Source organism: Alexandromys fortis, unplaced genomic scaffold (assembly GCF_014885135.2).
Source record: "Alexandromys fortis isolate MF-2015 unplaced genomic scaffold, M_Fortis_MF-2015_v1.1 scaffold_39, whole genome shotgun sequence".
In the NCBI taxonomy this organism is placed as follows: domain Eukaryota; kingdom Metazoa; phylum Chordata; class Mammalia; order Rodentia; family Cricetidae; genus Alexandromys; species Alexandromys fortis.
The window spans coordinates 7,586,275-7,655,647 of record NW_026067918.1 but is presented as its reverse complement, the minus strand read 5'-3'; the positions used below and the strand labels follow the sequence as shown (position 1 = coordinate 7,655,647).

At 52.0% G+C, this 69,373-nt stretch overlaps 3 protein-coding genes across 3 annotated transcripts; 1 reads left to right on the top strand and 2 right to left on the bottom strand.

Moving 5' to 3' along the window:
• Positions 1 to 21,651: 21,651 nt before the first annotated feature.
• Gpr142 (G protein-coupled receptor 142) lies at positions 21,652 to 35,251 on the bottom strand. Its single transcript, XM_050140329.1, has 7 exons — positions 35,164 to 35,251; positions 27,987 to 28,347; positions 26,723 to 26,937; positions 26,034 to 26,075; positions 25,365 to 25,530; positions 24,415 to 24,576; positions 21,652 to 23,332 (listed from the first exon to the last, which is right to left on the bottom strand). The coding sequence occupies exons 5-7, from the start codon at positions 25,387 to 25,389 to the stop codon at positions 22,473 to 22,475; spliced, it is 1,047 nt and encodes a 348-aa protein (XP_049996286.1). The 5' UTR covers positions 25,390 to 25,530; positions 26,034 to 26,075; positions 26,723 to 26,937; positions 27,987 to 28,347; positions 35,164 to 35,251; the 3' UTR covers positions 21,652 to 22,472.
• Positions 30,024 to 36,534, top strand: Btbd17 (BTB domain containing 17). Its single transcript, XM_050140330.1, has 3 exons — positions 30,024 to 30,498; positions 32,655 to 32,931; positions 34,656 to 36,534. Exons 1-3 carry the CDS (start codon positions 30,414 to 30,416, stop codon positions 35,728 to 35,730), a joined length of 1,437 nt encoding a protein of 478 aa, XP_049996287.1. The 5' UTR covers positions 30,024 to 30,413; the 3' UTR covers positions 35,731 to 36,534.
• A 110-nt stretch (positions 36,535 to 36,644) lies between these two features.
• Positions 36,645 to 62,803, bottom strand: Kif19 (kinesin family member 19). The gene is made up of 20 exons (XM_050140518.1): positions 62,599 to 62,803; positions 60,933 to 61,013; positions 48,790 to 48,900; positions 47,995 to 48,082; positions 47,576 to 47,712; positions 45,752 to 45,877; positions 45,250 to 45,444; positions 44,681 to 44,827; positions 43,730 to 43,852; positions 42,099 to 42,264; positions 41,442 to 41,616; positions 41,095 to 41,290; positions 40,398 to 40,668; positions 40,187 to 40,308; positions 39,570 to 39,703; positions 39,234 to 39,339; positions 39,002 to 39,089; positions 37,645 to 38,042; positions 37,276 to 37,435; positions 36,645 to 37,053 (listed from the first exon to the last, which is right to left on the bottom strand). The coding sequence occupies exons 1-20, from the start codon at positions 62,635 to 62,637 to the stop codon at positions 36,923 to 36,925; spliced, it is 2,994 nt and encodes a 997-aa protein (XP_049996475.1). The 5' UTR covers positions 62,638 to 62,803; the 3' UTR covers positions 36,645 to 36,922.
• Between the last annotated feature and the right edge of the window lie 6,570 nt (positions 62,804 to 69,373).

The window sequence follows — 69,373 nt, the reverse complement described above, 5'->3', positions numbered from 1 at the left end:
TAAGGACTTCTCACAACTCCATAAGGAAAAAGGGACAGGTATTCCTCAGGCTCTTTTTGTCTTTAAAACTTCTTTTTTAAAAAAATCTACTTATGTGTATGTGTGTGTGCCTGTATGAATTTATATGTACTAAGTGTGCAGAGATGCCCAAAGGAGGCCAGAAGAGGGTGTTAAATCCCCCTGGAATTGAAGCTACAGGCGGTTGTGAGGCACCATGTGGGTTCTGGGAGCAGAACCAGGATTCTCTGCAAGAGTAGTAAGTGTGTTTCACTGGAGCCATCTCTCCAGCCTGCCTCTTTTCTTTCTTTAAAGAAATCTATTATTAATCCTATTACTACTACTGTTATTAGTATATGTGTGGTGTGCCTGTGTCTGTATGTGCCCTGTCACAACACATGTGGACATCAGGGGACAGCTTTGTAGAGTCAGTGATTTCTTTTTCTTCTTACGTGGATTCTGAGGATGGAACTCAGGTCACCAATTCATGCAGCAAGCACTGTACCCACTGAGTAATCTCCCTAGCTTCTTTCTTTCTTTCTTTCTTTCTTTCTTTCTTTCTTTTTTTTTTTTTGAGAGAGGACTGATGTGGGATTCCCTTCTGTATGCTATGAATACCATTGGTTAATAAAGAAACTGTCTAGGGCCTGTGCAGAGCAGAATAGAGGTGTGGGGGAAGGAATTAGACTGAATGCTGGGAGAAAGAAGGTGGAGTCAAGGAGAAGCCACATAGCCCTGCTTGAGACAGACACTGGAACTTTACCAGGTAAGCCACAGCCTCATGACGGTACACAGATTAATGGAGATGGGTTAATTTAAGATATGAGTTAGCCAGAAATATGCTTAAGCTATTGGCCAAACAGTATTGCAAATAATATAGTTTCTGTGTGATTATTTCGGGACTGAGCAGCCAGGAACAAACAAGCGGCCTACCTACTACAGAGGACCTTGAACTTGCTATGTAGCTGAGGATGACCTCGAACTTCTGATCCCCTTGTCTCTACCTCCTGAGTGTGGGGATCCCAAGCCTTTCAAATACCCTACGTCTTAATCACACCACATTCCGGGATAAGTTTCAATGTGTGAATTTGGGGAGACACAAACATTCAGAAGCTAACACAGCCCCGGTAGGCTAACTTACCCAGAGTCACTCAGGAAGGAGCCTGCAGAGTTCTGAGGGCTCAAACTCTGGTCCTCACACTGTACTGCAATGCTTCATCTACTGAGCCATCTCATTGCCCCAGCCTGCTTCAAACTCGTTTTTCAACATGTAGTTTACTTCTCTGCTGCTGTGCTAAAGACCGTGACCAGAAACAGCTCAGGGAGGAACTGGAAGGTTGCAGCCTACAGGTTACAGTTTCAAAGACTGAAGGTTATAACAATGTCTGTTGCCAAAATACGAACTCTTGTAAAATCAGTGCAGCTTATTTCTTAGGTCCCCATCCAGAGACATCCCTCATAAACACACAGCAGACAAGTGTGTGCATTGCTCTTCTTTGTCCCTGTGGAAGAAGTGCTGCATTTCATTCATTCCCCGTACTGTCCAGTTCTTCACCACCTCACTTGTTTGATGATTTCCCGCTTCATTGTGTTTCTAGAACTTGGTTCTGTATTCAGACCTAGGCGGGTCTAATTCTTTTGTCTGTCAATTGCAGTCTGTCATGGGAGTGTAGAACCCAAGGGCCGAGCCGCCTACCTTTACCCTTACCATAAGAAAATACCACCCAGCCCCGTTCCCAAACAAAAACACATAAGGGGAGACTTCATGACTGGAAGATCTTTGGGTTTGCGTGCACTGGGGAGAACGTGCCAAACCGCCCTCCACGGAAGTTGTATTGGTTTGTAATCAGGCTAGTGGAGAGTGAGGGCCCTTCTATTGTGCTGTCAAGCCTTTCAAAGTCTTTGTCAATCTTCTCTGTGGGAAATGGGCCCGAGAAAAAGACGTTTTCCTGCACCGCTTTGACCAACAAGGACATCAAGCCTCTTTTCAGCGCTTGTCCCTCTGACCAACCCTACTACCTCCCACACGCGGCCTAGGGCCTTGTGTCCTATTTCACCTTCAAGATGCAGGAGCAGACCCTGTGTCTCCATCTCCCAGCCTCTTGCTGAGTCATTCCTGAGAAGCAAAGGGCAGTGGGCTCAAGGTATTTCTCCCCAGGGAGCCACCTGAGTGTCCAGTTTGAGGAAGGTCTTGGACCCTAGGCCGTGTGACTGTCAAGCCTAGGCTTCAGGGTAGTGGTGGATGGATGCTACAGGAAGGAGCCAGGCCAGGTGTATTTAGGAACCGGGGCATAGAAAGGACCCAGGTGGAATGGGAGAGGGTATATTCAGAAGGAACCGAGGAGCAAAGTCCTAAGCTGGAAGATGGAAAGAAAGGAGCCAGGCTGAGGCTGGAGAATGGTGTGAGTGGACAGAGAGGCCCTTGGTGGAGGGTTGGGGGTACCTAGGAGCATTCTCCCTGGAAATCACAGGAGGGTGAGTTTTCCGTGCCTGGTTCCGCTGCTCATCACTGATGCAGGGTTAATACTATGAGCCGCCTGCCGTAGGGGACTGAGATGCTCCAGAGCCGTGTGGGCAGAATTCAAGATCCTTTGTGCAAACAGCCCAGTGAGAAGCCTGGTTGCCCGCCGGCTTGCCTGTCTGAGTGGGTCTCGGGTCTGTGGGGAAGCCCAGGTTAGGCCTATGTAATTTGACCTTGGTGCTGACCTGCACTTCTAGCTGAGTTTTACCAAAGCAAGGATGGACAGGAGGAGCCAGTGGCTGGATCCCTGGGCCCCTGGGGAGTCTGCAGCCTGTTATTTCCTGACTCAAACAAACAGCAAATTTGCTCTGGAAATTGCTGAGGCAGAGGCCTCCCAAAGCCCCTTGAAGGATGGGCCATGTCACTTTCTAACCCTCCGGGCATCTGAGTCTGGAGAAGCGGGGCCTCTGTATCTGCCGGTTACAGTAGAGACCCTACCTAAAATCCAGCCCTCTATCAGGTCCAGAGCCAGCCTCCAGGAATGGGTGGTAGCGGTGGCAAGGGGCCCCATTCTATGCCTGGCCCCACTGTACCCCATGGAAGGCGGGGCAAAGCAAGCAGGGTGGGGCTCTTTTCTAAAGCCAGCTTCCCCAGCTTCCCAAAGCCACAGTTCAAAGCAGAGTTTTCTTAGAACTGCAGGCAGAGATGATCCCCACCCCTTGCCTCCCTGGGGGACAAACACAAAAAGTTAAGTGGTCCCTGGGGCGCCCAAGACGTGCTTAATTGCTTTCTGAGAGAATTGTCACCTTCTTTAGGTTTCCTCCCCCTTCACCACTGCCCTCCCGAGCCCTTCCCCCAACCTCTGGAGGCTCTAGCGTGGGGAGCAGGGCTGAGGCTCAGAGATCCTTGGCTGCCTCCCAAAGTAACCAGCAGCTATGTGCAGAATAGCAGCTTGCTTCTCCAAATACATCGCCGCACCACCTCTGCCGAAAAAAGAACCCTATGTTTGGGGAATAAGTGTGCATTTTGCTAGGAGCCAGGCACTCATCGACAGCGGATGGATGGTGGCCCGGTCTGCCTGAGTGGGCCAGGCTTCAGCGCAAGCAGACAGTGTGAACCAGGATGGGGAGAGGAGCCAGCCGGGGGAAAGTGAACCTTCGGGCTGGTTGGAGGTTTGCATCCCCAGAGCTTTGTCAGCATCTTGTGAAGCTTGAAGTAGCTGAGAGCCACTCAGAGGGATGTGTCTTAGGAAGGGCAGGCTAAAGAGAATCACAAAGAGACCACTGATTGTGTAACCGGTCAGATACCTTAGAGCAGTGGTTCTCAACCTTCTGATACCGCGACCCTTTAATACAATTCCTCGTGTTGTGGTAACTCCATAACCGTAAAATTATTTTTGTTGCTACTTCATACCTGTAATTTTGCTAATATGAATTGTAATGTAAATATTTTTGGAGACAGAGGTTTGCCAAAGGGGTCGAGACCTACAGGTTGAGAATCACTACTTTAGACCTTATTTCTGGTGACAGGAGAGATGTCTCAGCAGTTAAGAGCACTGACTGCTCTTCCAGAGGACCTGGGTTCGATTTCCATAACTACAGTTTAAGGGGATCCAGTGTCCTCTTCTGACCTCTGTGGGCCACCAAGCACTTACATGCTAACAAAACACTCATACATATTAAAATAAAATACAAATATAATTATTTTCTTGCATAATAGAAGTGGGTGATGACTTTCCCCTCACTGTAGTTGAGGGACCCAGGATCTTTTGATCTTGGGGTTGCCCATAACTGGCTGAAGAGGAACTGTGGAGGAAGATGCCTTCTTTTGGCCTGGGCTCAGAGGAGGTGTGCTTGCATCTGCTCACAGTCTAGTGATGAGAACTTGTCACGTGACTGGCTCCAGTCACAAGGGTGGTTGGGAATGTAGCCTTTGTTCTTCAGTGAGGACTGTGGGAGAAGAGCGGGGCTCTGGTAGAGAGTTAGCCATCTCTGCCGAATGCCGTCATGGGACAAAGGACGAGTGACTCACGCTGACGTATTTTGTTCTTGATTGTTATGTTTGCTTTCTTTGGGTTTATTTGGGAGCTGGAGAGAGCCTGGGGCCTCAGACACGCTAAGCAAGGCTTTGCCTTTGAGCTGTATCCCAGCACTTGTTCCAGTGTTAAAGTTTCTCCCGCTCTCTCTGTCTCAAGACAGGGTTTCTCTGTGTAGCTCTGGCTGTCCCAGGACTCACTCTGTAGACCAGGCTGCCCTTGAACTCAGAGATCCGCCTGCCTCTGCCTCCTGAGTGTTGGCATTAAAGGCTTGCGCCACCTCTGCTGCCGGCTTCTAAGAAGGAGCCTTGCACTTCAATCAGGAAGTCCTGCTGAAATAACAGTAAAGGAATTTGCTTTTGTGAAGGATTTATGACGCTGAAAAGCTGGCTCAGCAGTTGTGCGTTGCTTTTTTGGAGGGCCTAGGTTTGATTCTTAGCACCTACATCAGGCGGTTCACAGCAATCTGTGCCTCCAGATCCAGCTGATCTAATGCTGTCTTCTGGACTCGGAGGGCATCTGCACGCACACATCTGCGTACACACGCGCACACATGATTGAAAAGGAGGCTTTGGCTGGAAAGAGAATTGATGAGCTCCTGAATGAGTCTTCAGCGGGTTCTACCGGATCCTTAGGGTGTCCCAAGGTCAAGATCTAGGTGTTGGTTTGGCTGAGCTCTCACCTGGAGCCTTGAGGACTGTGATGGTTTGGGGGAAAAAAGGCCCCCAAAAGGAGTAGGACTGGGCCGGGCGGTGGTGGCGCACACCTTTAATCCCAGCACTCGGGAGGCAGAGGCAGGTAGATCTCTGTGAGTTCGAGACCAGCCTGGTCTACAAGAGCTAGTTCCAGGACAGGCTCCAAAACCACAGAGAAACCCTGTCTCGAAAACACACACACACACACACACACAAAGGAGCAGGACTATTAGGAGGTGTGGACTTAATGGAGGAAGTGTCACTGTGAGAGTGGGCTTTGGGGTCTCCTTCGCTCAAGCTTCCTTTGGTGTGACAGTCAACTTCTGCTGCCTGTAAGATGTAGGAGTCTCAGCTCCAGTGCCACCTCTGCCTGCAGGCTGCCATGCTCCCCGCCATGACGATAATGAACTGAACCCCTGAAACTGTAAGTGAGCACCCTCAATGAAATGTTTTCATGGTGTCTCTTCACAGCAATAGAAACCTAACTAAGAAGGAGAAACAACCCTCTCAAGGTCGCGTGGGTGTGGACTCGTAGTTCCTTGTGTTGGGATGACAGAGGTCCCTGTTTCTGCGCTGACTATTGGCTGAAGCCATCTATTGTGTTCCGTGTGGTTCCCTCTTTAGATGCATGGATCTCTATTGTGATTGGGATCTCTGACTTCCGCTGCAAAGAATTCTCTGCTGTTGATGAAGTCCTATGATTCGGTCAGGCCCACCCAAACAACCATCCTATTTAAAGATTTACTCAATTATTTTATGTGTATGAGTGTTTTGCCTATGGGTCTGTACGTGTGCCGTGTATGTTCCTGGTGCCCCAGGAGGTCAGAAGAGGGTGTCAGGTCCCCTGGAATTGGAGTTAAAAAGATGAGCTGCCATGTGTGTGCTAAGGTTCAAACCCAGGTCCTCTGGAAGAACAGCAAGAGCTCTTAACGGCTGAGCCACCGCTCCAGTCCCAGGACGATGTTCAGTGAAGCTAAAGTTTTCTGTTTTCTGTCTGAAGAGCTGTTCACTTGGAGTGACAGATGGGCTTGGCCACAGCCTTTGCCATATACAGGGTCCATCTGGGAACAGAGAGGAAATGTCCCTTCCTCCTGCAAGCCCCTTTCAAAGCTTCATAGAGACCGGGCTCCCTCAGGAAGAGGCTCAAGATGGAATAGAACACATTGACCCCAAAGAAACACTTCTGGCCCTGGCACTGGGGGGTCGACTGGACACCCCTTCCTTCTTAGGCATGCCTGGACGCATGGACTACAGGACTTGGCGGCTCCCCGGGCATTGACTGGCCTACTTTCCCTCTAGTCCAGAGTGGTAGCTGCCGATTTGTTCCCATAGATGGTTCAACACTAGGAAGGAAGGGAGCTGGAATGACCCTACTTGTGAGGCTCCCCCACAACCATCTCAACGCGGCCTTTTGCCAGACTATTGGCTTCCAGGTTCCTTAAAGGCCCTTTATTGCAACCCCAGGGGTTTTCTAAGCAAGATTCTAGTTTCTCCCTCAGCCTGCTCTTTGTAGGGGCTAGGCCCTGCTCTCCCACTGGGCCTGCCCCCTTCTAGTTACGAGAGTGTGAGCACCTGTAGCAACAAGCTTTAGGCATGTTTTCTTAGCTGTGTGTGTGTAGCTGGGAGGGGGGTGTCATGGGGTGCCAGGCAGCAAAAGGACCCCTTTGTGTAGCCCCCTCCTTCAGGCCTGGAGCTACCTTCCCACATACACCTTCTTTCTCTCCTCCCTGGGAAGTTTTGGGTCTTGGGGAATTTTAACAAGATCCCTCTCTTTGCACCAAACACCTGATGCTTAGCTTCCCATGAGACACCTGTGTGTTCTCACGCCTCCCCTTTCTCCTGGGTGCCACAGAAAGCAGCAGGATGGATGACAAGATTCTCTGAAGGAACTAGGAACACAGATAGTTGAGGGCCCAGGCAGACCCCAAGGTTCTGCAGGATTTACATAGTGACTAACTGGACAGGAAGCGGTACAGCCCCAGCTGTGAGATGTATGTGTTTGTGTGTGTCTTGCCTCTGCTATGTTCCGACACCAAAGGGAGCGGTATCCTGCATGCTGGATGGCTTGTTACCGCCTGTATATTTTTAAGGTGCTGTGTTAGGTGTTGAGAATTGTATGGGCAACCCATAGGCTCAGAGTCTCTTGGGAGCTGGCTCTAGGGAGAGGTGGGGATGAGAGGCTGGGAAATCAGGAAAGCAGGGTTGGCTGTTCCAAGCTCGGGATTCATCCTGGAGGCCTTAGAAGTCACTAGAAGACTTCATGCCACGACAGGGTCAGGCTCGCTCCCAGATAGGTGACTGACCTCAGAGAAGAGACCATGTGCTACCAAAATCCTGCTGATGTGGCAGAAGTCCACGGACAAAGCTCTGCCCATAAAAACCCATAATCCGCTATCAATTCGTGATGGAAACAGCGTGTGTCCTTTGCCAGTCTGACTCGGCACCGAGCAACTGGTTTGCCACTCGAGTCTGCTGCTATTGCATTTTGTCATCCTGTCTCCACCAAGCCTTCTGGCTTCTAGACAAACACTCACCCCCCTGTCTTCCTGCAATTCTATCCTCTCTGCATCCTTAAACCTCAACATTGTCTCTTTCCTTCTCTGCCTGCCCAGCCACATGGCATCCCCCCCCCCCTTAGCCCCTGCTGAACTTTCCGCAGAAGGGGAGAGAGGAGGGAGGGCGGAATGATGTCACCAAGGCAGGCAAATGGAGAGGGAGCTTCCACCCCAGAGCCTCCTTGCTTTGAGCACTTGGTGACTGGGATCCTGTTTCATTTCTGTGGCTGGGATAAAGTACCCCGAGCACAGCAGCTTAGAGAAGAAAGGCCCCATCCCCACCTTGTACCCCACTCCAGGCTGACACTTCTAGGTCACAGTCCATCACTGAAGGGAAGACATAGTGGCAGCAGACAGCCACAGTGCACCACGGCCACAGTGCACCCCGGTCACAGTGCACCCAGAGTCAAGAGACAGAACGTAAAGACTGTTTGCGTTCAGTTCCATCTCTTTCTTTTCTTTTCTTTCTTTTTTTTTTCTCATTTGTTTGTTTTTGTTTTTCCAGACAATGTTTCTCTGTGTAGCCCTGGCTGTCCTGGAACTCACTCTGTAGACCAGGCTGGCCTTGAACTCAGAGATCGACACGCCTGTCTCCCAAGTGCTGGAATCAAAGGTGTGCACCACCACGCTTGGTTTCCTCCCCCTTTTTTTCTTTTCTTTTAAACTTTTTATTCATTTTACATACCAACCACAGTTCCCTCTCCCTCCCCTGCACCCCTTCACCTTCCCAACCCCTGGCTTCCCCTTTTCATTCCATCCAGGGCCCAGTCTATGAGAAGATGGGATCCATATTCGGGGTGGAATGGATGTTCCCATTCATTCAACCTAGCTGAGAAATTCCCTCATTGATGCACCCACAGGCCAGCCTAATATAGACAATCCCTCATTGAGACTCCCTTCCCAGGCGATTCTATATTCCGTTAGGTTGGCACTAACTCTACTTATCCCCCCATACCCACACCCAGCTGCGCGCGCACACACACACACACACACACACACACACCTTGCCCTACACTTACCCAGAGTCCGCTGCTCGCTCACAGTGAATCCCCTCTATACTTTTAATTCGCTTCTGAAAAGCCCCTTACTGCTTTTCTGTTTGCATATAATTCTTCAGTCCTTTGAACTAGACACCAAAAACAAAACAAAACAAAACAAAGCCTAAGAACATCTGATCTAGACAGAGATCACCTACAACAGCCTCACTGGGAGCCTTGGGCAGACAAGCTCCCTGCTCGCCCAAGAGCTGCCCCTGTGTGATGGTCCACACACACTATGTGGCTATGATGGGGTGTCCAGGCACGCCTGGACTCACTCAGGTGATGGACTGCATTCTGGGTGTCCTCAGGCTCTGGGAGTGGAGAAACCTTCCTCAGCTGGCCCCACAGTCCTTCTGCATAGCCTGGGGAAGGTGTTCAGCCAGCAGTAAGCAGAGCGCAGCTTTGGAAAAATCAACCAGCCTACACCTGTTGCTCACCAGGTATCTTTTCTTCTCCACCCCAAGTCATGCTTAGGGGAACCGGGCAGGAGGGAGCCTGAAGTTGTGGGAATCCTCCAGGCTGCCCACACTGCAACCACACAGGAAGTGGTTTCTGCTTTTCTAAAACTGCGTTCACAGAACCAAGGCACCGCCTGCCTGAGTGCACCTGACCTGGGAGGGGAGCCCAGGGGAGCCGGCCTTAATCCTAGCTTCTCTTGCGCTCTCAAGAATTCAGATGACAAAAGGTTGGGTTAGATTACTTGGGTCAGAGCCTACTTCTGATTCCCAGATGCCAAAACTGGGCCTTGAGGAGGGGTGGTGGCCTAGGCCACAAGGCTATGGCAGGACAAGTCAGGTAACCCGCCCCTGAGGTCACCTGATACCCAGGTACCACCAGCTCCCTGTGGCTGGTGCCTACAGGGTACGTCTCCTTACATCTGTAACCACAGATGAAATAAAGTCCCAGGAGTCCCAGGAGTCAGGAACAGAGACTATGGGGCATCGTGGAGTTCTATCCACCCGGTGTCTGAGGCTTAAGTCCCTCTCTATTACTGGGGTCATTAAGATTGGTGACAAAATTAGATGACAAAAAGCGGAAAAAGGAGAGGCTGGAGAGATGGCTCGGCGGTTAAGAGCATTGCCTGCTCTTCCAAAGGTCCTGAGTTCCATTCCCAGCAACCACATGGTGGCTCACAACCATCTGTAATGAGTTCTGGTGCCCTCTTCTGGCCTGCAGGCAGATATTACATAATAAATAAAAAAAATAAAACATTCAAATAAAAAAATTAAAAAAAAAAAAAAGCAGAAAAAGGAGACTGAATCCATGTGGCCACAGTGGGGAGATGCACAAAGGGTCCCAGCAGGTGTAGTTTAGCGGGGTTTTTTTTTTTAACTTTCTTTTATAATATAGTTCCATCATTAGATCATTTCCCCTTCCCTTTCTGCTCTCAGGCTCAGGTTTACGGAGAGCAAGAGGTGTCCTGGGTAAGGAGTCCGTCCACACATCATCATCTGGACTCTGTCTCTTCCACAAGTTATCAAGGCTGTGTGAAGTCTCTTCCTGGGAGACACGTTCCTTCCAGTTTCTCAAGGAACCATGACCTCGATAATCACAGGGAGGGCCACAGGTAGCTCTTTACAGCTACAGCTCTCAGCCTGTGGGTGGCGATCCCTTTGGGGGTGGAATGACCCTTTCACAGGGGTCACGTGTCAGATAGCCTACATATTAGATATTTACATTACGATCCATAGCAGTAGCAAAATCACAGTTATATGAAGTAGCAACAAAAATAATCTTATGGTTGGGGGTCACCACAACATGAGAAACTGTATTAAAGAGTCGCAGCATTAGGTCTCAGTAGACTGTCTTCTGCCAGAGCCCCAGGCCAGCATTTAGCAGGATGTGGCCTTTCCCACTGCTTCAGTCAGTTGGGTAGACAGGCCTAGAGCAGGCTGCTTTGCTCTGCCTCTGCCAGAGGCCAGGTCCCTTGCCACTAAAGGGGTTCATACTCTTCAGTCTCACTGACTGGCCACAGAGTGAGTGACCAAGAGCATGGCTGTTTTAATCCCAGGGTCCCCATTTGGTTACCATTTATTTCTACCAGGTTCTCTCTTTTTTTTTTTCCTTAAAAGTATTTATTTATTTATTTATTTATTAAGTATACAATATTCTGTCTGTGTGTATGCCTGCAGGCCAGAAGAGGGCACCAGACCCCATTACAGATGGTTGTGAGCCACCATGTGGTTGCTGGGAATTGAACTCAGGACCTTTGGCAGAGCAGGCAATGCTCTTAACCTCTGAGCCATCTCTCCAGCCCCCTACCAGGTTCTCTTATTGGGATCATGAAAGTCAGCTGTTGATAGCTTAGCCAGTGCCCTGGAGCAGGAGTAGGGGACAAGGCAGACGGGGACCTCACCTCTTGAACCCTGGAGATGGTTTAAAAGGACTAACAAGCTCAGAACCAGGGCTCCTCGTGTGTGCGTGCGCGCGCGCGCAACCGAACTCATCAATCTATCTTCTGCAATGTTACTAGGAGGATCTTTTTTCCATTCATTTTTTTTCCTTCCTCCCTCCCATCCTCCCTGTCTCTGTTTTTTGAGGGTCAGGGTCTCCTATTCATGTATCCCAGACTATTCTCAAACTTGTGAAGTATCTGAGGATGACCTTGAACTTCTCACCCTCCTGCCTCCACCTCCAAGTGCTGTGATTACGGCTGTACACCCACACACATGGTATTTTATGCCTTGCTGTGGATGGACCTCAACTTCTTAATGAGTGTTAAACAAGCACCCACCAATTAAGCTACATCCCACCACCAATGGGTTCTTTCTGGAACACAATCCTAAAACCTCCAGAAGCTGCCATGTCGGCCTTCAGTGCTGGCACCGGGCCACTCTTCCAAGTTGGTCTGCCACCATCACCTGAGCCACCCACTGGATCTGGCCACACTGAAACATTCAACTTGTTATTTGACTCGGTTGACTTGACCTCTTCCCTCTCTTCTGGATTCCGGCTTGGGTGGCCCTAGCCTCTGTGCCTGGCACCCAACGGTTAGCTATTCAGAATCAGAGATAGATAGACCTGGGACTTTGATCCCAGTCCTTCATTCCCTGATAACTAGCTATGTCATCTGTGTGTGTGTGTGTGTGTGTGTGTGTGTGTGTGTGTACACAGAAATGTATGCACACGTGTGAATGACAATATGGGAGTCAAGAAATAGCTGTGAGTGTCATTTGTTCCACGTTTGTTAGTGGGTTGACGAGCTGGCTCAGCAGGTAAAGGTGCTTGCCACACAGCCCCGATGATGTGAGTTTAGTGCTTGAGCTCTGGCAAGGACCGGAGGGAACTGACTCCGGGCAGTTGTCCTCGGAGCCCTACAAGTAAGCTGTGGCCTTTACACACCCTCCTGAGAACCAATGTTTGTGTTTATTCTTATTGTCTATGTGGGGGATATAGGCGTGAGTGCACATGTCACGGCATGCTTGTGGTGCTCAGGGGACGGCTTTGTGATGTCAGCTCAGTCCTCTCATCTTAATGTGGGTTTCTTTCAGGAATCAAACTCATGACATTAGGGTTATGCCTTTACCAGCTGAGCCATCTCCCTGGCTCCCTCCACAATTTTTTCTTTTCTTTTTTCTTTCCTTCCTTTCTTCCTCTCTCTCTCTTTTTTTTTTTTTTTTTTTTTTTGGTTTTTCGAGACAGGGTTTCTTTGTAGCTTTGGAGCCTGTCCTGGAACTAGCTCTTGTAGACCAGGCTGGCCTCGAACTCACAGAGATCTGTCTGCCTCTGCCCCCCGAGTACTGGGATTAAAGGCATGCTCCACCACCACCCAGCTTCTTTCCTCATTTTATTCTTTCTTTCCTCCTCCTCTTCCTCCTTCTCCTTTTTGAGGTAACTTCTCTCCCTGGCCTGGTACTCCTCCAATTAGGCTAGTCTGACTGGCCGTGAAGTCCCAGGAATCTGCTTGTTTCTGCTTCCCCAGCCCTGGGATTACAAGTATAAGCCACCACACCCAGATGTCTCTAACATGGGTTCTGGGGACCACACTCCGGGCCTTGTGCTTGCCAGACAAGCTCCTTGTTAACTGAGCCGTCTCCCCAGGCTCCTTTTTATTCTGTTTCACTGAAGTTCTTAATGGGTAGACCTGGCTAGATTGGGATTTGTTATATAGACCAGACTGGCAACAAGGGCTGGGATTACAGGCATGTACCACACTTCCACTAACTAGAAAAGTAATGTTCCCTCACCAGGAAAATCAGTATAGACTCGATCCAGGATGGGCCTGCCTGGATTGATGGCAGGTGATTCCTGGATCACTCCTGGATGGGCACACCCTGGTGAATTGAATCTCTGCCTCCTAAAGGTACAGGAACCCCGGGGCCAATGCCGCCAGGTCAGGGGAAAGCACTCCAGAGCGGCAGGAGGTTGTCTGGATCTGGCTGATCTGTTCCTTCACTTGGAAAGAAACCATGGCAAGATTAGCCAATGGGACCAAGCCCTTTATCCTGGTCCCTGAGGCCAAGATGTACATCATGTGTGGGTTCTGGGGAAGGGTGCAGACAGTTCTAGGAAACAAACAGCCACCTTCCTTGTCAAACGGACGTCCAGCTGACTCTCCACCTGGAGGCCCTGGGTGAGCTCAGGTGGTTCATCAGTCTCCACGCTGTCAACGGGCCCACCTGGCAGTTACGCCACCTAGGGCAGGGACACCGGAGTGCCCTCACTGAAGGACACAGAACTTCCTTCCCTGTCCTTGTTGGCTACCTAGAGCTGGCGACCTCCCCAAAGTGAAAGCGTAGCTCTGCGAGTGTGGGTGCCCAAACCAGAAGGGGTTCTCAAGGCAGATGCTCTCTGCCACCCCAGTTCCTAGGCTGGCATCCCGTCTGCCTGTCCCAGCTGCAGGAGCTCCCATAACCGGTCTAGACTGGTCACATGCACCCTGGCACATTTTGTTCCCAGTCCTCTTTCCCACAATCCTTCCATGTCCCCGAGGAACTGGGTTCTTTGGGTAAAAAAACAAATACCTCCCCCATGAGGCCTTTAGGTTCTGAGATCACAACCTATGCATGAAGCCAGCTCAGGACCCACGAGCCTTCCCTGCACGGGTCCACCCAGCCTGCTCCCACCCTCTGGGAGGCGGGACAAGTCAGGACATCCTGGTTGGCATTTCAGTGACACTCACCCTCCCTGACCTGCTAAATATATATCAAGGAGGAATCTGGGAAAGAGCCACCACAGACAGGGTTAACTCTTCCACTGCCCTGCAGTCTTGCCAGCAGCTGGGCTGACTGAAAGGGCCCCAACGTTACTCTCAGAGAGATCCCCAAACCAGCTGGGGACATGGGGGTCCAGGCTCCTCACACCAGGGCAGGAGAATGGGGTCTTTGGGTTTGCAGAGTAGGCCTGACCTGTAGGAGGAAGACAAACTGTGCCTCACTGCCCTCTCTGAGCGCAAAAGGTGAGAGGGAAGGACCTGGAAAAAAAAAAAAAAAAAGCAGATGGAAGGTCCACTGCTCAGAGATCCCAAACGGCTTCCTCTAGAAAGAGCTGCGCAGCCACAGATCTCCTTTCAAGAGGTGGCAGGCAGACCATGGCCTGCTCATCTTCTCTCCAGCAGGGTGTCCCAATATGCTCGCCTTAGCTATGATAACACCATGACCAAAAGCCACTTGGGTTTATCTGGCTGACTCTTCCACATCAGGGTCCATCACTGAGGGAAGCCACGGCAGGAACCCGGAGGCAGGAACTGAAGCAGAAGCCTTGGAGGAACACTGCTGACTGGCTTGTTCTTCGTGGCTTGTTCACTCTGCTTTCTAACACAACCCAGCACCACCTGCCTAGGGGTAGCACCGCCACAATGGGCTGGGCCCTCCCACATCAATCATTCATCAGGAAAATACCTCACAGACAGTTTGCCCCCAGGCCAATCCAATGAAAGAGTTTTCTCAGTTGAGGTTCCCTCTTCCCAGATGACCCTAGCTTGCATTAAGCTGATGAAAAACTATAAAAAGGTTGGTTTTTTATCTCCTATTTATTTATTGTTGTTTTGTGACAGTCTCTTGAATCTCAGGCTAACCTTGAACTTGCTGTGTAGCCAAGGCTAGCCTGGACTCCTGATCCTCCATTACCTTCCAAATGCTGGGATTGCAGATAGGTGCTCCACCTGTCTTTTGGTTTTTGTTGTTGTTGTTTTATTTGTTTGTTTTGTTGTTGTTGTTGTTTTTGACAGGATTTATCAGCTTAGCCCTGGCTGTCCTGGGACTCTGTAGACCAGGCTGGCCTTGACCTCACAGAAATCCATCTGCCTCTGCCTCTCAAGTACTGGAATTTTTAAAAAAGATTTATTTATTTATTTTATGTGTATGAGTTCTCAATCTGCATGCATGCCTTTATGCCAGAAGAGGGCATAAGATTCCACTATAGATGGTTGTGAGCCACCATGTGGTTGCTGGGAATTGAACTCAGGACCTCTGGAAGAGCAGCCAGTGCTCTTAACTGCTGATCTATTTTGTCAGCCACCAAGTACTGGAATATTTTTTTAAAAGATTTATTTATTTTTATGTATTCTATTTTCATGTATGCCTGCATGACAGAAGAGGGCATCAGATCCCATTATAGATGGTTGTGAGCTGCCATGTGGGTGCTGGGAATTGAACTCAGGACCTCTGAAAGAGCAGCCAGTGCTCTTAACCTCTGAGCCATCTCTCTAGCCCTGTTGATTTTTAATTCAGGGCTGGGGATCAAACCCAGGGCTTCTTCCATACTAGGCAAACACTATACCGACTAAGCTAAATCTCCAGTTCTCTCTATGTATCTTTATGTCTGTCTGTCTATCTATGTATCTATCTATGTATCTATCTATGTATCTATCTATGTATCTATCTATCTATCTATCTATCTATCTATCTACCTACCTACCTACCTACCTACCTACCTACCTACATATTATCTGAGGCAGGGCCTTTGTATATAGCTGAGCTGGCTTCAAACTCACACACTTCATAAACTCATGATTCTCTTGCCTCTGCCCCCCCCCCCATCCCAAGATTATAGGCATGCACCACCCTGTCCAGCCTTCTGGGTTCTTTGAATAGAAACTGGGCACTCTGGGGGCAGCTGGAGAAGGGTACTAGATGGGCCACCTGTTCTTTTGCTTGAGTCTGCTTGCAGTATTTGGCCATACTCCATGAACTCAGCAGTCCATAACAGCCTATGAAATTGGCAGGGTGGGTAAGAGACTCCTTCCTGCTTTGGGGCAAGAGGAAGGGTCCCAGCAGAGACTCTGTGGCAATCTCTAGGGACAGCAGTGGTGGCTGGGGGAGGCAGTGAGCCCAGTCCTTTCATGGCTCTGCTCAAAAGACCCGAAGTCTCATCTACCTGTCAGGCTCACTCTCCCTTGGAGGGCAAGAAGCCCAAGCGGGGTAGAGGTAAGGGTCCCGATGGAGATGGATTGGAGCGGAGCGAGTGAGACCCCAGAGACATGGACTGGACCCAGATGGACTAAACTCCCCATGGTGGAAAGGGAAACTGGCGTTGCTGAGGTCAGCAAGAGGGCCTGGACCCTGCTAGTGAAGCGGTAGCGAAAGGGAGCATTCTTCATACAGCCGCGTGCGAGAAAAGTGCAGGGACCCTCGGCTGGCCAACCTTGGTGTGGCAGAGGGACGCGACTTCAGGGTGAAGGCGAAGACAAGGGCACAGCTGAACTCTCTCACCCACTAAGTCTCTGCTGGCTGTGGGCCCTGCGGCTGTCACTTGGGTTTTCCTATAAAAGCCAGTTAGTTCAAAGGGCCTCTGGCTAGTGAGCCAGATGGTTCAACCAGACAGTCCTGCAGCGCCCCCTGCTGGAGGAGATAGCAGGGGCGTTTCCCTCCCGGAGGTCACTGAACAAACCGTGATTAGAGACTGCTAAAGACTGCCTCACGGACTTTTCAGAATAGCAGCCCGGACAGCCAAGGGACTCGGTTCAGAAATTAGGACTGGGAATATAGTTCAGCGGCAGTGTGCCTATCATACACGAGGCTCTGGACCTGAGCTTCAGTGGGAGTCGGGTGTGTGGGGGTACTTGAGGGTGAAAAAGTCCATGAAAATCAACTCGGGGTTGATCCAAAGGTCATTCTCAACTACGCAAAGGATTCCAGGCTAGACTGAGCTACATGAATCTCTGTCTCAAGAGCAAAACAAAAAAGACAAAGGGACATCAGAGCTGTGGGAAAATTCACTTCTGTTGCTCGAGCCCCAGACTGTCCGACATTGTGAAGTTAGCCTTGAAAAATAGATGTGATGGGTCCAGAAAATCGTTCTCCAGCCAACTTCCTATCAAACCAGCAAACACGACACGACTTGGGGAAGAGCTGGGAATGGTGGCCCACGCCTTTAGTATCAGTACTTAGGAGACACAGACAGGCAGATCCCTGAATTTCCAGCCAGCCTGGTCTCCAGATTGAGTTCCAGGATAGCCAGGGCTACGCAGAGAAACCCTGTCCCAAAATATGACCCCCCAAAAGAAAAAACAAAAAAGAATTGGGAAGAAATGGAGTCCCTTGACAAGTGCAAGTGACCATCCTCCAATGGTAATGAAGCTACCTGATAACATGGCTGACTGACACATGGTCACTAGGAAACCAGGACCCCAAGGAAGGACTTCATGACTCCAAAGTGGATCCCCATCAGTCAAGACGTTTCAGCTGGTGAGTGGGTAGGTGGAGGCAGGGAGAGGGGAAGGACTTATGCTCTAAAAACCACTTGAGAGTTTATCAATAAGAAAATTCTGAAAGGAAGGTATGGTGGCTCACACGGTGACCTCAGTACCTAAGCAACTAAGTTCAGGTCATCCTGGGCTGCACAGTAAGGTCTGATTTCAATAACTACTCCCCCAAAAAATCCTTAAACTGTGGGAGCCAGCCATGATAAGCTAAATATGGGCAGGTCACCCAAAGGAAGTTTTTACTTCCAACCATTTTCACCTGCCAAAGTAGGACTCTGGCCATCGATAAATTTAAATGGAGGCCTAAGTCTCAGTAGTTTACCCTGAAGCAAAAGGACCGCAAACTGAGATAACCCAGGCACCAACCAAGAACAGACCAGTCAAAGGAAATGCCTAACATTCCAACCACTGTAGATAGAACCACCTGCCAACACACACTCACCAGGACACCCCAGATAAATGTCAGCCAATCAGGGGCCTTAAACCTCAGAAACCCCTCACCCCCACCTTTACTACCATAAAAACCCAATTCTAACTGAGCTTGGGGCTCTCGGTTTATTCCATTACGTTGGACATGCGGAGAGGCCAAGTTTGCAAACTTGCATAAAATAAAGAAAGGCTCTTCGTGGGACTCAGTCTGGTCTCCTTGTTGGCTTTTGGGGGAGTTCGCGGATTTGGGCATAACAAAACAAAAGTGCACAAAGAAACAAGAACAGATCATTTTAGGAGTTTAATTTGGTTGCTTGTTTTTGTTGTGTAACCTGGGCTGGCCTCAAGCTCCCTATGTATGGTCCTCCTGTCTCTCAAGCAATGGGATTCTGTCACGAGCCATTTCCCCCCTAAAAATCATTACAGAGGAACCATCACCCTGGGGAGTCTGCAGAGAACCCCACACCCATAATTATGTTCTATTGAGAACCTGCCCCTCACCCAATTAACTTATCTGTTAGCGAACCCGCCTCACATTCCAGCTATCCAGGGAACCAGGTGTGGCAACTTGTGACTTCCTGGCCTACGTGACCTGGAACATGCGGCCAGATTCCAGTTTCCCTGCCCCTCAAAGTCCTCATCCCGGGCCTATATAAGCAGCAACCATGACCCTAATAAACCGGAGGCTTTGACAAATCTGCTTGGCCTCCTTCTTCTGTCTTAGCTTATTCCCTTCCAGGTAGCGCCCCTCCGAGACCCTGGAATAACTGATTGCAGGGTGGGTTACAAACCCCTAGACTGAGTAACCCACACCCAACGCAATCGACAGGATTCCAACTGTGTGTCAATGCGCCCAGCTAAGAGCAGAGGTGTGATAGCACCTGTCATTTGCATTTCAATGATACACTTAAAATGTCTCTGATTGAGTTAAAATATTTATTTATTTATTTATTTATTTATTGAGGCAGGGTCTCACACAGCTCAGCACAGCCTCAAACTCCCTCTGAAGCTGAGGATGACCTTGAACTCCAGCCGCTCCTTTCCTCACTCTTGTCTACCTGTCTACAAAAAATAGTTGTGAGCCAAGGCATAGCCTCCCTATTTTGAAAAATCTTATTTTAAATCTTTTGTGTGTAATTGTGTGTGGTGTGTAATCGCGTGTGTTCACATGTGTGTGTGGATGTACTGTGTGTGCGTGTACATGGAGGCTAGAGGATGAGATTGGGTGCCCCCCTCAGTCCCTCTCTACCTTATATTTTGGACCTAGAGCTCAGCGATTCGGCTTGTCTAGCTAGCCAGCTCGGCCTGGGAGTTCCTATTTCTGTCTCCTGTGTGGCCAGATCACAGAGGGCTGCCAGGCCCTCTCACCTGGGTGCTGGGATCCAGACTCCAGTCCTCACGCTGTGTGCCAAGCATTTCACCCACTGAGCCATCTTCTCGGCCTCACAGTTTTTTTTTTTACTTGTTTTTTTAGACAGTGTCTGGACATGGTACCCAGTGGGTCTCCATTTCCTGGACTCAGAGAATCCGCCTGCTTCAGCCTCCTAATAAGCTGAGACCTGTGTGCCCCATGGCACCCAGTGTCTAATGTGTATTATTAGGGAAACATGATCCTAGGTCCCTAGAGTGTCAAGCCAAGGACTATAGAATTAGCAACAGAGCAAAGAATTCCTGAGATGTCCTTCCTCTGCATCTCAGAAGACCTGGCTTGTACCTGGTGGACCAGGAGCTTGCTGGTTTGTGTTAGCATAGACTAACCTGGCCCCACCTCTTCAGGACTGGACAGAGTGCATCGTGTCCTCCCCGGGCTCAAGCCTGAGGACCCTGTCTCTTTGAAAGGCAAAACTCCACCTACTTCTCCCTTCTTCCTCTTCCCTTTCTCTCTTTGCACCTCTCCTCTCATCTCCCCCTTCCCCCACTCTTTTTATCTTAATAAAACTCTCCGCTTAAGCTCTGTCTGTATGACGTATTTGTCTCTCACCAGCCATGAGCTCTCACCCGCCGCAGTTTGGACTCACCCACCATCAAAGGTCCCTCTCACACAGAATTATTACAGTTTGGGTCTTAGCATTGCTCTGAACCAACTTTGGGGCTTCGGACATGGCAGATAGCTGCCCCATGCTTCTCGCTCTGCAGTATGCTAAGTGATTATGGTACTTCAGTGTTTGAAAACAAAGGTGGTTGCCAGTCCGTGAGTACAAATGGAGTCATCTTTGCATTTCTGGTGGCTCAACGTTCCCACCTGTGCTGATCTCTACCTGCCTCAGCAGTACCTTTCAGGCCATTTGGGTGGGAACGACGATGGATTTCTGGATTCCCTAGTGCTCGGGGACGGGTGGGAGCATTTGTTTTCCCTGGTCTCCCTGGGGGATGGCAGCACCTGGCATTTGGAAGAAGCCTCCTGTAGCTGGCCCACCCCCCTGGTGTGGTCATCATTGCTGTCTATGAAGACAATTGCTAGTTCTTGATCCTGGTGCTCCTTTGTAGGGTTTCAAAGGTTTCCCACAGGGGAGGAAGAAAACCTGTATTCCCCTGGCTCAATATCAAAGGCAACTATTGCTTTCTCCTCAGAGGCTCCACGTAGGGGATGGACTGGTCTGAGCTGAAGACGCCACCCATTCCTCTTGGGATTCCCTCTTCCCTGGTTACCTGCACTTGCACCCCCTCTACTAGACTAGAGCCCCATGCAGTCACCCTGTTCTGCGCACATCCGTGTACGCACAGTGGAGACTCTGATACTCAGTGCCCACTGTGGTAATGGACATCCACCCCAGGCAGCTCCCAGATTCCTAGCCTTTTCTCTTGTCTTAGAACACACATGAATCTGCTCTCACAGGGTGGAGCCAGAAGCACCCCACCCCACCACCAAAGGGCTTAGAGTGGCAGCCTAGCAAACACTAGAACACCAAAGCTACATCCCGAATAGGAATCGGGGCCAGAGAGATGGCTCAGAGGTTAAGAGCTCTGGCTGCTCTTCCAGAGGTCCTGAGTTCAATTCATAGTAACCACATGGCGGCTCACAGCCATCTGTAATGAGATCCGATGCCCTCTTCTGGCCTGCAGGCACACATGGAGGCAGAACACTGTATACATAATAAATGAATAAATCTTTAAAAGAAAAACACAAAAGGCCGGAAATCATCTCTCAGTTCAAGACGTGCTGCCACTACATGTTTGTGACACACTGGGAAACATTTTGCTTTTTCAGAGCTTAAAGGAATTGAGCACCGTGGCTGAGGGATAAGGATGACAACTCCGGTTGTCCTCTTTCCGGAGGTGGCTGAAGGCTCCTACTCTCCTGACAAGCAAGAGAGGAAGAGAGGAAAGCTGGGCATTTATTCTGCACCAACTGTGTGCCTGGCCTCGATCTGCTCTTTAGCCCGCAACGACCAGGCTGTGGCAACGAGAGTAGGTGGGGCTCAGCCCAGAGCTCCTATTTAGGAGAGAGGTCAACTCAGCCTGACTGGGAAGCTGGAAAGGGCCCCAGCTGGCCGCTAATGTGTTTACCCACGGCCCACAGCAGGTGGGCGGTCCATCTGCTGAGTTCTTCCTGCTGAGCCCCAGGAGGGGGAGGGGAGGCAGAGCCAACAAGAGGGGCCTAGCAGGGGTCCGGGAGCCTGGAAGACACCAGTCCTATCAACTCAACCGCTCTGCCTCCCTTCCTGTGCTGGAGAAAAACCTTCCTCCAAGGCTCAGGGGTTGAAGTTACCAGTACATACATGTACGCGCGTGTGCGCGCGCGCGCGCGCGCGCGCACACACACACACACACACACACACACACATCAGTTTCTAGTGCCATAGACTGATGACGGTAAAGCAAGACCCATAGACCCACTGTGGTGCTGGTGCACGGAGGAATTCAGAATCAAATTAGGGGTTCTTCTCCCTGACTGGGTTAGACCTGGGGACACCCAATATGTGTTAAGACACTGGGGACCTCTATTCCTTATCTCGGCACCTCCATTGCTCAGCCAAAAACATTGGCTCCCTCAGCCCAGGAGAGGACTTGAGTCTCTACAGATAGCCTTCTGTTCAGACTTTAGTTTTGCCACTGGAGGCCAAAGAGGCCACCAGTTTAGGAAGCGGGAGGCAGGCCAGGTTCACACGAATCTGTCTATTCATCCATCATTCCATCCGTCCATTCGGCTCACATTAGCATTTGCCCTGAATGTGCCAGGTGGACGGCCCCTTCCAAAGGGGTACCCCAGCAGCTGTTCTGATGTATGGGCCCGCAGAGGCCTGTCCTTCCCCCAGAAAATGGGAATTGGGATGATGCTCACCTGTAGGGTGGCTATTTTTTTTCTTCTTTCTACCTGGAGTCACTCAAAGGGGAGTCTTTTTCTCTCCCCCCAGACAGCAAAGTTGGTCAAGTTTTGGTGGGTACAGTTGCAAAGCTCTCACTGGCAGTAGGCCCACACATCTTTCATCCCAGCGCTCAGGAGGCAGAGGTAGATGATCTCTGAGTTTGAGGCCAGCCTGGCCTACAGGGTGAGTTTCAAGATAGCCAGGGCTACACAGGGAAACCCTTCTCAAAAAATCAAAACAAAACAGTTGCAAAGGTCTCTTTGCAGGTGGCCCTGTGACCCTTGGGATAGCTAGCCCGGTCCCCTTTCTCTATATCTCTGCCCCTACAGACTTCAACACAAGTTCTACCTCCGTGCCCTTTGGCTGTGACTTCACGGTGCATGACATGTGGGCATCATGGATGACCTGTCGGACTGTGGCTCTGAAAGTCTTGCTGATGAAGCAATAGAGGCCAAAGTTGACAACTGTGTTGAGCATGGCCACCATGTTGGCTATATCCAAGACCAGGTGGACCCTCCAGTCCCGATGAACGGGGGCCACATACAGGTGGTACAGCATGACACAGATGCGTGGTGCCCAAAGGAGAGCAAAGAGGGAGGTGACACCCAGGAGGATGGCCGTGCTCTTGCTCACCCAGGGCCGCAGCCCTCGCTGGCTCCTCTTCCGTAGCCGGAGGATAATGGCTGAATTGGTGACCAGGAAAACATTGCAAGGGATGAAGTAGACAATGAGACAGTGAGCCCACTTGAGGACTTCGTCCATCGTGCTGGGAGGGTCTGCGTCCCTCCACACATCCAGCCACCAGTAGAACGGGATGCCTGTCAGCAGGGCAACGCCAAGGACCGTGGCAATGGCGCGGTGGGTCTTGCCTGGGGACGCGGTGGCCCGATGGCGCAGGGGGCGGCACACCGCATTGTAACGGTCCACCGTGAGCAAGACTGCAATCCAGACTGAGGCGTGATTGGCAGCAAACTCCAGGATGTTTGCCGTGCGCACCACAGCCTGGGGCACCTGGCGGGCCAGCACAGCTCCCTGCAGGAGGAAGCCCACGAAGACGATGACCACTTGCGTGACAATATCCGAAGCTGTGAGCGCCAGGAGATAGTGGTAAGAGGGCTTCCTGGTCCTGGCGGCGAGACGGGCTAGGGCCACTGTAGTCAGGAGGTTGACTGATGGAGACCCAGGTTGTGGAGGGGAGAAGTCAGAAGAGTTAGAAGGGCTGTTAGCAGTGGGTTTCTCAAGATGTTTGCAGGGTCCCTCCCACCCGCTACTATGAGGGGCTCTGTTTCTTGTTTCCCTCTTTTACCTCTTGCAGTACTGGGAGCTGAACTCAGGGCTAGGCAAGCGCTTTGCTACCAAAGCATATCCTTAGTCCATTTGTCTTTTTTAACTTTGTTCTTTTGAGACAGGGTCTCTCTAAGTTGCTCAGGCTGGCCTGGAACTCATGTAGTAGCCTGGTAGGGCCTGCACTTTCTGCTTCTGCCTTCCCAGATCTAGTTGGCTCAAACTTCCTATAGATTGAAGGATGACCTTGAACCTCTGATTCTCCCATGCATCTCCCATGTGCTGAGATTACAAGTGTGCACCACTATGTCCAGTTTATGTGGTGCTGGGATTGAACCAGGGCTTTGTGCACACTAGACAAATACTCAACCAATCGAGCCACCAAAGCCCTCCAGCTGGTTGGAAGTATAGTTTGAGTGACAGATTACTTGCCTCGCATGCCACAGGTCCTGGGCTCTGTCCCCAATGACCACAGGACCAAGTCAGATGAAAAAAAAAGCTTGCTTTGCCAAGCTGGGTCATCTAGTCAGGCTTGTCCCACCATACCCTGGACCATGGACCACCTGCCCCATCATACCCCGGGCCATGGATCACCTGCCCCATCATACCCCGGGCCATGGACCACCTTGGTAACAACAAATGGACTCATCTAGGAGGGCATCCACATGCTGGCAGTATAGCCTACGTCTTTCTCAGGAGTTCTATGTCCTTCCAAGCAGAGGTGTAGTGAAAGCCAGGTATAAGTTACTAGATTTAGGGAGTACCCCCTGAACCAGGCCAATGGCCTTTCCTACAAGAGTACACTGCCTCCTTCCCTGGCTCCACTCTGCATGTAGGTTACAGAAGGGTTGCAACAATGTTGCACTGATCCTCTGTGATTTAGCCATCTTGAGAGAATCTGGATAGGATGAGGAAGGGCCCCTGTTCTGGCTCAACCTGAGGTCCCAGACCCTGGCTCTCCACTCACCAGGCAGTCCCAGGCTTAGCAGGACGCTGTAATAGATGACAGGGATGATACCAGCTACACATGGCGACCTCTCTGGGATCTCTGGCCAGGGGCCATCCACATCATCGTATATTGGGTCACTCCCATTGAGTGTAGGCAGCAGGGTCACGCGTGGCTGCGCAGCTAGGAAGGATGGAAAGGCAGAGTGACAGCGGTTAGTGTTTTTTTTTTCCAATTGGGCTTGATTGACAGCAGCCCCTGCCTAGCCCCAAGGCCCTTCTATTCAGTACTGTTCCATGTAGAGCCCTGGGACAGTTTCAGCCAAATGCAATCCCCCTGTGGGATTCCCGCCCCCTCCACTCTGCTGCTCTCTTATCAATCAATGGAAAGAGTCCTTGGCCGCGACCCCCCCCCCTGCATCATAACCCCTGCCACTATGGAAACCAGCGGCCCTGCGGTAGTTGTGAACACACTGGCATGGGACTGGAGTAAGGATGCCGGTGACTCTGACCGGTGACTCTGACCAGCGGCGGCTGCCAGCGGCTGTTCGGTTCCATTCCACACCCAGCCCCTCTCAGGAAAGACCAGAGGATCCCTTCCTTCCTCAGCCAAGAGAGTCCTCCTTCGCAGCTTACCACTACCAGTGTTCAAATGACTCAGATTGTCCCATGGGGAAACTGAGTCCCAGAGTAAGGTGGCCCCGTTGTCTAGGATCTAATACGGAATGAGGATCCCTACCCACATCTGCTCTGGCCCCTAGTCATAAATGCGCTTTAAATTGTTTTAGAATTTAACTTACAGCCTTTTCTTTCCTGCTGAAGATGAGTGGAGGAGCTCCCCCCCCCACTCCCACCTCCCACCTCCCGGGTCCACCATCTCACTATCAGCAACATCACCCGCCCCACCCCCACCTCATGACACATACTTGCCCTTTATCTTACTGCCCCTCTCCCCATTTGAAAATATTTTACCTGTCTCTGGTCCCGCAAGCCCCATAGCATCGAGTCCTGGCCCCCTGGTTCCCAGCGGCTTTTCCTTGGGGTGCTCACACCACCTTGTGCATTACCTGCCGTGACTCTCACTCTGGCTCTCTAGCGAGGGTTATTTGCCCCACGCTTCTCCCCGGTAGCTCTGAGTCTGTTGGTACAGAGAGTGGGAGAGTGGGGGTGGGAAAGGAAGGGCGGGGGCCCAGCCATTGAGTCTCCAGGGGACCCAGGAGGGACAAAACAGCTTCTTCTAAGGTACAAACTGACAGGGAAAGCCTGCTGGGTAGGGGCTTCAGAACAAAAAGGCTGTGGGTCAGGATTTGCTTAAAGGGATATTTCTGTACTTAGTGGTTAAGGAAAGAGTGGCGAAAAGGCAGGAAGACAGACCAACTAGCTCTGGACAGCAGCCCTGTGCTCAAGAGCCCTTGGCAAACTGGCCCACTGAGTGGGGGCAGCCACACTCTGGAGTTGAGGCTCTTGGGGAAGGCTGAAGGATATAGGGGGCTGATTCTATGGGCATACACGGTGCCTGTCAGAAAGGAGGAGATTTGTGTCCAGGAACTGGGGGATTAGCTCTGAGCCTCAGGCAGGCAGCAGCAGGCAGGGTTTAGATTCCCAGAGAGGTCCCAGGGATCAGATTCAAAGGAGTCTTACCTGTAGACACCACAGTGGTGGGCAGGATGAGGTCCAGGCTACCTGAAGGAGGGGGATGTTGGGACAAAGGTCAGCAGGAGGCTTGTTACCCCCAGGAGAAGGCTGGCCAGGCTGCCGGCCAGTGTGGAGCACAGAACCCAGTGGTCTAACAAGCTTTTTTCCCCCTGGACGTGATGCAGCCAAGCAGCTCTCAGGAACACCATTCTCTGGTAAATAAACACCAGCCGGTGCCAGCAACGCTCCAAAGAAGCTGGAATCTGTGGCCAGCAGCTCCCGGCACCTGGATGAAGAGTAACCAGGTGAGCCACCCTGGGCATCAGGACACAGACTCCAGGGAGACTGCCCGGAACACAGAACTGAGACCTACTCTGGAGCCACTTTTTATGGTTGTCTTAGTCACTGTTCTAATGCTGTGAGAAGACAACTGTGCCCAAAGCAACTCTTAGGGAACAAAGCATTTAACTGGGGCTTGCTTATGGTTCCAGAGGGCTTCCTTCACGATCATCATGGTGGGGGTGGACAGGCATGGTGCTGGGGTAGCAGCTGAGAGCTTTACATCCTGATCCACAGGCAGCAGGCAGAGAGTGAGAGACTGGAAAACCTCAAAGCCCACCCCTAGTGACACACCTCCCCCCACAAGACCACACCTCCTAATCCATCCCAAACAGTTCCACTAGCTAACTGCCTACCAGCACTGACACATGAGGAGACCAGGGGTCAGAGAAGACAAGCATGTTGGTGGGGATCCCACAGATGTGGCATCTGGATCTGAACTCAGGTCGGTCCTTCCTGTTGTCTCCCCCAGGACTGTTCTATTTCATTCCCTCACACGATGTGCTAGGGAGAAGAGGCCGCAGTAAGCTGAGGCTCCAGGGAGGAGAGGTCCGTGGACAGATAGCTGACCCTGTTGGATGGAGGACATGACCAAGGGTGCTGAACAGTGTAGACGGTCTTTGTTTTTCCTTTGGGGACCCACCACTCAGCTCCCAGATAAATACATGGAGACTCATTCTTACTCATAAATGCCCGGATTCAGCTTGGCTCCTTTCTAGCCAACTTTTCTTAAATTATCCCATCTACTTTTTACCTCTGGACTTTTACCTTTTTCTATTCCATATACCTACCTTTCTTTCCTTCTTGCTCGGTGGCTGTTTCTGTGGCTTGCCCCTGGCATCTTCCTCTCCTCCTTTTTTCACTCTTTCTTCTCATTTGTCTTAGCTTAGATTTCTTCTATTCATTCTCTCTGCCTGCCAACCCTGCCCATCCTTTCTCCTGCCTTAGCTACTGGCCGGTCAGCTTTTCATTAGCTCGATCAGGTGTGTTAGACAAGCAAAGTAACACCGCTTCACGGAGTTAAACAAATGCAACATAAAAGAATGCAACACATCTTTACATCTTAAATGTTCCATGGCATAAACAAATGTAACACATGTTAAACTAGTATTCCACAACAGACCAGGGAGGAAGCTGTGAGACCGTGAGCTGCCCATAGCATGTGAATGACTTTAGGAAAAGATGCTCTCCCCTTTTGGGATGGGTAGCCCAGGCTGGCCCTAAGCTCCCTATGTAGCAGAGACCAGCCATAAATTCCCAGTCCTCCTCCTGCCACCTCATCCAGCCTTTCTTTTATCTTTAGTGAGCCTACAGGGTGTACTGAGCCTGGAGCCTAAACTCACAAGAGTCCCTATTCCCCAGTGAGTTGAGTCACTCGTGAGAGGGCAGATGCCATTAGAGGCAGGCTGGGCCTCAGGTGTACCCATCCTCCATGTCTCCTCAAGCTCAGTGTCTGAGCTATCCTCACCTTTGTAGTTCTTGAAGCCACCATCCCTGTCCACGACTGCAGAAGTTTCCGGTTGCTTCAAGACCCTCTTGAGATACCTTGCTACACAGAGATCATTCATTGGGGCTGACCTAGCTTTCTGGAAAAGCTATTCTGAGCTTATGGACACTTACGCCCTGGCTGTGCCAGCTCTGGATGAGTGTAGACAAATCCCTTAGGCGATGCATGTGGACCCTGGGCAGGAAGTCGCACTCCACCAGCCCCTCTCTGGGGACCGTTCTTGCTTATGAGATCTTCAGACTTGTGCTCACAGAATGATGGAGCTTCCAGACCGCAGTGGTGGTGGAGGGTAGGACAGGGACTAAACTGTCGTGTTGTCCATCTGTCCATCTGTCACCTCAGTGCAGGCTGAGCACTCTGCCGTACATATCCTGGCCCGAGACACTCCCACCACATGTATGAATACACAGCACGCATATGCACATGTAATTGCACAAACTGTGGTGATGCAAGCTTCATCCAGTCTGTCGGTTCCTAAATCATCGGAGGAGAGGCAGGGATGAGGGAAGTTAGAATCTTAGAATCCATGGGAAGGGCCTGTCAGAGGTGGGGGTGGGAGATCTTGGTATCCTGAGACCTGCTGACACTTGAAATACCAATCACCTCTCTCTAGTGGTTAGATCATAGCTGGGGGTGTCCATAACAATCAGTTGGTCTGCTTAGGAAACATGAAGTCCAGGCCTGCCACTGGGAATTCTGGGTTCTTATGGAGCACAGAAGATGCCAGTGCAGGTAGGCCAGACATCAAGAGGGACTGAGGAGGGTCTCCGAGGAAGAGGGGATGAAAAAGCATGCCTACTGAAAAACTATCGTTCTCGTTGATGGGCATTGTGCATAGACCTGAGGCTCCCTCCAAGGCTGGACTGCCCTATTCCACACAGGCTCGGCCTGTTTGAGTTGAGCCTAGGTGTGGTACAGGAATGGGAGGCAGGCAGCCAGCGGGGAATGGATGGTCCATCTGGACAGGAGAGACCAGGCGTGAGAGAGCCGGGAGGCATTTCCGCTAAGCCGGACAGCTCTGATTCTGCCAACCCAGACAAGCTTGGTGCCAGACCCAATTCTTGCTTTCTCTATGGCTCTGGGAGGAAGTGAAACTGTTAGGTCTCTCCACAACAGAAAGAGACAGAACTCAATCCATGAAGCTGATCCCTCGGATTCAGAGGATAAGGGCAAGAAGTTCCAACACATCACCAGAGCGGGATCTGGCCTCTGAGAAACTCAGATCTCCCAGGATCCACCTATTCCCATATATCAGCCTCAAGGGAGTCTCTCTCACAAGGAACGGGGGCAAATCCTGTGGATTCCATGCAAAGGTGAGGTCTTAGCACGTGCACGCACACACACACAAATACACGCATATACACACATCACATGCATATGAACACATGTGTCCATGCAAACACACACTACCCACATAGACATGCACACACATCCATGGGACTCTAGACCCTTCCCTCCCCATTGTCTGTGTCTTAAAAACACACACATACAAGTGTAAACACACATGCATACACACATGCATATGAACACACATGTACACACAAACACACACTATCCACACAGGCATGCATATGCATACAAGGGATTCTGAACCCCACCCTCCTCATTTCCATTGTCTTTGTTGTCAGAACATATCCCTGTATTGTCTAACCGAGACTGAAATCTAGCTCCCTGCCTCAGTTTCCCTATACATGAACTACAGTGCCAGGTTTGCCCGCACGTCTTCTTGGAACTTTGGGAAGGGAAGGCTAGAAACTAGTCAGAAGACAGTAAGAGACACTATCTAGGGAGGGAAATCTTGAGGCGTGGGGCCATGCATGGGGTGGACTAAAGTCTTGGGCTGTCTGGGTGGGGAAACAGGCTGTGTCCATGGTGGGAGATGGTCCGTCTCTGTGCAGCTTCACTAAGGGCCCATCACCCTCTCCAGAGTAGAAGGAACTTCACAAACAGCACGAGAACAATCCCCATTACTCCATACCCCTATTCAAGGTCCTTATCCTCTCCTCTGGAGAACTGGCCCACCCTAAAATGGGAGAGGGGGAGGGGCAGAGCCCTGAGCCAGCTCTTCCTTGCTTCTTCCAGTCTCTCCCTTTGCAGCCAGCTCACCAGGACACTGCCAAGTAATGCCCTGTGCCAGGATGGAGGCTGGGCCTGGGGGCTGGGGCCTTGAGGCTGGTGGCTGCCAGGGGTCCCGAAGCCCTTTGCTTGCCCTTCAGAAAGCTTAAACTTCTCCAGAGAGGAGCAGTTAGCCTTGCTGGGTTGTCCGGAGAGGTGGGGGAGGAGGGTGTCCGGATCTGTTCCCCTTGGGGGCCCAGGCCTGCACAATAGCCCCTGGGGCTGCCACACTCTGGCTTAAGTAGTTGCCTAGGCAACAGCAGGGGCCAGCTTCAACCAATCCATGGCAGAGACTGGTAGGGGAGGGAGGCCGGGAAGGAAGGGAGTACAGTCCCCTTGCTGGATCCTATATAAGGAGGAAGGATGGGACTGGAGTGCTCCGGACTTGACTGTCCCTGCAGTAGACTTAGGGACAGAACACCAAGATGCTTAGGAAAGGCCACTGCAAGCCTGGGTCCTGGGGAAGCTTCTGGGCTACCCTGGCCTTGGTGGGACTGGCCACTCGTGCAGGTGAGTGGGCTGTGAGGGGGTCAGCTTCTTGGTAAGGAAAAAGGCAAGGGGTGGGGGCAAGAACTTCTATTAGGAGCTACCTAGGGCTGGCCAGGAGGTGGCGCGGTCCAGTCAGCCACGGAAAACACCCAGAGACCGGACATCTCCAAGGACAGGTCTTCAGAAGGGAAAAGGGGGGGACTGCCTCCCCGGGAAAGAGGGGCTGGGCAGCAGGCAGGGGTCTTAATGACAAAAGACCCACTATTCATCATCTCAGGCAGCTGGGTTCAGGCAGAGGCTGCACGGGGACGTCATCAGCATTCAGGTCCTTCAGAGTGACAGCTGGGGAGGCAGGGCTGGGAAATTCACCAGCAGCTGCTCCCTTTCTTGCTGGGTCTCCCTCTCCCACACACAGATGGTCACTCTTGTGAGCCTTCCTTTCAACCATCCACACATAAGCCACGTGCCCACCGTGTGTTGTGCGCTCACATACACAAGAGCTGTCTGCAGGTGCCCTTCTGTAGTTCTCAAACTGTTAGACACCCTCTTTTCTCACTTAGCAGGCTCCCTGCCCTGCTCTGGCTAGGGGCTGTCTTTTCTAGAACTCAGTTTGTGTCCCCATGTGACCCCATAGCCTCCCTAGATGGGGGACGCCAGCTTCAACCCTCAATTACCTAGAGTCCTATTCCTTCAGCAGCCCATGGTACTTCCTTGGGTCCCTTATCTGTCTTACAGCTTGCCAGTTGGATGTGGTGGTGCATGCTTGTAATCCCAGCTTGTGGGAGGGAGGAGGATCAAGAATTCAAGGCCAACCTTAGTTAGTAATGAGTTTAAGGCTAGCTTGAGCTATGAGTGACTCCATCCCAAAAAACTAAAAAGAAAGAAAGACAGAAAGACAGAAAGAAAACCCATGCCTGCTGTCTCAGCTTTGTTCTTCCCAGCCCTGTCTCTCATCCCAGCCCCGCAAGTCCACCCCCATCAAGGGTCCCTAGGGGCATCTCCCTTTGTCTCTGTGTATTCTTTCCCTGGCTGGCTTCAGAGTGCTCACTTGTGCATTTAGTTATTTTCCAATTTTATATATATTTCTATTTTGTGTGTGTGTGTGATGAATGTGCATGTAGAAGTCAGAGGGTCAAGGTACGGTTCCTCAGGCACCATCTACCTTGTATTTTGAGACAGTCCCTTACTAACCTGGGGCTCATTGATGAGGGTGAGCTGGCTGAGCAGGGAGCCTCTGTCTCCACAGTCCTGGGATTGCAAGCACGTGCAACCACAAATAGCTTTTTTTTTTAACCTGGCTTCTAGGGATAGAATTCAGGTACTCAATCATTTTACCAATGGAGTGCTCTCTCTCGCTCTCTGTCTCCAGGAACCATCCCCTCCTTAATCACATTTTATTTAGTTTACCTTGTGCGTGTGTGTGTGTGTGTGTGTGTGTGTGTGCGTGTGCGTGTGCATGTGTGTGTGCTCATGTGCCACTGGACACAGGTGGAGGTAAAAGGACAACTTCCAGGGATCACTTATCTCCTTATACCACGTGGGTCCCCAGTATCAAATTCATGGTTTCAGCTGGTACCATTACTGGCTGAGCCACCAGATGCCAACCCCCCCCTTTATGTACTGGGCCTTGCTAAGCAGTAACCCTTGATCTGATACTTTCTATGTAGCCTAGGCTGGCCCTGAACTCAGGGCAATCCTCCTGTCTCACCCTTTCATTTATATACTTGCTACATGTCTGTTCTGCTCCTCTAAGCTTTCCCGAGCGTGAGAAAGCGTGAGAAATGGGTTTGGCTCACACGCTGCCACACAGCAGCCACAGGACAAGTGCAGTGAGCACACTAGAGTGTGCCACTTCTGACACATTTTTGAGAGAGGTGGCGACCCAGAGTTTTCTTCGCCTTCCCCTGAAGGTCCAGTCTCATGGACAACAGCTCATGCTCCACGGTTTCTTCCTGACCAGAGCCCACTTTGCTTCTGAGGCCTTAACTCCTACGTCTGCGTAGGGCCACCATGCCCAACCAGGACGAACTCTTGGATACTCATGTATTTTGTGTGTGCACACAGCTCTCTCCCTGGGCTTCAGACCCTTCTCCCACATGCTGGCACAGATGTCACTGGTTGGTCCCTTTGCAGGCCCGGTGGCTGCTGAGGTTATGTTATATCTCTTCTTGCTGCAGCTCAGAGAGCCGATGTCGGTGGGGAGGCAGCAGGCACCTCCATCAACCACTCCCAGATGCTGCTCCAGAGACTGCAGGACCTGCTGAAGCAGGGCAACGCCAGTGACGCCGTCCTGCGAGTGCAGGCTGTGGGCACCGATGAGGTCCGAGCCTTCTACACCCACCGCTTGTTGCTGGGGATGCACAGTGAGCTTTTCCGAGAGCTGCTGAGTAACCAGAGCGAGGTGCTGCTGCAGGAACCCCGGGACTGCGCTGCTGTCTTTGACAAGTTCATCAGGTATGCAGGGGAAGGACACCGTGCTGCACTCTGTCCACAGCCCCCCAACTTCTCCACCTCCAGGGTCACAGAAGTCTGGCCTTAGAGGTTATTATATCTACTTTCAAAAGTCATAGCATGACACACAACACTCAGCTCCTTTGTCCCTGCTTCCACTGCCTTCCCTGTTGTGAACCTTTGTACCACTTCCTGCCCTTGGGAGTCCCTTCTGAGCTACTTACAAACCAGGCCAAGAGAGTTTATGACAGATCGTTGGATGGTCTCTTTCAAGTCTTAGGGTTGAGATCAGTCATTTCTTTTCTTTTCTTTTTTTAAGATTTATTTATTCATTTATTTATTTATTATGTACACAGTGTTCAGCCTCCATGTATGCCTGCAGGCCAGAAGAGGGCACCAGATCTCATTACAGATGGTTGTGAGCCACCATGTGGTTGCTTGGAACTGAACTCAGGACCTCTGGAAGGTCAGTGCTCTTAACCTCTGAGCCACCTTTCCAGCCAGAGATCAGCCATTTCTTAGCCCTGCACATGGCTTTGGAACCACAGGGCTATGGAGCAAAAAAGTTAGCTAGGTCTGTGTTGCCTCTCAGCTTCCTGCACAGGGAAAGACTTGTAAAATAGTCTAAGGAGGTAAAACCCTACTTTGATGGCTTAGACAAGGTGGCTGCAGATTCCAGACATCACTTCCAAGTTCCAAGCATCAGGAAGAGGGATAAAAAGAGAAGGGTTTTCCATAGGGCCTAGTGGGGTGCTGTGTGCCAGTGGGCCTGCCAGGAAGAATAAGGGGGGGGGGGGAAGTACTGTAAGAGAGCCAGAGACAGTAAAACAGCGAACAAGGAAAGGGAAACTGGACAGTAAGAAAGACCCAGTTGCAAAGAGGAGGGGATCCGGGCATAGGAAGTAGCCTGGGTTGGCTGTATACTCTGTAGCACGATTTTTCATGGCCTCTCTCTGTGACAATATTCCAGAGGGGGGTTCTTCCCCTTTCCTAGGTAAGTTTAAGATTTACCTAAGTTAAAGGACTTGCCTTGTCTAGCGGCAAGGAGGAGGTCAGATGGGCACCTAAATCCAGACTGTGGACTCCGAGGTTATCAGTGGCTTGTTTTCATTTTAGCTTATAGTTAGACATCAAGGAGACGCTCGTTAAATACATGTGATTTCCACAACACCAGAAGCTAGAAGTTGTTTGAATAAGCTGGGAGGGAACTTAAGAGGGAAAGACAGGAGGCCTCAGGACCCATTCATCCTGTTAGCGCCTGATTACAAGAGAGGCTGTGTTTTGGGAAAACCAGCTAGGGATGGAGCAGGTGGCCTTGTCCAGATCCAGCACTGTTGATCTTTCTATTTTGATGATGGTGATGATGATGATAATGTTTTTTTGAGACAGGGTTTCTCTGTGTAGTCCTGATTGCCCTGAAACTCACGCTATAGATCAGGCTGGTCTCGAACTCAGAGAGCTGCCTGGCTCTCCTTCCAGAGTGTTGGGATTAAAGGCGTGCAGCACCATTGCCTTGCCCCTATTTTTATTTTTATATCTTATTATTAGTTTCTCTACCCATCCCCCACCGGCAATGTGAAAATGGGTGCCCTCTTCCAGTCGGAAGAGGGCCGGAGTTACAGATGGTTTCGAGGCACCCAATGCTGGGGACCCAATTCTGGTCCCCTGGGCAAGTGCTGTTAACTGCTGAGCCATCTCAAAGGGCCCATTCTTCAACTCCCTTGCAGGTACTTGTACTGCGGTGAGCTGACCATCTTGCTGGCCCAGGCTATCCCGCTGCACAGACTGGCCACCAAGTACCGTGTGGCATCCCTGCAGCGAGGTGTAGCTGACTACATGCGTGCGCATCTGGCTGGAGGCGCGGGCCCAGCTGTGGGCTGGTACCACTATGCAGTGAGCACCGGGGATGAAACTCTGCGTGAGAGCTGCCTGCAGTTCCTGGCTTGGAACCTTTCGGCGGTGGCGGGGAGCGCCGAGTGGGGCGCCGTGAGCCCCGAGTTGCTGGCGCAGCTCCTGCAGCGCTCGGACCTGGTGCTGCAGGATGAGCTGGAGCTGTTCCACGCGTTGGAGGCGTGGCTGGGTCGCGCGCGGCCGCCCCCCACAGTGGCCGAGCGAGCGCTGCGAGCCATCCGCTACCCTATGATCCCGCCCGCACAGCTGTTCCAGCTGCAGGCGCGCTCGGCCGCGCTGGCGCGCCATGGCCCAGCAGTGGCAGACCTCCTGCTGCAAGCTTACCAATTCCACGCCGCCTCGCCGCTGCACTACGCCAAGTTCTTCCACGTGAACGGCAGCGCCTTCCTGCCGCGCAACTACCTCGCGCCTGCCTGGGGCGCCCCGTGGGTCATCAACAACCCGGCTCGCGACGATCGCAGCACCAGCTTCCAGACGCAACTGGGTCCGAGCGGCCATGACGCGGGTCGCCGCATCACCTGGAACGTGCTCTTCTCCCCGCGTTGGCTGCCCGTCAGCCTGCGGCCCGTCTACGCGGACGCAGCGGGCACTGCGCTGCCCGCTGCACGCCCCGAGGACGGAAGACCACGGCTGGTGGTCACGCCTGCCAGCAGCAGTGGAGACGCGGCAGGCGTGAGCTTCCAGAAGACCGTGCTGGTGGGTGCGCGCCATCAGGGCCGCCTCCTGGTCCGCCACGCCTACAGCTTCCACCAGAGCAGCGAGGAGGCTGGCGACTTCCTGGTCCACGCAGACCTGCAGAGGCGCAACTCGGAGTACTTGGTGGAGAATGCACTGCATCTCCATCTCATTATCAAGCCCGTTTACCACACCCTCATCAGGACTCCCAGTTAGCCTGTGTTTTAGAAATAAAGGTCTGGCCTGAATGGTGCTCCAGGGTCTGGGGAGGGGTAGGCAAACATGGAAGCAACTGCCAGCCTGAGCCTTGGGTGACCAGGTCCGGCTGGTTGGGGCCGGGGATGGAAAGCAGGCGAATGTGGTAGACAAGATGGCTGTGGTTTCAGGAATGTCTTTCCCAGTTGATTGGAAGGCAGCTTTCTTGCTCCATAATAAAACCATGCTCAGAAAGGCCAGGGCCTGAAGCGACTCGGCGGGTGGTCTCAAAAGTCTGGGGTTCACATGCCCTCCCCTGAGTTTTTCCCTGAGGATTCCCACCCAGACATGGATTAGGGCAGGGAAGATGAACTAATAAAATGTTCAGTGATTAACAGTCAGTGACTGACAGCTCAGGGATTGACAGCCAACGTGAGCAATCACATCTGGAGGTGAAAGTGTTCTCTGAGCTGCCACCTCCAATGGGCAACGGTCCCTTTAGCTTGAGAGACTTTCTGTCACCGCCTACATCAAGTGGCTCTTGGGGAGGGGTTCAGGTCAGTGGAAAGGCCCTTGAGAGACTGCCACAAATGAGACCTTGCTCTAGCCCCATCCTTCTGGGGAGGGACAGTCTTGTCATCTTGAGGAAAACATGCATTCCGCAGATGTTTGGTAGGTTTGTGCCAAGGAAGGTGGGGTGCTGGGAGTGAACGGGCCAGGAACTGTAGGAATCCTAGAACCAGGCACGGCCACGGCACATACTGAAAACTCATAAGAAACCATCAAAACCCCCGTAGGACTTTATTTAAAGGAATGTCAGGGGGGAAAAAAAGCAACAGAGAAGTTATAAAACTAGAGTCCCTCCCCACCCCTCCCCACCATGTGTGAAGTCCCGTGACTCCTTCCCCATCCCCAAGCCCCACCCTTGCCCACGGTGGGCCTTGGAACCCCATTTCACTGACAGCTCCTCTTCCCCCACTGCTGAAGCCAAGATTGGCCTCAGGTCTGTGCAAGGATTTGGCAACAGTGTTCTGTCCGGGGCTGGGAGGCCAAGCTGGTGGGGCTCAGTCTCTCTTTCTAGTGGCATTGAGCATGAACCGATTCCGGGTCATGGGAGCCCATTCCCCTACGCCCTTGCTTCATGGGATCCCCATTTGTCCAGCTCCCACCTCCCAGTCAGTCCTGCAGGCCAAAGAGTAGGCGCCAGGGCCACTCAATTATGCCGGAGGCGGCCATCTTTGCCAAGGGTGCTTGAACCGTGGGGCAGGCTGGGCCCACGTGTGGCTCTGCGGGAAACAGCAGCTGGGTTGGGGGGAACAGGAAGGGGTGAGGGGTTTCCAGAGCCTATGAGAGAGGAAAAGCCAGCATCAGTTGCTGAGGAGTGCTTTCCCTCCCCCACAACATCCAGTTGGTCTTGAACTTCTTAGGGGATCAATCCCAGTTTGTTAACCCTGCCCATATCGCTCCGGAGACCATAGTTCCAGCTAGTGGCAAGCACCCTGCAGGTTTCCCCTTTGAGCTGGTCAAGGCCTCTCCCACCTCAATTCCTCCTTTGTTGGTACTGACCTGTATTCTGGCTTGGAGGAAATCTGACCTTGGCCAGAGGAAGTGTGACCTTTCCCAGATGTCTGACACCAGGGGATGGCCGCCCACACACTGGCATCCTCCGGTCTGAAACGCCCTCTGAGGGGTGAGGCCCCAGCAGGTGTGTCTTGGGACGAGACAGCTGTACAGTTGGGAAACCGTGAAAATAGATGGAGAGACGCCTAGCGCTCAGCTACAGAACCCGGTCCTAGCTGCTTTATCAGGCTGGGGATTGTGTTTTAGGTCAGGGCCTCTGGGTGTAGTGTCCTGTAGGTTCTGGAGGGAGCTAGTCCTTAGACCCTCACCCATTAGGAGTGGGCGCAGGCATCTCCCCCCTGAGTCTGGCCTCACCCCTTGTCCTGTGACCTCGAAGGACCGAGACCTCCGCTTCCTCTTCTTCGCCTCCAGTGACTCCTCCCTTTTCTTGCTGAGGCTTTTCTTCTGACCACGCACCCAGGGTCCAGTGCCATCACCTCGAGGTCCTACTGCCCCAGAGGGGCCCTCGCCGGTGCTGCTGGATAGATTGTCCTCGCTGATAGCATGCTGCAGTGTGGGGCTGGGCGGCCGCTTGCAGGCCAGCGGACCCGAGGGGCGAACATCGTCAGCGTCGCTCAACGAGTTCAGGGACTGGCTGCTGCGCTCTGTGGCAGGTGCCAGCAGGTGGCGCCCCTCCGATCCCAGGGCCCGGGAGCGCCGCTGGGCGGCCTTCACCGAGATACACTTAGTCCGGGTCAGGATCTCTTTTTTCTCTACAACAGACATCCAACTTAAGGTCAAGGCCACTTCCCACACCCCTTCTTCAGAGGTCAAAAGTGAGCAAGAGCCAGGACTCACAGGTTTCACCCCCAGAACCCTAACTCGCTAGCTCTTCGAGAAACTTGGGTTGTCCCCTCAGAACCTCAATTTCATTTGTAAATGGGCAAAAATTAACTGAGACACTGGGATTCTAGACTAATGTCATAGGACTGTGATCTTAGCTCCTCAGGAGGCTGAGGTGGAAAGATCAAAAGTTCAAGACTGACTGGACATGGTGCCACACACCTTTAATCCCAGCACTTGGAAGAGAAGAAGCAGGCAGATCTCTGTGAGTTTGAGGCCAGCCTGGTCTATGTAGTGAGTTCCAGGATAGCCTGGGCTACATAGTGAGACCCTATTCTTAAGAACAAAACAAAACAAAACAAAAAGCAAAGGCTGGCCAACTCGGCAACTTAGACCTGATCCCAAAATAAAAAAATGAAACCTCCACATGGTCTAGACAACGGTTTTTATGGTTTTAGTTTAATTGTCTAGGGAGCAGAGATTCTAAAAGAATTTGCTAGAATCCAGTAGGAAAGGGGTGAAAAAGGGTCCTTAATTTTTTTCTTTTTTGGTTTTTCAAGACAGGGTTTCTCTGTGTAGCTTTGATGCCTATCCTGGAACTCACCAGGCTGGCCTTGAACTCACAAAGATCTGCCTGCCTCTGACTCCCTAGTGCTAGGATTAAAGGCATGCGCCACCATGCCTGGCCAAGTGTCCCTATTTTAATTTCTGATTGTTTCCCATCTTCTGTGTGTCCTTAGCAGGTGGCTAGTCCTTCTGGTACAGCCAATAAATGGGTACCTTCAGCAGGGGCAGAGAGAAGCAAGGAGCTTCGGGCTTGGTCATCTGAGCAGTTTAGGCAATGTCAAGCAATGGTGGCCAGGGCATGTGAAGTGTAGGGCACACCCACCTTTATGGGACAGAGGGATCTCTGACAGATTCTCACTGCTGTCCGGGGAAGAGTTGATCTGGCTGCCCAGGCTGTCCTGTGGTGGGGCCTAGGGGGTGAACCGTTTGGAAAGGGGAAGGCCTTGAAGACAGCAGGGACCCCACACCGCACTCTACAGAGGGCTGTGTGGTCTTGGAGGTGCTAGCCTTTTTGGAAAGAAATCCACCCATCGTTTGGGGCACCCAGAACTCACCTGCTGGGTCACCAGGGTGCCCACCTGGATGGGAGGTGGAGTGGGCATGGAGGAATGCTTCGCCTGCCAGGCCCTGGGACTGGCCTTGAACACGAGGTAGGACTCACTGCGGTTGGCAGAGGAACAGGAGGAGGCAAGACTGACCAGGCAAGTCACACCAAAGTCCACCCCCCCCCCCCCCACAGAGAAGCTGTTGGTGCCAAGGGAGAGAGAACCTACAGATCCCGGCTGCAGACCCCTGCACCGCCTCACTGTTTCTGACACCGTCTTCCCTATTGAGCCCTTTCCGGGGCTGACACTGTGCACACAGGTTAGGTAGCTATCAGGAAACCTCACCTCTCTGTGCCAAGCGGGGGTAGGGTGTTGTTTTGGGGGCGCTGGGTCTCAGAGCTCAGTGTCTTCACACTCTCCAGGTCAGAGTCCGGGGTCAGTGTGGTCCCAGGCCGAGTGATTCTGGGCAAGGAGCTGTCCTGTGGGGTGGAGGGTGGGGAAGGACAATGATAAAAGTGAGCAGAAAGAAGACTTGGCCCCAGTAGCAACAGGGTGACAAGCTCTGGAGGGCCCCGGGCCTGTCCTCTGGGTCCTCAGACCTTCTGAGCGTCTACTAGGGGTTTACTAGGCATTGTTTGTGAGTGGCACAGCTCAATGGCCTGAACCCATTAGAGCATTGGGTCCATTTCTCCTTGATTTTTAGAAATCAATTAATTAATTAATTAATCCATCTATCTGTTCTGTGATACAGAATCTTGCCGTACAGACTGGGCCAATCTTTCAATCCTCCTGCCTCATCCTCCCAAGTGTTGGGATTAAAAACTATCCTATTGGACTAGTGGTCACTTGTGATATCTCAGATGGTCAGTCCTGACCTTGTGACCCTAGGTGGGAACAAGTTTCAGGCCAGGCAGTAATGCCCAGGAATGGGGAACCTCATTTAGGCTGGTCCAAGCGCCCACCTGCAGAGCCCTGGAGGCCACGCGGTCCATGATCGTGGCCCTCTCTAGGCTGCCCTCCTCCAGTTCCCGAAGGTAGACTTCATAGAGTTCCTCCAGGTGCCGGGGAATTTCCAGATTGAAGTCTGTATGTGAGGGAAGGGGAGCTGAGGGCTCGGCATGGTCCCCCCGGTCCCTCAAACAATGCTCCAGGCCCGCGCTGGGCTGGCCCTACCGTCGATGATCTGCCGCTGGCCCTGAATGATCTCCTCGCAGAGGCTGCGGTGCTGCTCCAGGCGGCGCACGGCCTCGCGGCGGTGGCGCAGAGCACTGTCGCGGAGCAGAGCGTGCGACTGCATCTCGGTGTTTTCCACCTCCAGTTCGTGCACGCGGCACAGCAGGCTGAGCACCTCACGTTGCTCCTCGGAGCCGATGCGCCGAGGCAGCGTCTCTTCGAGGCGCCGGCCCCGCGCTCGCAGCTCCCTGCAGCGCTGCTCCAGCGCCAGCTGCGGGGAACGCGGCACAGGTCAGCGCTAGGCTAGTCCCACCTGCCCAGCCAGGCCCTGGCCTCAGGCCTTCTGGGGGACGCCCTCAAATAGTCTCGCAAACTATTCGGCACCTGTGTGCCCACTTGATTCAACCACGCCCTGTGGCAGCCCTTACTCCACCAAAGAAGGTTTAAAAAAAATGTGTTATTATATTGACTACCATTTCCTTAGTCTTTGTTTTATGCCAAGCATTAACTTAGAACTGTCTCCAGAGACTCCATTCGGGCACCATCATGGGCCCTCCCATTTTAGAACTGTGAGACACACAGAGATGTAGAAACTTAACAAAGTCACCCAGGATTTGTGGCTTGAGCTCTCTGGTCTCCGCCCCTCCTCCTGACCACACCCCCGCCCCCAAGCCACCACCCCCCCCACCCCGTATACCTTCTGCTTGCGCAGCTTCTTCTGTTCGCCCACCAGGGCGGCGATGTTTTCCCGAGCTGACGCCACCTCTGGTGGCTCCATGTTGTCCGGCTCATCTCCTGTGTCTGAGTCCTTCTCGCTGTCGTCTTTGGTGTAGGATTCCTTCCTTCGCTCCTCCCGCCACTTGAGAGCCCGACGTGACTTCTCATGCTCCCAGCTGCCAGCCGTCCCCGCCAAGAGAGAGAGAGATACACACAAGATTCGGCTCACGGAGCAGGGCATTGTGTTTCTATGTTCCAGGCTCCTCCCTCCATGACAAACCTGAATCTGGGGTGGGGCTGGAGGGTCCCGGGTCAGGGAAAGCATACCCCGCGATGGTGAGTAGGTGCCGGGAGGTGTCAATCTGGACTTCCATGGCCTGGTTCTCCAGCTCCAGCAGGCGCCGCCGCACATCCATCTGCTCGTGGAAGGCGCCGATGAGCTGCTCCCGAAGCTGTCCCATCTCCGCCTGCCCTTCCTGCCCGCTGTGCAGCTGTACCTCAGCTGAGGAGAGGGAGTGGAGTCAGCGCAGGGGCCAGCTCAAGCTGACCCGGGGCTCTGTCCCCCAGTTTCTTCCTAGACCACCGCTTCCACTTCCGGCTTCTTAGATTCCTCTCCCCCCCCCCCCAATGCATCCTCAGACTGCAGCCCCAAAACGACTCTTGCTCTCCCACACAAACTAAGATTGTGCCGACTACAAAAGGGTATCCCTGTTTCTCTGCTATCTTTTGGGAAACCATCACAGCAAACAGGCAAGCCTCAGTGAGTGGAGCCTTCTGGGCCCCACAGGGCAGCCCCCATGTAATCTCCTCAGACCATCCCATCCCATCTACAAGCTCTGCAAAACAGAGGTGTGGTCCCATATCACAGGGGACGGCTCCAGGGCCGTTCAGCCAGAGGAGCCAGGGTTAGAACCTCATAAGGCCGCCTGGAGAGGGGTGTTGAGAGACGCTCTCACCTCCAGACCCGCAGGGGCATGTGCATACCTTGGATATGGCGAATGTCACCCCGGTCCAGGCGGCCCCGGGCCTGGCCCCGCCCCGCCTGCTGGTCGATCTTGCACTTGAGTCTCTGGATCTCGCCTCGCAGGTCCGCGATGATGCTGGTGTACTGAGCGATGTGGTAGGAGACGTTGAGCAGGTTCTGCTTCACCTGTCGGGAGCCCAGGATGCGGGATGAGGGGGTATGGCCACCCCAGGAGCCAGGCCTGCCTGTGGGATACGCCTTTCTCTTTTCTCCCCTTTGCCAGTCCTTTTCAGTGACAGCAATGTCTGTCCCTTTTGCCCCCATCCCCACAGCCTCCTATCATTTCTGCGTGTCTCTGTTAGACCTGTAATCCTAAAGTTCCAAGCCTACTTACTCTTCAACCTCAGTGGCTCCCTACTGCCTAAGGGGCTCATTCCTTCACCGGGTATTGAAATCTTGCCCCGCGGATTCTTTCCCGCCCCCCCCCCCCGATTTTATCTTTTATTTTTACTTTATGTGTGTGCATGTGTGTCTCTGTGGGAGTTTGTGTGTGTGATCATGGATGCCTGAAGAAGGGGTAAGGTCCCCTGGACCTGGAACTCTAGGCAGTTGTTAAATGCCCGATGTGGGTGCTGGGATCTGAACTCAGGTCCTCTGGAAGAGCAGCAAGTGCTCTGAACCATTAAACCATCACTCCGGCCCCGAGATTTTCTTTTTCTTTTTGGACTCTATTTCTGTGTGAGTGCCCTGTTTTAGCCAGGAAATTCTGCTGGTCTCTCCATATCCACAACAGTCAGCTCATCCCTACTTCTTTCCCTTGCTTGCTTTGGCACCTATTGTTAGCATCAATTAAATAATTACTTGCTTTTTAAAAAAAAAAAAAAACCATAGGTCTCCCGTAGCCCAGGTTAGCCTTGAACTCATTGTGTAACCAAGGATGACCTTGAACTCCTGGTTCTCCTGTGTCTGCCCTCTAATATTGGGCTGCAGTGTTCACTATAATCGTGTAGCCTGTCTCCCTGAAGTTCCTGGAGGCTGCAGGACAATGTCGGGGGGAGTTGTAGGTATTGGAAGACGGCTCATTACACACTACTTCAAAGTCAGTCATTCTTCCCCCCCGATACCCACGCAGGCTAAGATTGATTTCCTGGCCAGGGACATGAGTTTGACCGTGAACTTGGAAGCCAGGTTGACTCAGCTCTGTAGCGCTGTCCTCAACTAGCTTTGATGTCCTCAGCTTCCTTATCCTAAACTGTACGGTAGGGAAGCAGTAACTCCTGCCTGGTTCTGAGGTCAAACAGGACAGTGGTTGACGGCACTCAGAGTGGCACTAGGTAAGGAGCCTTTTATCGTGACTATGGTGATGACAGGCTTTGGACATACAGAGGACTGAGTAACCTCTGAAGAGGCAGGGAAGGGAGAGGGATGGGATGGGGGTAAGCCTGGAGTGAGAGGCAGAAGAGGGTCTTTGGGGAACAGGGGCTCCAGGCAGGCGGGCCGGGGCTGGGGATGCAGGCAAAGGGCTTGGGATGGTGTTGGCCTGGCTAACGAGGTCAGTGCAGAAAGAGAGGCATGGCTGGCACGAATCCTCACAGGACCTCAAATCTCAGTCCAGGAGGGTGTGCCTTGGGGGTAGTCCAAGGGCCCTCACCCGAGTCCTAATATTCTTGGCTCGGCCAGCGTAGGTCAGGGTATTCCGGGACTCCTCAAAGGCAGTGCTTGCTGGACTGATGTGGGCGATCATCACTGTGCGGCTGTTCCCACCTAGCGAGTCCTGCGGGGACAGGGATGTGACGTGCTGGAGGCCACCTCCCCCAGAGGCTCCCCAAGGCTGTGCACCACACCTTCCCTGTGTGTACACACATGTACATAACACAGACAGAGGCATGCATGCACACACGACATGAACATATGTATATAGTGGTGGTCATTTTCAATTATTCCCACTGCCCTGGCTTGTGGACGTGGTCCTTGTGATAGACTGATGCAGGCCTCCGCAAGCCAACAGCCCTCAGCTGGGATCTTGTTTTCAGTGCTTACAAAGTTTAAGCCTGCAGGGAAATTCCTTAACCTGTCTATGCCTCAATTTCCTTATCTGTAAATGTAATCCTCCCAACTCACAAAGCCACCGGGGAGGTTTTAGCCCTGGTGGGAAGAAGCCCTTGAACCCAGCAAGGCTTGGGAACTCGTTGATATTGTGTTTGTAACTGAAGGCAAAGAGTGGCCATGCCATGAGTAAATGGCCCCAAAATGCAGCTTCATTGGCTATAAGGCTGACCATCACAAAGGCTCCCAATCTAGGTTCTCTTTGACTCATAGCCCCGGGGGGAGATCCTGGCACAGCTCTTCTTCGTTCTCTACCTGTGCTTTGGTGAGAGTTGCCAGAAATATAGAGAGCACCTGCTTGTAATCAAATTTCAGATAAACAGTGAATGGACCGTTTCAGCTTAAGGGAGCCTCAAACATTGCATGAGGCATTACTGATGCGTAATGAACTCGGTGATTCATTTGAAATCCGAGAGGGAATAGCTGTACATTGTTTATGTTTGGTCTGGCAGGCCCACTCTTGATGTCAGCGCCCAGGCCCAGCTTGTTCTGGTACCTTCAGGAGCCGGGTGAGCTTGCTGTCCCGATAGTTGATGTACCTATTGCCACCCTTGTCGCTCAGCGCGTTGATGCAGTTGCCCAGGGCCAGCAGAGAGCGGTTGATGTGGGCTCCCTCCTTCATGCGCTGTCCCCGGTTCTGTGTCTGGGGAGACAGCAGGGGATATGACTATAGCCTTGTGGGATAACCTACTTAAGTTTCACTCAGCTACCCAACAACACCCCAATGGTCGTGGTTGTAGACCATGGCCTCGCTCCTGAGGTCCCTGAAGGTAGAGGTGTCATGGTAGGGAAGGAGGCTTTGCTCTTCCCTCTCCTCATCCTCTTCCCTGAGCAGCCCATCCCTTCAAGATGTCAGGTCCATTGCTCAGCCCCTCACTCTGGGGACACCATTTGTATCCTGACATCTTTGAGACACCCTTTTCCAACTGCCCCATCCAGTTAACCTCTCCTTGACATCCTTCCTCTTCTGAAATCTGGCCTCCCCTGGAGGGCCATCACCCCTGCCTGTCAATCGCTTCTGTCTGGGGAGCCCTCACTCCTCTGTATCCTTGGAGCAGGCCTCACCTGGGAGGCACGCTCCGAGCCGGCCAGGTCAATCATGAACAGGCGGCCTTGCCGCACCTCCTGCAGGATGTTCTTGACCCGGCTGCGCTGGCGCACCGCCACCTGCAGCACTGCGTGCGAGCGGGAGGATGTCTGATTGGCAGCTGTGGGCTCCTGGGTCCTCTGCCGGTTCCCCTTCATCAGCAGCTGCATAATCTGGCAAGGAGAGATGCAGGTGACTGTTGGGAGCCCTGTAGAGAGGAGCCTGAGCTTGGAGAGGTCCAACCTATTAGCTTCCGAGGGTGGGCTAGGAGGCCTGGACAGTTCTCTCTGGACAGGTCTCTGTGTAAGTGGAGAAACTGTATGGCCTGTCTACTTACTAGGGTGAGGGTGTTAGGACATGACGGGTGATGTGACATCCCCTGCCACCACTCAGGGTATCTCTCTCCCAGGAGCTCCCTGGCTTTGGTCCCTCAGACTGATGGTCCTGCCCACAGTCCCTAGCCAGTTGTTGTAGACTTACCTCCTTGGCATTGATGGTGGACACTTCAGTGATTCCGGCCACCTGGATCACCCCTTTGGAGTCCTCCCGCAGCTCCAGGTACCCCAGGGCGGGGTTCAGCAGGTCCCGGATCATCTCATTGTAGATCTGATGGGACAGCGAGAAAGGGGAGGGAGATGAAGGACAAGAAGTCCAGGTCTGGAGCAGTCATGGGGTCCCCTCCACCCTAAGAGAAGAAGGACTACATGCTTCTGTTTGCTGGAGCCCAGGCCCCGTGTATGAGAGAAGTCCTAGCTGGGGGAATGGCTCCCTTTCCATGATGGTAGAGGCTTCAAAGTCAATGTTGCAGGGGGTTTCAGAACCCGCCTCCCCTCCCCCCGCCGAGGCTCCCCCTTGCAGACTTGGGCTGGACACAGGGACCTGATCCCTGGTCAGATGAGGGAGCTCAGCTTGTTGCTGGGCAACCTTCAGGCTGCTTCTGATGCTGTGTTGTCCCCCCTCCCCCAATCAAGACAAGCCCAGCTGGCTGAGCAAACACCTGCTGGCTGCTCCCCTCACCATTCCTTCTGAGCCAGCACCCTGGAGATTATCAGCTCTCAGAGGAGCCAGATGGAGGCTGGCTTGTTGGCTCAGATTACGCCCTCCCACCCTGATTTCTGTGATCACCTCTCAACTCATGAAGTCCTAAATGGGAAAATGTCTGCTTAAGGCAGGGGTTCTCAACCTTCTTGATGCTGCGACCCTTTACTACAGTTCCTCATGTTGTAGTCACTGCCCCACCATAAAATTAGTTTTGTTAGGCTGGAGAGATGGCTCAGTGGTTAAGAGCATTGCCTGCTCTTCCAAAGGTCCTGAGTTCAATTCCCAGCAACCACATGGTGGCTCACAACCATCTGTAATGAGGTCTGGTGCCCTCTTCTGGCCTGCAGATATACACACAGACAGAATATTGTATACATAATAAGTAAATATTTAAAAAAAAATTAGTTTTGTTGCTACTTCATAACTGTAATTTTGCTACTGTTATTATAATGTAATATCTAATACCTAAATGTATATTTATGTGTATGTATATGTATGTTATTATATGTGTATATATGTGTATTATATATGTATATGTATGTTATTATAATGTGAAAGGATTGTTTGATCCCCAAAGGGTCATGACCCACAATGGCTTAAGCATTGGCTTCAAAGTATTAGGACAGGTGAGCTTTTTTTTTTTTTTTTGGTTTTTTGAGACAGGGTTTTTCTGTAGCTTTGGAGCCTGTCGTGGAACTAGCTCTTGTAGACCAGGCTGGCCTCGAACTCACAGAGATCCACCTGCCTCTGCCTCTGCCTCACGAGTGCTGGGATTAAAGGTGTGTGCCACCACAGCCTGGCTGCAAGGTGAGCTTTTGAGAATGGTAGCCCAACTGCTTACTGCCCACGTTACTGTGAAGTGCAATACCACATTGTAGTCACGGCGTCCCAAGTTGGCATCCCTGCTCTGTCATCACTGTGTTCCACAAAGACAGTTGCCTAACTTCTTTGTGTCTCTATTTTTTGTTTTTGGTTTTTGAGACAGGGTTTCTCTGTACAGCTCTGGCTGTCCTGGAACTTGTTCTGTAGGTCAGGCTGACCTTAGACTCAGAGAATGGCCTGCCTCTGCCCTCCGAGTGCTGGGACTGAAGGCATGCGCCACCATGCCTGACTCTGTGGGGCTAATCAAGTGGGGCTAATGCTATAGATGTGGGGTGGGGAGCAGGCATATTGAGCACCCCAGTATTGAACTGCCAGGGACTGGCTCTAGGGAGGTGCCATCCTATCTTCTAAGCCTCCTAGCCACGCTTGGTGGGGACTTACCTCCAGGTAGGACATGGACACCTCATATTCCATGTCATTGCTGGTCTCCTCAATGGCTCGGAACAGGTCATTCAGGGTCCGAACATAGATGCCCGGCTCATGGTCAGTGCCCAGCATGGTGTAGGTCTTCCCACAGCCTGGATTGGACAGGTTGGTGGTCGGCAGGGCAGGGGCCAGGCGGAGGTGAAGCAGGGGTGAAGCCTTATTGGGGAGCTATTTCTGGAAACTTGAGCTGTCCATGAGGATGCACCCTCCCAGACGGCTGAGGAGTTGGGGTCTTTGTGGCAGGAGGCTTCAAGGTTTGGACATTCCCATGCTCCATTCCTGACCCTACTCAGGATGGACGGTGAAGTACTTGGCTCTCAGGGGATACAATAAGGGTGCTGCAGCCCTTGTCTGTGCCCGAGTTTCCTCCTCACCTGTAGGGCCATAGGCAAACACAGTGGCGTTGTACCCTGAGATGACACCCTCAATGAGGCTCTTGGTGGTGGCTTGATACACCATCTCCTACAGGGGAGAAGAGACTTGTTGGGGGTCTGAGACAGGACAAGGGCAAGACGCAGGTGCCCCCAGGCAGGTCCTGGCTGTGAACAGGTGAAGTGTTTGTCCCTGGACTCCCAAGCTAGAGGTAGCTGAGTGGAGGGAGTGGAGGAAGGGAGGCTCTGCTTACACCCCTCAGGGGAGCACCAGCCTGCAAGAGGACTCAGGACACCCGAGAAGCCTCCTCTACAGGTGGCTCCCCCACCCCCACCCCTGCTCTGAGGGTGCAGAGTCAGCTCCTGAGAGCATCCAGAAGATGGGCAAGATGGGATCCCTAGGAGGGTGTCAGTTTTCTTGAGTCTGTCCCACACCTGCTCTCTCCATACCAGATGGGGTTCACAGTCCTGGCCCACAGAGGCCAGCTGTGGAGCAGCGCATGTGGCTACTCTATGCAAGTTGGCACATGAGTGCTAACCACGAGTGTTTCTACAGAAAGCCGGTGTGCAGTCTTGCAGGTGCACAGGTAATCTGTCACGTGGTGTCAGACGGTGAAAATGTTCAGGTGAGAGGCCGTGTAAATACGTGTAGACTTTTACAAATGGGCAAAGTCCCAGAAAGTGGATCATTGAGTGAATATTGGAGAAAAGGTGAGCAGGGTCCCCTGAGAATCCTTCCTGGCAGGGCGAAGTGTAGGTGGGATCTTTCCTGTGTTTCCAGACCAGGCACCCCCTCACCTGGGTGGCAGTGAAGTCAAAGGCCACGTCGAATAGGTACGACTTCTCCCGGGACCGGTGTGCCCGCAGGATGTCGTCAGGGTCCTCCATTGGGTCCATGAGAACCACCATCTGCAAATGTTCCCGAGGAGGAAGACCACAGTCACCTGGAGTCCCCACAGCGTGCAGACCTCTCCCGGCACTATCTGCTCTCTGGGCTTCAGTCTGGGTGCTTGGGAGACAAGGCCTCTTTGGCGATGAGTGACTGTCCCCTGAAGATGGCGCTATCCCAAGGCAGCAGAGAATGGTGTGTATGTGTGTGAGGGGGGTGGGATCTACAGGGAACCCAGGATCCAAGGCCTCTTCCACTAACCACAGTACCACTTCCCGTGCTGCCTTTACCCAAGGAGGAACAGCAACACCGCTGGTTGTCATAACACATCTTTTGTGACAAGATTCACTTTGCCCACAACACTCCCATCTCTACTGCAGCTTTGCTTTATCCCACTTCAGGAGCAGGAAGGGTCGTGCTTCCACCTGACAGTGAGGAATTTAGAGTCCAGAGGCCCCTTTTCAGGCTACGCACTAGCCTGTGGAGGGACAGAACTCAGAACCCAGGGCCTGGGTTCCAAACCACAAGATTCTTTCTTTCCCTCCTCCCTGCGAGACAGGGTTTCTTTGTGTAGCCCTGGCTATCCTAAACTTGCTCTGTAGACCAAGGTGGCCTTGAACTCAGAGGTCCATCTGCCTCTGCCTTCCAAGTGTTGGGATTAAAGGCAGGCACCACCACCACTATCTTGCAAAACCAGCAGACGTAACTGCATCTCTGTAGCTCTGTGGCTCTTGGACCCTGCGTGGTCCTCCATGACCAGCTTCCACTGTAGGACAAGGCAGGCAAAGAGCTGCTGACAGCTAGGTGACATGTGTGAAAAGAGCAGGTGGCCTTGAGTCCCTCCTGTGTGAACTTAAAATAACTCCATCCCTGGTCAGGACCTGGGATTAGAGAGAGAGACTGCAGGACCCTAGCCTGGGGTTCGACCGGTTCCTGGAGTGCTGGGGTAGCTGTACTCTATGTATGTGTGTGCGCACATGCATTAAGGCATAGAACGGGGCTGGCAGTATTCCTCCCATGTTCTAAGAACAATCTCTGAGCCCACTCCACTCTGCCCAGGCATCTGCCCAGGTCCCAGTGTGCTGAGCTTTGCTGAGGGCTCTAAGCAGGAATACAGGCAAACGGCTCAGTTCTTGCTGGGGTTCCTGGTCTAGGGTAGGGTTTGAGATAGGAAACGTCAGAAAACACTCAAGTACTCTAGGGGGTATCTGAGTTTCAGGGGAGGACATAGGGACAAAGGGAGTAGGCGTATAAGGTGATACTAGGGATGCACTCTGAATCCTAGCCTTACCTCTCATTAGCAGAGTGACCTCATGTCTGCATGGGGATCTGCCTGAGCCTTAGTCCCCCTCCCCAGGGGAGGAAATGGTGGTGTAATCTCCTTCAGGGCTGTACAGAGCCCATGAGACAAAGTGTGTAACACACGCTGAGCCTCAGGGATCCTCTCTCAAGGAGTCATGAAGAGGCAGGCAATGGGACGTCACCAACTGCCCTACCCCAGGACCCTGCTATCAAACGTAGGGTGGTAAAAATGAAACAAACAGAAGACAGGCTGAGAGTGGCAACATCGGCGGCTCCCTTACACAACATCGGTGCCCCCTGAGAGATGCCTGGCACCTGGAGTGCCGGGCATGGTTCCCTAGACACCAGGCTCTGCCAGACAGCCAGGGGAAATAAGCCGTCCCATGGTTCTTACTTAACGAGGTGGGGCTGCTCCCAGGGGCTAGATGGTGGCTGGCCTCAGAATCCACCCTCTACTGGGAGTGGGGGCAAGGAGGGCAGAGGGGGCGCCTTCACTCCCAGTACACACTGCCAATCACTCCTGGTGCACACCAACATTCGAACTTAGGGCACACTAAAAAGCCTTGTTTGTTTATTTATTTATTTTTTCTTCAAGACGGCGCTGCTAGCTTTGACCTTAGGGCAATCCTCCTGCCTCAGCCTCCTGAGCGCTGGGATGACAGGCATACACCACCACACTCAACCAACACCAGGTCTTTACTGAGCCCCTCAATGTGGATTTCTCATGATTACTCTCAACCTGGCATCTCGTCGCTTGGAAACGGCAGAGCCAGAGTGGGGGATTCTGGCCACTTGGCTCTCAGGGTGGTACCAGGGCATCCTCTGAACCTTCCCTTAACCTCTCCTCTCAGGGTGTTACCAGCTCATCCTCTGAATCTCCCCTAACCTCTCCTGCTCCCTCTGCTGCCACAGGGTCTTGTGGGGCGCCTTGGCAGTTTTCATGGTCTACGTCGCCCGACAGCCCCCCAACCCCCACCCACCACTGCTCCCACATGGGTTCTGGGTGCTCTTTCCACCTTAGGGAACATGATGGTAAGTCCTCACAGGGGCCAAGAGGGAAGGGAGCTGGCTGGTGCAGGGCAATTAGGAGAACGCAGAGACAGTAGCTATGCCCCCACTCCACCCTTCACAGGGATAAGCAGGACAGCCGAGACTCACGACTATTCCAAAGGCCTTGTGAATAGGCCAGGCAGCGGAGGTTGGTAATGAGGGTGAAGATGAGGCTGCAGGATTCCAGCCTATATGTTCAAGTGAACCCAGGAGCTTAGGAGGTCCTCAGCGGACCCCTTGAGTCCTCCAGTCAGGCCTGAGGATTTAGGAGGACAAGGGCCTTGGGATTCCCAGTAGACTCCTCTCTACATTTCATATCCTGGGATCACCCCCCCCCACACACACACACACGCACACGCACACGCACACCGCGCGATACCTGGAGCAACCTGCACCTGGGCTCTCTGAACTCACCTGACAAACCTCAGACAACTGCAGGGCCCCTTCTGTGGTTCTCCAGGGGAGGGTGACTCCCCAGGAGACAGAAGTCTCTGTGAATCAGACGGGGCTGCAGGTGAGTTAGCTAGAGGGAAGGATCACAGACAGGCTGGGTGGGGCCTTTGGGTAGGGAAAGGCCACCAACTCTGACTCCTCCTAGGTGGCTAAAGGCTGGAAGCCACTGTAAGCTCAGGGCTTGCACTGTTCCCTAGGGACTCACCTGCCCTCAGCCACCGGCCCCTCCTCAGGGCATCAGCCCCAGAACCCTCCAAGCCCCCCCCCCCCCGCCCCGTAGGGTCTGATCCCTGTCCCAGGCTATCAACAGCTTGAGCCCCGCTCAGACTTCAGACCCAGATGAAGACAAACCCTGGCTCTGGGGACCCTGGCATGGGTCCCCAAGGGCTGCAACAGGAGCAGGGCCAGCTATAAGAACTTTCATCTTGGGGACTGGGGTTCCCCTGGACACAGAGCCTCAAGGGGCTTTGGCTGGGGAGAGCGAACAGTATGTGGTCTCACCCACCATAATAGATGGCCTCGGTATGACTTTCAGACACTGCCAAGTTCACCTGGACACCCAGTTTCTTTGATGATGGAAAGCTCCCGTATCAGAGCACTGTCACCCCACCTGTCACCCTCAATCCCCCTTAATGAGGGCTTTGTTTGGGCTCCATCTGTCAGGACTCCGGCCCCCATACCAAGCCCCAGAATATCACTGTTGTTCCGGGCCACCGCAGCACACAATGGAGCCCTTGTGCCCCTTGACCAGGTGAAGGAGGGCTGAGCCAATGAGGATTGGGCAGGGAGCCTGGGCTGCCACGGAGACCTGCTTGGGGTGTTCGGACCAGTGCAACTCATTTGTGAAGCCCCTACAGTGTGTGCCCCAGATATGGGAAAGGCTTTAGAGAAACTGAAAGATGAGGCCTGGAGTCCTGCACCTGAGACTCTCAGATTCAGAACTAGGAGAGAGCTGGTGTGGAGAGGAGAGACCCCCAAATCCAGCCCTGCCAGGACAGAAAGACAGCCTGGAAGGGATGACATTGGTGTTGTATTTTCAAGAATGAGCAGGAGACAGTCAAGAGAGGTGGTGGGGTCGGGGGGAAGTGGAAGAAGAACATTCTAGAGAAAAACATGAGCAAGCAAAGGTGAGATGCCAGACATGGTCTTTGGTCTTTAGGGAGAAATGCAGGTTGGAAGGAAAGCCTGGCGTTTCGCCTTTGGTCTTCCTCGCTGGGCATCCTCACAGTCAGACCCAGGGCCTGCTGTGAGCTCACAATGGCCCTCTGAATGTCACCCTGGCTAGTACACAGCATATGCCTGAGGACGTTTGCTGAATAAGGCTGCCTTTGGAAGTGGTTTGGGGTGTTCTGGGCACCTTGCTAATGGCTTGGCATGTGCGTTCTCATTTTCTATGGCTTTCTTTCTTTCCAGACAGGGTTTCTCTGTATAGTTCTAGTTGTCCTGGAACTCACTAAGTAGACCAGGATGGCCTTGAACTCAGAGATCCCCCCTGCCTCTGCCTCCCAACTGCTGGGATCAAAGGCATGCGCCACCACCACGGCCCAGCACCACTGTACTCTTAGCGTGACCTCATCCTCACTTAGGTAACCACATCAGTGGGTATGCATTTCCTTAAAAGCCCCGACTAAGGCCCTAGGGTTAGGACTCCAACATATGAATCTGGGGTCGAGATGGGGAGCACAATTAACCCCCTGGCAAGTCGGCATTTGCCCCAGACAGCTGTCTGCCCAGTCACTCTCTGGGAGCAGCAGGGATGGGCTGAGGGTGAGAAATCCGGGCCCCAGAACCTAACTACTTTGCATCTAACCGACCAGTGCGCTGCGCTACGATCACAGTTTAATGTAGTCCACAGCCCAGCCACCGTGAACACCTAGTCACAAAGTGCCAGAGAGCCAAACCTCATGGTTCGTGCCTGCCATCCATGAAGGAGGCAGAGGCAGGAGGATCACAGGAAGTTTGAAGCCAGCCTGGTCTACCTAGGGAGACCCTGCCTGAAACAAACAACCAAACCACAGCTCTGCATAGGTGGAAGGTGATAGGGAGAGGCAGGGAAGACATGGCCACCTATGAGCCCAGCAGAGGGGTCTGCGCAGCCTTCTGGGCACCAGACCTGTGGGGCAATAAACTGTCACTGAAACCACAGCCCCATGCACTTCCTTACACATTGCAAACTCATGTACAGATTCCTCAAGACAGCTATCCTGCCTCAGAGAAGTGGGTGTGGCCACAACCCAAAGCACGAAGGTGTGCACAGGCACCAGGGACTCTCTGCTCTTGGCCAGGAGAGTTCACTGAAGACATCGGTGAAAGATGGCAAAGGAAGGAAGTGGCAGCTCACTTCCACATGGGTGAAAGTCAGCCTGAACTTGAATGGTGCTTACCTACACACCCATGGAGCTCCCTCCGGGCTCAGCTGCTCTGCAGCCCTTGGGTCTAACTAACTCGGCAGTGGGCCAGGCAGCTCTGGGCCTCCCCAACTAGGTCTTCACTCTGGCCCGGCTCTTAGGTCAATGCAGATGCGATCAGGAATTTTGGTTGTTTGTTTGTTTGTGCTTTTGTTTTTTTGAGACCAGGTTTCTCTGTGTAGCTTTGGAGTCTGTCCTGGAACTTACTCTGTAGACCAGGCTACCCTAGAACTCACAGAAATCTGCCTATCTCTGCCTCCCGAGTGCTGGGATTAAAGGCGTGCGCCACCACCGCCTGGCTATGATCGGGAATTCTAGATCCATTGCTTGAGGTGCTCCTTTCAGATATCAGAGACAATGTATCACGTGGCCTCGAGCCAGAGACATCGCTTTTGTGGGGCCGTGAATCTGGCCCAGTTGGAAGTATAGGGGGACTGTCTGGGCTTAAGCCACGACAGAGGAAGCCACACTGACACTCCAGCCTACTCAGGAAGTCTCAGGTTGCCCTGGCTTCATCCTCAGTCCAGAGACCCAGGTGCACAGTCCCTTTATACCGACAGGTGGAAGTAGAACAGAACCCCCATTCTGGGTAACTATCAGACCCCAAAGACTGATTCTGGATTTCTGTGAATGAAAACGCCCATTGCCGGTCACATTTCTAGCTGTAGATGCAGAGACTCATGAGGGCTGAAAAAGAAGACTTTGATGCCAGGAAAAGCAGAGCCCACTGGGCCCATAAAGTCACCAAGGCCCAGGCAGCTGCTGAGGGCACAGTTACATCTGGCTGATGTACTAGTCAGGACCCCATCTGATTCCAGGACTCTGAGAACCCCGAGGCTCCAGACAATGGGAGGCGTGACCTAAAAGGTAGTCTAATGTGTCTCTCGGGGAGCCTGCTGATTGCTTTATCACAGACCCCCAAGGAACGCTGATCACAGATTTCCCAGGTACCACCCGGAATCACATAAAATCTCTGGAGAGGTGGGCCCACAAGCCTGCAGTAGCAAGCAGCCTCTCCTGGTACCCATCCCAGTGTAGGAGCCCTTGCATACTCATAGCGTTATCCACCAGAGCCCAAAGAATCAGAAACAACTCAAATGCCCGTCAACTGCTGAATGGGTAAAGAAGCTATGGTGTGTCTATCCTCTAAAATACGAGCAGTCATGAAAAAGAGTGACGTTCTGATACAAGCTATAATATTCATACACCTTGAAAGCGTCATACTAAGGAAATGAAGCCAGACATGAAGACTATGATCCAATCACGGGGACATACAAAGGGATAGAGAGTTGGGAAGCAGTGATGGCCTGGGATGTAGTTAAACCTGCACTATCCCCTGCTCATTACCCACTATGCTCTGCTCTTAAGGATCTATGGAGCCTGGAAGCCTCTCTATATGGATGGTACGGAGCCTCATAGCCCACCGTGCCCGAGGCAGCAAGTAGGCTAGCTCCAGCTCACCTCTGGGCTAGCTCCAGCTCACCTCTGGGCTAGCTCCAGCTCACCTCTGGAATCTGTTACTTTATACTGTATTTATCTTTCACAATGGCTTCCTGGCCTCACTTATAATCCTCTCCATAGCTCTTGAGGTGGATGGAACCCAGCTCACTCTCCAGTCCTCTGACAGGTGGCAGAGGCCCGGGAGTCATTAACAGCCTTCAGGCACCCAGCCAGGGATGACATGGCTGGGTCCCGGGCCCAGCATTGTAGCCTTTCTGCCCCATGTCACCCTCCTTGCACTTCCCCTGCCCTCACTTGTTCTGTCCCCTCTGTGGGCCCCCTGGAGAGCCCTTGTGTGGCCAGCAGGACCCCAGAAATAGGCAGTTGGACAAGGGCTAATTATGGGATTATACATATCACTGGTTGATTTAAATCCTACAGATAAACACAGTCTGGGGGGCTGGGAGGAGGCTTTGGGAGGGGTGTGTGAGAGGAGCAGGTGGCTGCTTGTCCGGAGTTCCACCCCTACCTGGGATACTTTCCAGGCCCCTTCTGCTTTCTTGGCTTCCTTGGGAGGTTCTGGCTACAGGATCCATCTTACCCCAGGAGCTGTAAAGGCAGGAGACCCTTCCAGGAGGGCACCCACTGGAAGGCAGCCACGGGGGAGTGAAGGGAGCTTTGGTGTAGAAAATGGACGTGGTGGGCAGGCAGGGGTTTACTCAACCCTGGGCCCAGAAGTCACCCCACAGTTCAGCCTTTGAGAGAAGTTACTCTCATGCCCGCTTCCTTAGGACAGGCACCATGTTTAAGCATCACACACAGACCCTCTGATGAAGACTCTTCTAATAGAGGCACGAAGATCACCGTCCTGAACTGTACTAGGACTCTGTGATCTCAAGCCTGGAAGTCACTGGAGCTAGCTCCTTGACAAATCCAAGACCAGCTTCAACATTCTCAGAATCCAGACACACATTGGCCTGCCCTGCTCTCTGCCTGCCTGCTTTCCTTCTCCTTCCTTCCTTCCTTCCTTCCTTCCTTCCTTCCTTCCTTCCTTCCTTCCTTCCTTCCTTCTTTCCTTCCTCCCTCCCTCCGTCCCTTCCTCCCTTCCTTCCTTCCTTCTTTCCTCCTTCCCTCCCTCTCTCCCTCCCTCCCTTTCTCCCTTCATTCCTCCCTCCCTTCCTCCTTTCTTTCATTTCTTTCTCTTTTTCTGTCTGTCTGTATATGTTTCTTTCTGTCATTTTAATTTTTATTAAGACAGGGTTTCATCACGTCTCCAGCCCCGTCTCACACTTGTTATGTAGCCAAGGATGGCCATGGGCTTCTGATCATCCAGCCTCTACTTCTTACATGCCAGGGGTACAGGTGTGCCACCATGTAAGGTGCTGATGGGGATTGAATATACGGCTTTGTGTGAGTTAGGCAAGCACCCAAACAATTAAGATACAGCCCTGGGCTCGCACTGGCCTCTTGGCCTGCTGGCATGCCCTCTTCTGAGAAACCTCATTGCTACAGGCTACCAAGCTCCAGAGGATATGCTGAGTCCTAAGGTAGGCTCAGACCCCTCATAGTGGCTGAAGTCCGTGAGTAACTGAGTCCCCTCCAACTCTTCCTACTTAGAACCCACTGACAGGTGAGCTGTGGAAATTTGGACTATCTGCTGATGATCAATGAGCTGGCTGAGCTCCTGGGAGGTACGACAGCCTTGGATTCCCTCACTTTGAGATGACACCCACAGAGGAACCCACTCAGCTCCGAGGAGAGACAGGAAGCAAGAAGTAGGACCTATCTACCATGCAAGCCCCTAGGGAGTTGGTTTAGCGAGCCTCTCAGATGGTCCAGGACAGCCAAAGCCCAGGGAGCAATGGAAAGCAGATAAGCATCCTACCTGACCTCTTCTTCAGAGGGGCAGGGCACTGTGCTGGCCACAGGAGCCCAGCCACATCACCATTGACATACTGTCCTGGGCTAGCTCAGCCCACTGCCCGGCCATCATGCCCTACGATGAAGGGGGTGATGAGAAGAAAAGAGAGACAACTGGTCTGTCTGAGTTACAGCCCTGAGCCTTCCTCTGCGCCATGCATCCCTGGAGAGGGACAGATGAACAGCGAGGTTCTGAGAGAGGTATAGGACCAGGGGGATGATCAGAACAGGAGGCAGTGAAGCTTCTCCTCCATGTTGGTTTTTTGGATTCCCATGTCTTAAACACCTAGTTGCCATGGCCTGTGTGCCAAGAGACAGCTTACTCAGGAGGCTGTAGCCACTCCCAGGCAGCAGCGAGAGGGGCTAGGCCAGGCCCTCCTGTACTAATCCGGTTGGAAGCCTCTGGGGAGCTAGGGCAGAGTGTGCAGGGGGCGGTGTGAAGAGCCCTGTGCCATTGTGCTTAGACAGCGCTCTAAGAGCCTCAGCTGACAAAGAACAGCCTGTCAGGCTGACCCAGCTCTGGCCTGGTGGGAGGTGCAGCTCCCTGGAGTGGGTTAGAGCAGGGCTGGGCGACCCTCCCTCTGCCCTCGTAGACAGAAGAAGCCAGTGTCTGACAGGCGTGGGCACTTAACAGGGACTGTTCCCATCACTTTGTATTGATCAACCCCCAAGGTGGCCTGGAGCCAGGAACAGCCAAGAGAGACACCATTGTCCCAACCTGTGAACCTGATATCCTCCGAAGCAGATGGACAAATAGGGAATGGCCTTGTCTAGAAGGAGGTTTCTCCTCCCAAGTGCTCTGCCTCTTCTAGCCGACCCCTCTCAACAGCCAAAGCAGCAGCTCTGGGGACCTCCTTTTCTACGGACCAGACTGACATCTATGGAGTTCTTCCTGTGCACCAGGCACTGAGCAGACACAAGCAAAGACCTTCCAAAGAAGTCCTTTTGTGGGAACTAGAAAGACGGCTCAAGCTGGGTGGTGGTGGTGGCACACACCTTTAATCCCAGCACTCGGGAGGCAGAGGCAGGCAGATCTCTGTGAGTTCGAGGCCAGCCTGGTGTACAGAGTGAGTTCCAGGACAGGCTCCAAAGTTACAGAGAAACCCTGCCTTGGTTCAGTGGGTGGCGAAGTTGCTTGCTGCTGAGTCTGATGATCTGAGTTGATCCCAGGGAGCCACAAGTGGGAGAAGACTACCAGTTCCCCAAACTGCCCTCTGAACCCCAAACATGCACCATGATGTGCATGAATCCGATCCCTAGCCCCACTCTTAGGATAAAAAATAAAAGTTAAAAAAAAAAAGTCTTGCAGAGTGTTTGCCTAGTGTGCACAGAACCTTGGGTGGAATCCCCAGCATCTCATAATCCGGAATGGTGGTGCACACACGTAATTTTAGCACTTGGGAAGAAGAGTCAGGAAGAGCAGGTCATCTCTGGCAACAAAGTAAGTTCAAAGTCAGTCTGGGTTATGTGAGACACTGTCTCAAACAAACAAACAAACAAACAACATCAAAAAAAAAAACACAGACCACTGGAAAAGAAGACATTGGACTGTCTTCCCCACTTAGAGTTGAGGCTCCTGTACTGTCTACATACATTCTCTCTGCTCTATTCACCATATGGGGCTCTTCCAGACACCTCTATTTTCCCAAAGGGCTTTGAGGAAAGGGGCAAAGGAGAAAAATCATTTGGGGCTTCCTGAGCCCAGCCCAAAGGACCCAGCCTAGGGCAGCATCTGAACACAGCCTCTCTCAACTCTGCAGCTTCCACTCAATGCTCCCTGACCCAGAGCCTGTCCCACAGCACAACCAGCGAGCCCAGCACTCAGAGTAGCCAGCCATACAGCTCTGGGCACAGGCAAGGGTCACCGTCAGGTTGTTACACCGAACCCGTTCCAGTTCCCACCATTGTGTCCAGGACCACTCTAGTACCTGAATTTTGGAATACCTACCCAAACAAACATAAGACAGGCACCTTGGCCACGTTGACTGAGAGTTTGGTTTGGGCCCTATCTGTGTCACATGTCCCCTATGTTACCTCTTATCTCTCTCTTTGAGCGACGCTAGCTTTTTCTTACTGAACTGCAGCCGCACATCAAGGATCTTGCACACTGCAAGTCCCTCTGGTTGCAATTTTCCCTCTTGAGACTTCTTTATCATCATCATCATCATCTTATTATTATATTATTATTATTATTATTATTATTATTATCCTTATTATTATTTTCAAGACAGGGTTTCTCTGTGTAGCCCTAGCTGTCCTGGAACTCACTCTGTAGATCAGGCTGGCTTTAAACTCAGAGATCCGCCTGCCTCTGCCTCCTGAGTGCTGGGACTAAAGGCATGCACCACCACCATCCAGAAAGCTTTCTTCTTTGTAACACACTCCAGTTCCAGTTAAGACAGGGTCTTGACTTGAAGTCCAGGGTAGCATGGGATTCCTGATCCTCCTGCCTCAGCCTCACGAGTGTGGGAATTACAGACATCACCACCGCATCTGGCTTCATCACTACTTCTCCTCATCTTGTTCTTTTTCCTTCCTTCCTGTGTGTTTGTATGTCTGTGTGCACGATGTGGGTATGAGTGCATTGAATGCAGTGTACACGTGGAACTCTAACACTGACGTTAACTTCTACTGTGTTCTTCCTGAATCACGCTTCCACCTTCTTGTCCACCCTTCCACATCCTGCACTGAGGCAGGGTCTCTTAATCCATTCCAAAGCTGACAGATACTGCTACTCTTGTCGGCTAGCTCACCCTGCCAGTTCCCTGTCTCTGCCTTCCAAGACTGCCACCACACCCACAAACATTTCTGTGGCATTTTATGTGGGTTCTGGGGGATCCAAACTCCCCATGCCCATGAGGCAAGCATTTTGACCACTGAGCTATCTCCCCAGCCTAGGTCCAGCGCCCCTTATTCCTCGCCTGGCAACACATCCTCTTTTCCTAGCCCTCTGAGGCTACAAACCCTCATTTGTTTTAATTCTTATCAGTGCCTCATCTTCTCTCCCCATGGGAAAACTTCTGCAACACAGGGAGAGTGGGGCTTTTCATGTTGGAGTGCTTTTCCAGTTTCTACCACAGTCCCAGGCATGCTGTAGGTTCTTTATGAATAATTATTGCCTTATATGCCCTCTCTCATCTTGGTGACATGGACCCGGGGAGCAGATGGTGAAGGACTTTGCCAAACTTGCATGTTCTCGAGATGGGCATCTGAATATATGCTCTGTGGATAGCAGATGGGAGAGTTTTACACCATGCACACCAAAATATATTCTATGACCCGGAACCACCCTGGCTCCAAATACTCTTAGCATTCCTTGGGCTGATTTAGGAAGTCTTCCTGGAAGAAGAAACCTTGGTGATGCTGTGGCTAACCCACCCAGGGGTGCAGTGAGACACAGAGCTCTTGCTGTCCAGCCAAGTGTGTCAATCAAGCAGAGCAGGCCTCTACCTGCAGCACCTGGCTGTAGCCCCAAGTACCTGTTCGTCCACCTTGTGAGCGATGAGGGTGGCTCCCTCCTCCAGCTCAGCCACACTGATGGGCCGGACCCTAAGTGCCACCTGGGAGGAAGACAAGAGCCCTGGGTTACAAGGACCACACTTGGCCATGGTGGCGGTCGGGGGTGGGGGATGAGAAGTCTTTGAATTCCTTCCATGACAGTCTTGTGTTCTCCAGTATCCAACCAACTCTGACTCTTTGGTTCTGAAGAAAACTGTGGTTGAGAGTATTGCCTAAGGCAGAACAGCAGGTGCATAGGGTGTCTGGCTGAGTCAGAGTCTATGTCTCTTTTCAAAACCCTGCACCCCAGGAGGAAAACTCTACACAGACTGCATCAGTCACATGCCCAAATTAAACACTTGCCACTCCCTTGGGCTTAAATCTGGGGCCTTGGGGACCAGGGCCACCTGTCTGCATCTACAAGTGAGGTATGATAGGAAGGGCTTGGAACTTAAGATGGGACCGATATCTTCCCTTTGCTACCCTAACAACTTGAGATGCCATCCTAACACTCCCAAGAGAGAGCCACTTAGGGCTTCTTTGCTCTTTATTTCCTGGTCAGTGACAGAGACGGTGGGTCTTCACCCTATACATGTGTCTCCCAAAAGAACAGAGTTAGGGAGTAGGGAGATTTTTCTTCCGCTGAACAAAGAGAGGCACCTGCTGGATACTGGGTGGACACAAAAGTTCTCAGTTCATTTCATCCGCACAGCCTGACAGATTGTCCTTATCAGCCTCCTGGCTGGATCGCCTTGTGGGAGGGAGGCCCCTTCTCTAGTGACAATGAGTGTTCTGGAGAAAACCCTTTCAAAGAAGACATTCTCATTGCCAGAGAGGGTGCCACAGAGTCTGGGACTGGCCCCTGGGGCTGGGTCCAAGCTTCCCTCTGCAGAAGCAGGTTCCCCACATAGGGGCATTGTGCTAACATTGCCCTGCCATCTGGCTGCTGCTGCTGCTGCTGCAGGACCATTTCTGCAGATCAAAGGCTAGGGGCTGGGAGAGAGAAATCTCCACCGATCCCGCAAGTACCAAGGCTTCTTCTTGTGGCTTCAGCTTCCACCATTGATAGCCAGGAATCTCTGCCTTTGATCTCGACCTATCCCTACCCTACCCTCACTGCCATTTTCTCATCCATCACAGGCCAGGAGATCCTGGGGACCATCTAAGTGGATTCCAACATTTCTTTGAAGTATCTAGAGTACTGATTTGGACAGAGCCTGTGCTATAGCCTGTAGCTAGCTACTCCAGACTTGGTGCTGGTGCTGTTTCAGGGGTTTTCCCCCTTCTATCTGTGGCTCTGCCCTCCTTCAAAGCAAGACCTGGCTGGGTTTAAGCACCCTGGTTCACTAGAAACTCCCAGCTTTCTTCTCAGTCAACAGCTCAGGTCTCTTTTTTGGTCTTGACCTCTGAGTCTTGGCCCAAAGAAGGCTCTGCTTGGAGAGAGGAAAGTGGGGTCCTAACTTCTCAGTCTCAGGAGGCTCCGCCATACCTTCTGGCCACCTGTTCTGTAGAACTTGGGCAAAGTTATTCTGCACAGTCTCAGACTCCCGTCTCTTGTCTGTCCTTAGTGAACATTATGTGTGAAGTTGTCAGGTCTCAAAATTGGTGAAGGGGACCAAGGAGGAGCTTGATGTGGGGGGGTCTCACCATGAGTTGCTGGTCCTTGGAGTCACCGCTGTCCTTCATGATTGCGGCAGGTAGAGAGCCTCAGGACGCGACAGTTGGCATGACCGAGACGCACCTCCACCGTGGTCACCTCCTCGGGTCGCTCTTCCGCCTCCGCTGCCTGACAACCCGAAACCAACAACGCGCCTGCCGCCTGGGCGCTGACCAGGAGGCGGGGCCTGGAGGGCTCGGCCGGCTCCGCCCCGCCCCCTGTGCTCCCCCTCCCCCCTGTGCTCGCTCCGCCCCCTGCTCTCGGCCCCCTTGACCAGGACGTCTCTACCCAGAACGCCCCTCGGGCTTGCACTGCTGCTACAGCTACTGCAAGCTGGTGCTGAAGCGCTCCGTCAGACCGAGTGGCTCTTCAGCCTCAGCATCCGGGCCTCCTTCCGGCGCAGCGGCGTCCGTTTGGTGGCTCCTCCGCACACACCCGCGCCCAGGCTCGTGGCTCCTGGCTGTGGCCTCTGCGCTCCCGGCATCCGCCTGGCACGCGACTCCCTGGACATACGCACCCTTGCCCCTGCGGCCACGATCATCTGCTGCCCTCCTGACTGTTGCTGGGTGTCTCCAGGGCGCTCCCGGCAGCGTCGGGTTTCCAGGAGTGATGCAGACATCGCAGCTGTGGAGGCCAGCGCCTAGGGTGTGGGTGGCTGCACCCATTGTCCAGAGGCAGAGGTTGAGAGTGTGGGTGAAGAGCTGTGCATGCACCCTGTGGCACCTGGCTTAGTGGGGTGTATCTTATGGAAGGGTCCCCTTCCCTCGGTGTTGGCCCACTACGTCTGAGGCACAAACCCAGAATCTAATCGGAATGGATGGACCCAGCCTGTATGCCAGGGTAGCATCACCTAGGAGAGTCCACCTGTGGCCCCAAATTGCATTTGGCTTATGTTGATTATGCATGTGGCTAAACACAAAGTCATAAGCTTACTTAAAACATTCTGAGGGCCCTATAGATGGTACGGCCTGTAAGGGAGCTTGCAGTTAAACCTTAGTACCTGAGTTCAATTCCTGAGACCCACGTGGTGGAAAAAGGCCAGAACTGACTCCAAAATGTTGTCCTCTGACCTCCATATAGGCACCCTAGTACAAATGCATAATTTATAAAAGTAATTTCTTTTTTTTAAAGATTTATTTATTTATTATATATACTGTATTCTGCACCAGATCTCACTACAGATGGTTGTGAACCACCATGTGGTTGCTGGGAATTGAACTCAGGACCTTCGGAAGAACAGGCAGTGCTCCTAACCGCTGAGCCATCTCTCCAGCCCCCTAAAAGTAATTTCTTAAATCTATAAATTGGGGAAGAGGTGGCTGGAGTTAAGCGCTCGGGACTTAAGAACACTTGCTACTTTGAAAGAGGACCTGAGTTCAGTTCCCAGCATTGACATCAGGCAGCTCACAACTGCCAGTAACTCTAGCAACAGTGAATGGATGCCTCTGACCTTAGCAGGCACACACACACACACACACACACACACACACGCACACACACACTATTAAAAGTAAGTGTTTTTTTTTTTTAATGACAAGTTTCAAGGCTGGAGAGATGGCTCAGTGGTTAAGAGTATTGCCTGCTCTTCCAGAGGTCCTGAGATCAATTCCCAACAACTACATAGTGGCTCACAACCATCTGTAATGACATCTGGTGCCCTCTTCTGGCCTGCTGGCATAACACTGTATACTTAATAAATAAATCTCTTTAAAAATGACCAGTTTCTTGACATTTTTAAAAATTGTTTTTATTGAGCTACACATTTTCCTCTGCTCATCTCCCTGCCTCTCCCCTCCCCTTCAACCCTCTCCCATGATTCCCATGCTCCCAATTTACTCAGGAGATCTTGTCTTTTTCTACTTCCCATGTAGATTACATCCATGTATGTCTCTCTTAGGGTCCTCATTGTTGTCTAGGTTCTCTGGGATTGTGAATTGTAGGCTGTTTTTTTTTTGTTGTTGTTGTTGTTGTTCTGTCTTATGTCTAAAAGTCACTTATGAGTAAGAACATATTACATTTGTCTTTCTGGGTCTGGGTTACCTCACTCAATACGATGTTTTCTAGATCCATCCATTTGCCTGCAAATTTCAAGGTATCATTATTTTTTTCTGTTGTGTAGTAAGTACTCCATTGTGTAAATGTACCACATTTTCCTATCCATTCTTTGGTTGAGGGGCATTGTTCTGGCTATGACAAACAATGCTGCTATGAACATAGCTGAACACATGCCCTTGTGGTATGATTGAGCATCCTTTGGGTATATACCCAAAAGTGGTATTGCTGGGTCTTGAGGAAGATTGTTTCCTAATTTTCTGAGAAATTGCCATACTGATCTCCAAAGGGGCTGTATCAATTTGCATTCCCACCAGCAATGCAGGAGGTTTTTGTTTTTGTGGGTTTTTTGTTGTTGTTGTTGGTGGTGGTGGTTTTTTGTTTGTTTGTTTGTTTGCTTGCTTGCTTGCTTTTGAGACAGGGCTTCTCTGTGGCTCTTGCTGTGCTGTCCTGGAAGACCAGACTGGCTTTAAACTCAGAGATCCTCCTGACTCTGCCTCCTGAGTGCTGGGATTAAAGGCATATGCCACCATCACCCAGCTTGGATTTTTTTCTTTCTGTTTTTTGTTTGTTGTTTACTGGGTTGGGGGAGTTTCTTGAAATTAAAAAGTCAAAAAGCAAAACAAAACCAAAAATCTGCATCACACAGTTCTCCACTGTGAGCCATCATTTTGCAATGTCAAAAGGCTGGCCAGGTGGAACAATGGATAAACAGTTACAATTGTTGGTAACAGTAGCAACAATCATACCCTGGGGAACCCAGGGGAAAGATTCCTTCCCTCAGGAGGCCTAGGCAAACAGGATTCTAGTCCTGCTTCTTCCTTCAACCTGCTTAGCCTCTGGGAGCCTGGTTTTTCTGTCCTCATCGTCTGTCACCTGGAGGGCGTTGGAACTCTTCCTGAATACAGTGATGTCCTTTGTGTCATCTGTGCACTGAAACTGAGCCCAGAGCCCCTGCAAAGACCAGCAAGGGAGACTCCATGGGGTGTGAATCCAGGAAAGAAGTTGGAGAAGTTAGTCCTTGCGTCCCTAGCGGCTGTCGCGGCTGCCTGGCATGCAGGAGAGGCAGAGCACAGTGTCAGCCTATGCCTTGGAACTGGTTTCCCTGGCTTCCCCCGGGAGCTTGTGTTGGGGATAGTTATTAATAAACAGCAGCAGGGAGCAGCTAATCTTGGAAACCAATGTCTGCTGCAGTGGGGTCCCCGGCATTGCCTGATTGGCTGCAGGAGCCTCGGAGGCTGGCCAGTTTGCAAGTGGCGTTCAAGTGTTTCCTACCTGTTGATTTTGTTCTGAGATGGAAATCGAGACTATTAGCCCAGGCTGGCCTCAAACTCACAATCTCAAACTCACAAACTCTTGTCTTGCCTCCCGGTTGATAAAATTACAGACATGTGTCACCACTACCCATTCTTCTAGCATTTTAGGCCCTGAATTGACTCTTTGGCTCCCTCAAGAAGGTCCCTGGGATATTGGGCTTGTCTAGTTTCTTTTTCTTTGTCATTCCTCCACATATATAAACCCCACCCAAGATGGCCCATCATGACTGATGGGTAAAAAAATAAGCAGATTTGGCAGCAGGGATAGCTGTGTGTATGTGTAATCCCAGCACGCAGGAAGCTGAGGCAGGAGGATTGTGGTGAATTTGAGGCCAGTTTGGCTTACACAGAGAGACCCTGTCTCAATACAAAGCACTTCACAGCTAGAGGTCTCTGCCTCTCTGACATGGAGACTCATCCCCAGGTCATGTCTGCTCTCAAACACTCTCTTCAGTGACTTCGAGGTTGTGTTCATTATTTTTCAATTGTTATGATAAAATTCCTGTCAAGAGAAGCTGAAGAAAGGGCTTATTTTGACTCCGAGATTGGGAGTACAGTTCAGCATAGCACATGACTTTAATCCCAGCACTCGGGAGACAGAGGCAGATGGATCTCTATGAGTTCGAGGCCAGCCTGGTCTACAGAGCGAGTTCCAGGACAGCCAGGACAACACAGAGAAATCTGTCTCAAAAAAACAAACAAACAAACAAAATGAAAAAGAAGAAAGTAAATAAATGGTGGTGGCAGGAATGTGAGGCAGAAATTATATCCACAGTAATGAAGAAGAGGAGAAGAAGAGGAGGAGGAAGAAGCGTAGGGGAAGGAGGAGGAAGAGGAGGAGGAGGAGGAGGAGGAGGAGGAGGAGGAGGAGGAGGAAATGGTGCTTAGCTCACTTTCTCCTTATTTGATCCCAAATTCCAGCGCTTGAGGATGGTGCCATTCACATTCATGGTGGTTCCTCCCGACTCTGCTAAACCTTTCTGGAAATATCTTCAGACTCAGAGGTGAGTTTCCACACTGATTCTGATGCTAAACCCATCACCACTGTCATGACCCCCTTATTTCCCTCTAGGGAAAGTGGATGAAGCTCTTGGCAACACCCTCTCCTGTTTTCATGAGAGTCCTCAAACTCAGCAATGTAGGGACACTGCAGGTATCTAGGATCACTATGAACCTACTTGAGCTCAGACTGAGTTCATTGAAATCCTCACCCACTTACTAACAAGCCCTGCCTTTGCTAAAGGAAAAGCCACTGTTTTTGATATATGATTACATGTGTACACAGGTGGATGGGCACACACATGTGCAAATGTGTACAGAAATATGCCATACACCACCTAGGTGCCTCACACTCCCTCTCGGGGTCTCTGCTTGTCAGTTTCTCATGGAGGGCGCCTGAAAGCTTCTCCTGTACTCCCGAGAAGCTAGGATACTTCCTCCTGTTATCCTTCTCATAATGCCTGTATTCCTTAAAAATGTTGCTCCAGAGACTGGGGAATGTCAGTCAGTTGATAGAGTGCTTGCCTAGCATTCATAAAGTCCTGTCTTCCATCCCCAGCATTGCATAGACAAGCATGGTGGTATGTACCTATAATTTCCGTCCTCAGGGGATCAGGAGTTCAAGGTCAACCTCAGCTACAGAGTGAGTTCAAGGGCAGCCTGGGCTTTACCTTGTTCCCCTTTTCATTCACTCTGAGACCTGAGTCCATGGGATGGTACCACCCACACTCAGGGTGGGCATTCTTTCAGTTAAGCCTTTCTGGAGACACCCTCATACATACTTCCAGAGGTGTGGCTCTTAGGTCAAGTTGGCAGCGAAGATGATAACATTGTAGCTTGATGGAAAGGTATTCCGGCATTTGGGAGCCAAGAAGTACCACAAAGTGGTTGTAAGTGTAACAGCTTACAGCCCTGTTCTGGGAAAAGGTTTCCCCAACTTAACAAGCCTGCTCAGGCAGGGGAGGGTTTCCCAGTGAAGTTGTTACAGCTGTGTTCTGTCTGTGTTACAGCTCAGCTCCTCCAGGAGAAAGTTTCCCCAGCGAAGTTGTTAGAGCTCTGCTTAGGTCCCCCGGAGTGCAACAGCTCTGCTTGCTAGGGCAAGCAAAGGTGTCTCCCCCAGCAAAAGTGTTATTATTCCGCTCTGCCCTGCTTTAGGTCCAGCAACACTTGTTAATTCTCCGCTCAGCTGCACTCTGGAACAAGAAAGTGGTCACCCAAATGTCATTCAAGAGATTTGTTGGGAGGGAAGACCCCAGGAGGGTGACTGCCTCTAGGGCACTGATTAGGGTATAGAGCTTATCTAGGGTTCCTTGGGGGTGGAGTTTTTTTTTAAAAATATTTATTTATTATGTATACAATATTCTGTCTGTGTGTATGCCTGCTGGCCAAAAGAGGACACCAGACCTCATTACAGATGGTTGTGAGGCATCATGGGGTTGCTGGGAATTAAAACTCAGGACCTTTGGAAGAGCAGGCAATGCTCTTAACCACTGAGCGATCTCTCCAGCCCTGGGGGGTGGAGTTTTAGTGTGGCTTGGGATTGGTGGATTTTTGTGCTCAGGGATTGGTGGGGTTTCAATCCCCTGTTCCCAAGTCAGGATCAGGCGGTTCTTCCTTGACTCTTTTCACCCTACAAAGGTTTACCACCACAGAGGGAAATGAACAATAGCTGTCAGGTGCATGAGGCCAATGAAGGACATTGCAATAAGGCTGATAACAGGGACACCACATGCACAGAGCTCTCCCAGCCCCTTGCCCAGCACTGTCTGCAGGTTCTTTTCTTCCCACAGTCCATTCTGGAATGCCATCTTATCCACAGTGGCACCTTCTATACCCACAGGAAAGGATTTTCAGGCCCTAACAGGTGACTGGCTTTTGCAAGCACAAAACAAAGACTATTCCAGAATAGCCAAAGAATGTTCTTCTGCTTTGATCTCAGAGGGGCAGCCCCTCTCACGGGGCAATCAGTGCCCAAGTCAACAAGTAGCTGCATTGTCCGCCTCCCCAAGAGCTCTCCATTTGATTGATTTTACTTTCCAAATTGGGATTCTGCACCCTGACTCCATCTCACTTTGCTTGTGTGTGTGTGTGGGGGGGGGGGTCTCTTATAGCCCAGAGTGGCCTTGGACCTGATGTGTAGCTCAGGCTGACTGCGAATGTCTGATTCTTCTGCTTCTTCTTCCCCAGTGCAGGGACTGTTGGTGCGCCACCCACCCCCTGGTTTTCTGCAGTGCTGGGCAGGCACTACCCCAGCCTTCTACTGACATAATGGACAAGACCATTTTTTTTTCTGGTAGGAGTCTAGAGTCCTGGGAACTCTAGAATGCTGAGCAGTATAGCACCCAGGCCTTTCTATGTGAAATGCCAGGAATAACTCACCAGGTGTGTTAATTCAAAA

Coding starts and splice junctions, on each gene's coding strand:
- Kif19 (XM_050140518.1), bottom strand. CDS start 62,637: ATGAAGGACAGCGGTGACTCCAAGGACCAGCAACTCATG. Junction 45,878..47,575: donor TGTCCATGTCCTACCTGGAG/GTAAGTCCCCAC, acceptor CTGTCCCATCAG/ATCTACAATGAGATGATCCG. Junction 42,265..43,729: donor CCAAGAATATTAGGACTCGG/GTGAGGGCCCTT, acceptor GGCTCCCGACAG/GTGAAGCAGAACCTGCTCAA.
- Gpr142 (XM_050140329.1), bottom strand. CDS start 25,389: ATGGGGCTTGCGGGACCAGAGACAG. Junction 24,577..25,364: donor GCTTGCGGGACCAGAGACAG/GTAAAATATTTT, acceptor CATCCTTCCTAG/CTGCGCAGCCACGCGTGACC. Junction 23,333..24,414: donor GCTAAGCCTGGGACTGCCTG/GTGAGTGGAGAG, acceptor GGTCTCCATCAG/TCAACCTCCTGACTACAGTG.
- Btbd17 (XM_050140330.1), top strand. CDS start 30,414: ATGCTTAGGAAAGGCCACTGCAAGCCTGGGTCCTGGGGAAGCTTCTGG. Junction 30,499..32,654: donor GGGACTGGCCACTCGTGCAG/GTGAGTGGGCTG, acceptor TTCTTGCTGCAG/CTCAGAGAGCCGATGTCGGT. Junction 32,932..34,655: donor GTCTTTGACAAGTTCATCAG/GTATGCAGGGGA, acceptor ACTCCCTTGCAG/GTACTTGTACTGCGGTGAGC.